This window comes from Lycium barbarum, chromosome 7, assembly GCF_019175385.1.
Source record: "Lycium barbarum isolate Lr01 chromosome 7, ASM1917538v2, whole genome shotgun sequence".
Lineage (NCBI taxonomy): Eukaryota > Viridiplantae > Streptophyta > Magnoliopsida > Solanales > Solanaceae > Lycium > Lycium barbarum.
Genome location: NC_083343.1, coordinates 107912500 through 107984588, shown reverse-complemented (window position 1 = coordinate 107984588; position 72089 = coordinate 107912500). Strand labels below are relative to the sequence as shown.

The window sequence follows — 72089 nt, the reverse complement described above, 5'->3', positions numbered from 1 at the left end:
CACCTTGAGATTGTTGGGAACATACATGCACGAAATTCTTTAGGTGTCGAAGGGGACAATCTTCCGAAGAATTTCGGAAATAGCCTTCAAGTTTCAATAGCTGATAGATAGAACTATCAATTTTGAAATTAGCATTTCCTGTTCTCGGGGGAACTACAGCAGAAGCATAATCAGCTTCGTCGATGAATTCTGCAAATACATTCTCATCCTCCTCTTCTTCTGGTGCAGGATGGTTCACTTGGATCCCCCCTTGGTTCCCTTGATTGCGATGGGGTCTTCCAGCCATGTTCACCTGGTTCACTAAAACAGCAAACGAGGTGTGATGGAATAGAAAAAGTTTTAAAGAATAGTACACAACAATTAGTAATTTCTGAACCGTATTCCCCGGCAACGGCGCCAAAATTTGATACGCTCAAATTACACCTATTAATGGCGTAAAGCGGACGTTGTCAAATATAGTAACCCAACAAGGTTGGGGTCGAATCCCACAGGGAATATGGAGAGAAAAGAGTACTAATCGTATGCGATACCAATCTTTAAAGGCTTTAATCCTATTCCGGATAGTTTGAATTGATTGTTGAATAATGTAATTGAATACTTTGACTTAGAATGTAATTAATATGAGAGAGAGACTAAGGTTGTGTTTTCCAATTTGATTAGATATTATGCTTCGGATTTCAATGTGATATACTTCTAATGGTTGTTCTAAGAATATGCACTTGATCTCTTAAAGACTTCTTAATGTTTCCCAACAGTTAAGCAGTATTTCCTCTTTATGATTCTTCCGAATATAAAAGAGTTACGATCGAAGAGCGACCAATAATGCCAATTTAGACTTATTCTTATTCCTAAGTTAGTCTATTAAACAAGGGTTAACGCCTCGAGTCATTGTTATTCAATCTTACCAATATTGACTCTCTTTCCCAAGAAAAGTCAATATAATGGCTTCGGCTAATGCTTGCAATCATTACCCAACGTTACAACACAAAGATAGAATAAATAACAACAACCATTATGCATATATCAATAATAGAAACCCATTCACATAATACCCATCATGGGATTCACAACCTTAGAATTGAAATTAGCTACTCATAATGTTTCTTGACAGAAAAAGCTTAAAGATTAACATAATACACTTACAATACTAATACAAGATGGAATGAGAGTGAAGTTGTTGCCTTAAATGCTCCAATCACTTCAAGATTAAAAATCTAGGGTTTATGCCTCTAAAATAAAATCTGAATAATGAATTAAAACCCTACATTATGTATTTATAGAGCCAAAAATCGCGCCAAGTTTCTGGAAAAAAATGCCCTTACGCCGCATTGTTACGGACCGTAACTCAGGTTACGGTCCGTCCTTCATTTCGTCATTTGACCACTTCGACGTTACGGCCACCATGCGACGGACCGTACCCTGTGTTACGGTCCGTCCTTCTGAAGCGTAAGTGGTGACAATTACTTGGCAACTCTCTGGAAATTTGGATGATGTTACGGTGAAGGGTTACGGACCGTAACACTAAACCGTAACACTGAAGATTTTATTGAAACTCTCTGGAAATTTAGCTCATGTTACGGTGACATGTTACGGACCGTAACATGAGTTACGGACCGTAACACTTCACCGTAACACTGATGGTTTCAATGAAACTTTCTGGAAATTCAGGCCTTGTTACGGTTCAAAGGTACGAACCGTAACATGAGTTACGGACACCGTTACGGTCCGTAACATGAGTTACGGACCGTCGCTTAGCTCAAATTTGTCCGTTTTTCCAGCATTACTTCTCATTTCCGATCCTTAGTTAATCAACCCTATAAAACACAAAAATAACATAAGAAACAATATAAAAACACTTAAAATCAAGCACTATTTCTAGTTACAAAGGCATAAAATGTGCCAAAATTCACGGCACATCACCTATATAAGTCTAAAAGAACCTTGAATAGTATATTTTTCCTCATCTCCTCTCAATGCATTAGTTTTCTTCCCCATATACTAGGTGGTATACCAAAGTATACAAAGTATATTCACCTCTATACCCTCACAGGTGTATAGGAGTGGATATATTCAGTATACTTAAGGTATATCACACTTGCCACTGATGAATATGAGCCCATATCTATGTCAGCTTAGTCTCTTAGGACGACTGCTTAAATTAATGTGTGGGCCTCTTCTAGCATTTTTAACGAATTTTGTAACTCGGGCTGAGTATTGTTCCTTGGTTAAATAGCTCATGTTGGCTTTGGGATTTTCTTTATCATTTTGGGCCTTACACTATTTTCTGTAAAAAACAATTATGTTACCACCTAATGATCTACTTGTTTGACTTATGCATTTGTTTAACTAAGCATCCTTACTTCGACAAAATACTAATCCTAGTCTTCTTGTATGTTTCATGGGAACCAATCTTGGGCCCTTCTAGCTGTCTTTTGCATCAATACTTGTTGGGCTTAAGGCCCAACCTCCTTGTCTTTGATCGAGTCAGCTAAGGAATGGAAAGGGAAGCAAATATTCGTGTTAGAAGGCCCAGCCAATGGGTGAAAATGGCACTAATGGGCTTAGGTAGGCCTATCAGTTTGAAAGTCCACTTTCTTTCTCCTCTCTGTTTTTGACATATATATATATATATATATATATATATATATATATATATATTATCAAAAATTTAAATAGTGAAACCCCTATGCATGTGTAGCAGTTGGGAAATAAACGTTTAGTATTTTAGGAAGTCGCTCAAAACATTTTCAAACTCGATTAATTCTAGTTTTGCACGACTAAAATTGGTACACATTCTGATTTTCCCAGAAGTTTAACAATTAACTCTACATTTTTTGAGGATAAGGTAAATGGTTTTTCTCAAATGGCGAAGTGGCAAATTTTGGACCTTTGGCAAGAAAAGTCTGGAAACAATTTACTCTAAAAGAGCTGAAAATGATTTTGGGCTTTCAGCCCATTGGCTTTGATTATTTGTGAGTTTGATGTTGGGTTAAGGAATGAATTTGGATTGAAAAATAGGAAATGTGGCTTATTTTGATGGCAAATGGGTCTTGAGGCATTTTAATAGTTGAGCAAAATCTGGAAATGGTTTAAAAACTGGAAACTTGAGGTTTGAGAAAATTGGGTTGGTGGAAATGGACTGTTTTTGGAACTCAAACATTTTCAACTGTTGAGCTAAACGCCCAAAGCTTTATTGGACTGAAATACATTTTGGACCAAGTATGAGGATAAGACGAATTTTGGACTTAGAGTACTATTGACCTATGGCTTCAACAATAAAAAAAAAACAGAACTGATTTTTCATAATAAACTTATATTTTTCATATATAGATATGTATATATATATATATATATATATATATATATATATATATATATATATATATATATATATATAAGTACAAAATCGGAGATATACTCCATATTTTCATATATACATATAAAAACCCGTAGATACTAAACTTATTTTGTTCGGACTAGGATAGTAGTGACTCTACTTTTGTTATATCCCGCATTTTGTACGTCCGGATAATTCAAGATAATTGTGCGAAGTTAAGGCGAGGCTATATTTCGATCTTGTTTAATATACAAGTTGTTTATGAATATTATTTATGAATATTATTGGCATGGAAATATTGAGAAAGGCAAAGGGTAAAAAGGGAAATTTGTAAAAATGGTTCATGGTAATATTGTGGAAAGGCTAAGGGCAAAATGGGAATTTTACAAAGTTTCATGAAGGTTCAATAAGGGCCATTGGGCCGTGTGATGTATGTGTGTATGTGTGGGTCCCACTCTTTTATGGCCATGTGATTATATATATATATATATGGGTCAAAGCTTGCATAGCAAGACTTAATTATTCATCTTGTTTTAAGAAGTTTCAAGAAAAAGGGAGAAGGGCCATGTGTCCATAATTTTACTTGAGGGACTAAAATATAAATATGGATAAATGGTGGGAAAAAAAAGGATAAATAAGACATAAGTATCTTCATCTTTTAGAAAGATGAAGAAGCTTGGAGAAGGAGAAAAAATACAAGGCCATTCGGCCATATTGTAGCCAAAGAAGGCCATGGAAGATTGATAAAAAAAAAATGTTTTCTTCTAGCTTTTCTACTAATTTGAAGGTCTATATTAACATGAAGGAGTTGTGGGAGCAATGAAATCATTTATTTGTGCAAAACATGCTCCTAGCCGAGTGAAGGGATAAGGGAAAAAGGTATGTGTTCAACTTTCTCTTACATGTTTTATGGATGATTTGTGAGTATTGTAGAAGGTAGAAATGGATGAAGTTCATGAAATATGAATATAGTGGTTGTGGCCGAATATAGAGTGATGTTGTGAGATGTGATGAATTGATTTTATGTAGCATTTTGGTTGTTGTTGTGTTGTGGATTTTATGATATTAAATGAAGACTTAATGGCTTGAAATGAATATGAAATTGTTTGTGGATTATGGGAGAAGTTAATGTGATATTAGTAAGGTTCCTTATAATTGTGAGAATAAAGTTGTTAATACATAGGCTATTATTATAGTTCATGAGTTTGGAAGGAAAAGAATGTGTTGTTGTCTTTGGTGGTGTTATGAGATTTCGGGTGAAGTATTATGATTGGGTTGCTTGGAACATTATGTGAATTGTTTGAAGAATTCTTGAATCATGTTAGAGTGATCTCGGACTAACACTTGAAATGGGATCACTGGCATTGGCTTGATTATGTGTGATTGAATTGAATATAAATGAAATGTCGTTGAATTGCGTGATGAGGGTTGTTAGTGTTAGAATGTGTCTTGAATTGATTATTGATGTTGTTGGCATGATTATTGGAATTGTTGTTGTGGAAATTGTTAGAATAATTGTTGGCATTGTTGTTGATATTTTGGCCGAGTTAAATTCTCGGATTGTTGTTGATAAAATTGGCCGAGTTGGAATCTCGGGGATGGTGTATTTACAGGGGAAATGCTGCCGAAATTTCGGTAGAATATAAGTGAATTCATTTGAAAGTCTAAGGCAAGTGAATGACAAGGAATCTAATGATTATGTGAATTCTTTTGTATGTAGACTAGCAAGCTTGGATAAATAAGCGTAGCTAATAAGGCGTGGCACAGGTATGTAAGGCTTACCCCTTTCTTTCTTTTGGCATGATCTTTATAAAACGGGCAAATGACGTATATGTGCGATTTCAAAGAAATTTCCTATTCTTAGAGCCACTAGGATGGCTAATATTTTTGACTTCCATAAGTTGTCTCATATGGTTTTGATGTATATCTATGATGTCCGAAGTTTGTTGATATGTTTCCAAATGGTAGTCGAAAGATAGTTGATATGAATAAAGTTTTGATTTTCAAATGCTAGCACGTTCGAGTATTCTATCGAGTCTTTGACATATTTTGATATGTGCGTATGTTCCAAAAGCTCTATTTGATTTGATCCATAACGCTATCCGAAAGGTACTTGACAAGATTATGGCTTTGATTTTCCAAAAATGACTTCTGAAATGCTTGTAGAACGTTCTGTACTTCAAACGCTCATAACTTTCTTATACTAAATCGGATTGACCCGAAACTTGTTTCTGAGCTTTCAGGGGTCGGTGAGTATACTGGTCCATCGAGTCTTAGAATTGGCTTATATACATGTGGTTCTCACTACTCCGCTCGTGCGTGCTACTATTATATCGTCCGCCGGGCCTCGGGCCGGTTATATCATTGTGTGCACTATGTTATACTCGCCCCCAACATGTTATGTTATATATGGATCGGAGCCGACGCCTCGGCAATATTATGTGGGGTTAAAGGGATCGGAGCCGACGCCTCGGCAACATGATATGTTATATTTTCTGTATATATATGAACAAGATATGTTTTTCAAAGGAAGTATTACTATGGACATGTATATGTTATATATATATATATATATATATATATGTATATATATATATATATATATATATGTATGGATCGGGCTGCACGTTCCGCAGCAGTATAATATATGTATGGATCGGGCTGCACGTTCCGCAGCAGTATAATATATATATGGATCGGACCGAACATTCCTCGGCAGTATATGTTATATATATATATGGATCGGGCCGAACGTTCCTCGGCAGTATATGTTATATATATATGGATCGGGCCGAACGTTCCTCGGCAGTATATGTTATATATATATATGGATCGGGCTGTACGTTCCTCGGCACTATCATATTACATATGGATCGGGCTGTACGTTCCACAGCACTATCAGTTATATGTATATCTGTATATGATTATATGTATGTGATGACATATGATGTCGGTACGCACGGTCTGTGTTTGGAAAGTAAGCATTTTGGCACTCTGGATGATTTACTTACTTCCTGTACTCTTTCTGACATATGACTTCGGCACATATGATCTGTGATTAGAAAACAATCATTCTGATATTCTGGATCTGCACTTTTCTGACATATGACATCTGCATATACGACTTGTGATTGGAAAATAAGCGCTTTGGTAATCTGGATAATGTACTCACTCTTATACTGTTTGTTTCAATCATGGTTCTGTTTTCTGTATTCCATGCTTTACATAATCAGTACATATTCCGTACTGACCCCCTCTTCTTCGGGGGCTGCGTTTCATGCCATACAGGCACACACAGATGAGTAGAAGGTTTGTCAGAAGATGTTTCAGCAGGATTGGCGAACTCCATTTGCTCCTGGAGTGTTGCCGAGTCAGAGTATGTATGCTATGCTGTTTTGTTCGCAGTTAGAAACTTTGCAGACAGAGTGTGGGTATAGAATGTCAGATTTGTAAGCGGCTCCATCAGCCGATGAGTCATTTTGTGTCATGTGATAAGTTCCATATGATTACAGATTTTGTTGATTTGGGAACAATGAAAAAGAATATTTCTTAAAGTTGTACTATGTATTTCATCTCTATTTGATTTAAAAGTTAAAAAAAAAATTATTATGTGTGCACTAAGGGTCAGAGGGTTCGCTCGGCCCTAAGTAAGGGTCGGGTGCCCATCACACCCTAGGGAGATTAGGGTGTGACAACTTTGGATAAATCTCGAGTGAGTTGAACACTTACGCGGATTTTTAAAACCAAAACCCCTTTTTATAAGGGGACTTTTCGCCAATTTCTTTCCTTGAAATTATGATATGATATAAATGAAATCTTTTTTGCGGAAAACTAAACATTTGTAAACAAATGAGTACATTAATCACACATTGAAGCTCGTAGGTAAACTGTATTCTACGGATCTTTAATACTAGGGTGCATAAAACCTTCCCTAGCGGATCACCAGAACCTTTACCTCGAACTTTAGTCCAAAAGATTTTTACTTATTTTTGGCAGAATCTTTAAACCCGATTTTCCTAGTTTTCCATAATAAATTAGGTGGTGACTCTAAAAATACTAAAATCCAATTAGAGCACCAATAACCTCATAGTAACTTTTATGCCTTACCCTCGTAAAAGCGAACCGTGACAATTACCATTTGAGTCTTTTCAATTCGAGAACAATATCATCTACAAGCCACACACAGGCGAAGAAGTTCATTATCATCAAGAAGCCATTCACAGGCAACAAAGATATAAACAAGCCACTCACAGGCTTCCAAAATACGAAACAAGCCACTCACAGAAAAATCAATCAATCGATAATCCGGACTAGAAAACTACAGAGGCTAATCATCCTCTGGACTAGCACAACAATAGATGCACCGGGTTATACGCCTCGGAGATCAATCGTCCTCTGGACTGACATAGCAAAAGATGCACCGGGCAATATGCCTCGGAGGTCAATCGTCCTTTGGACTGACACAACAATACTCTTCGATACTTTAGGATCCATAATGGCTAATCATCCTTTGGAATAGCACAGCTTACCCATACAAGCCCAAACACAAACAAGTACAAATCATAACATATTAGCCTAATCATTAATCATGGCATAGAAGCCGAATCACAAGTCATATCATGATAGCCAAATTATTCCTCATGGATTATGTTCATCTTCCCATTATAGGGGCATATCAATACATTTCAGTTTTAGAAAAAACAGACTCACTTCTTTAAACAAGTTTCACGTTCTCACAATCTATTTATAGAGCATTCACATGAGATAATCAAGATTTCCAAATATTAATTTTAAACATCCCTTAAAAGTAATTCAAGTTCAAATACCAAAGCTTTATATCTCAACCTTTAATCATCCCTTAGAGAGGAAAACAATCATAAATATGTATATATAATATAGTAAAAATAATGTTTAATGCGGGCTTGTCCGTCATACACACAAACCACAACCAAGTCACACAAATCATATCAAAGAGTATGGTCAAAAAGAGACAGACAAATCACCTTTATAGTCAAAAGGATTTTTAAAAAGAGACATACATCAAAAGAAGGTTTTCAAAAGAGACACACCTCAAATTCCTCTAAAAGCTAGCAAAATGGAATTCCCAAGGTTCAACAATCAATACACAAGGGATTTAGTTGAGAAAGATTAAAGCTTTATTCGTTTATGCGAACTTTCTTTACGTTTCAAAAACTAGGGCTTTCCTAAGCCTACAAACGTGTTCTTGAACCTTATGTGAATCATTAGTGGATTTCAATTGCATAGTATAATCTATACTAGCATAAAATTCATTAATTAAATTAGGGAAACTGAAGTTCATCCCTTTTAGATGAAGTTCTACACGCCCCTTCTTCTTGTCTCTTGAGTTTTCAAGAATCTAGGGTTTGGAGAGATGAACTATGGTTAATTTTATGTTAGATTGATGAATTAATGATGGAAATTGATCAATAAATTACCTTATATGTTTTGGGGAAACCCTAGGGTTGTTCTCTCTAAAGAAGTCAATCAAAACAAAGTGGGAAAAAGTTTTACGAAGTTAGGCTTTTATAAAATTCGGGAAAACTGCTTCAGGCATAAAATGACCTAGTGCATCGCTTGGGGCGTCTCCCAGGGTGATTTGCATGGTATATCTATTTCAACGGTGTCAAAATTTTGATTTTCCTGAAAACTTGGCCTGGGGAGACGCCCAAGGAAACGCCCAGGGCGACTAGCACCGCTAATTTTTACACTACACTGATGATGTTCAGTAAAATGTGCATAAAGTCTAGCACATGGATCCTCTTGAGCTCCACCATATATAGTTGGAAATGTATTTGAATGATCTACAACTTTTATTAAGGATTTTTTCTAAAATTGTAAACGGATTTTTAATAACTGGCCTAGAAGTCAAGCCTATCGAAATTTAGAAGAGTTTGAGAACTCTTACGAACTTCACTATTTAGTTTGCCTTCAAAACAACTGTTTATCACCTGAATTCATCCTGAAGGGATTCATATAACTAGAATATCATCTTAATACTAGCTTTACACATTCACACCTAACCTAGATTTACAGAGTGTTACATGTTGTTTCTCTCTCCTCGTCATCATGCCATTTCGAGCAAAATCAGAGGTGTACTTTTCTTTTACAGTGTTTGTACAACCCAATTGGGCAAGCATTAAATGCTTCTCGTCCATTTCCACTATATCACAACCCAAACAAGGTATTAGCTTTGCATTTTTATTATCTTTTCTCTAATTGACAGTCAAAGACTGAATTTCTTAATGGGTTTTGTTGTATATGAATTTGAATACTTATTTTTTATTGGTTGTTGTTGGTTTGAGGGGGAATTCAAGAGAATTCCCCCCAAATTTCACTATCCCACATTGAAAATTAGGGTTTACATTTTCAGATTTAGGGTTCTATATAAAGATTCTCATATCTCATATCAACAGACACACACACAGAGATTCCCAAAAAATACACACGAGTCTCATTTCTTCTGAGCACAAAAACTTGATTCACTAGAGATTTAGCATTTAATTGCTAAAACCTTTACTTAATCAAGTTAGTTTTAGTCTAAAACTTTCTGTTGTTTGTGGTTGAGCATTGGAGTGAAGGAAAAAGGGGTTTCCAAGTCCATTCTCAATCAAACGATGCACAAAAAAAAGGTAAATCACTTTCTAGTTTTCTAGTTTTGCCAGCGGGCTTCAGCGGACACCAGCAGCTTAGACACCAGAAACCAGTTTTCTTGTTTTGCCAATTCCATCCCGATACTCGCCTATCATACAAAACCCAACTTACACAAACAAAACATGTATATATACATAAAAACGCACTACAAACTCACCCGCGGTCTCGGACTTCCCAAATAGGGTCTTGTTGACCAATTCAACTCTCGGTCAAAGGTTCTCACTTAAGGTCAAGATTTTCTCACAAGTCAAAATAAACACTAACGAGGCTCGAAAACGATCAATAAGGGAAAAATCACGCTAACAACCAAACAAGTCGTTACAGAATTAGTGTTCTAGATATTCAATTCCCATCAATAATCAACTAATTTAGCTAACAATTACATAAAATTTGGATTATATAGAAAACCTCAAATTATGGTATAAACCCTAGCCTTTAACTCACAAATTAAGCCTTAGAAATGGAAGATTCAAGTTACTATAGTCATTACCCATCAATTCCATGCTAAATTCATTAACAAAACAAGGTTTAATACACACAAGTTTATTAGAGGAAGATAACCCAAAACCCACTTAGTTCTCATCACTTTAGGAAGAATCTAGCATGGATTAATGATAATCAATCAAGATTAGGTAGAGATGATAGATGAGTTTACCTCTAAGAGTTTGCGTCAAGAAACCTCTAGAAAAGCTCCCAAGATGAACTAATTTCGGAATAATAAATGAATGAAAAGACTTGAGGTTTTATAACATTAAATACCCCATTCACGGCCCATTCACCGTTTCCGCGGTCACTCAGACCTCTTCAGTTGCAGCGCTTCGGCGCACTAGGGTGCAGCTTCGGTGGACCCTCACGAAATGCTCAGATCGCTCCTGCCGGTGCCTGCCTCGGCAACCACCAGCAGCTACACTACGAAATTCTCCAACTTTCATAGGCTCCACCCGAAATCCCAACTAACGCTTGGCAATATCTGCTCACATACCATATAAGCTACCCCCATAGAAACGCGCTAGAATGCACTCGTGGCCTCGGAATTTCCATCGGGGGCCCCCATTGATCGAGTCACCCCCCCCCCCCCCCCGAAACCTCTAAACTAACTTTCCAACCCAAGTCCCAAAATGCACCCAAGTGCCTCGGGAACTAGACCAACAACGCATACAAGTTTTAAATGACCACCCGCACCTCTCGGAATCGACGGATCTTCGAGCAAGGTCCATTTCCCCAAAAGTCAACTTTGGGTCAAACCTTTTTCGCTTAAAGCCTAATTTCTTAGAAAGTCACCCAAATCAACCCCGAACTCACCCAAATCAATCCCGAACCTCCCAAAGGCGTGTCAACAGTCCCCTCGAGTCACAAGTGAGATAATAAGCTCCGAAAAAGGTCAAAGATACCAATTAAACAATCGCTCATCCTTGAGCGACGAGGAAGAGAACGGACAATGATACCCGAGCCTGCAACAACTGAGGATATCTAGAACACATATCGGGTTTCTCCTGATAGGAAAGATTCTCTTAAACAAAATTGAATCCCAACGAACAATGTAAGTACCGTCGGCGAGGTCCTTCTTCAGCATAGAAATATGAAAAATCGGATGAACTCCCACCAATCCCGGCAGCAAGGCTAACTCATAAGCAACATCACCCACATGGTCAAGAATCTCAAATGGACCAATATACCTCGGACTCAACTTGCCTTTTCTTCCCAGACCTTATAACACCCTTCATGGGTGAAATTTTCCACAGAACCTAGTCATTAACGACAACTCTATCTGTCAGACCTTCCGGTTCGTGTGCATCTTCTGTCGACTCTCGATCAACTATACCTTTTCTTGACTCTTCACTTCCTTAATTTCTATCAGTTCACTTATATCGCTATCGTCTGCCCTTACTTAAATCCTTAACGTTGTTAGTCCTCGAAGAATCAACTCTAACCACTTGCACGACTATCCCTTTTTATTCAATCACCTAAGCCGAGTAATAACACCACTAGTTGAGGGATTTAACCAATTTATACACAATGAATACAAGGTTCCCAACCTTCATCCACCACTGACCTCTATTAGTCTATGACATGACCAAACATACCAGCTCATCCATAAACTCTTAAACACACTCTACACTATACAATCGCAACTAAGCTCTCACATCACTAACTCTTATTTTAACGATTTCCTTTTTGCCCTTGACCTCGAAGACACCCATTAACCTCATCAGTCACACCCCTTACCGTACGTCACGATATAATGTCCCCGCAATCCAAACATGACTCAAGTAACCATATGTCATTTCAAATCACATTATCACTATCAACCGATAACATTCAAATCAAGTCGATCCTCTAAACTAATCATCCCTTTGGGCCGAACAAACCATAACAATATCAATACCTCTCCTCAAATCGAAATGTAGCAACCAATAACTCCTCAAGTCCTTAACTCATCATTTACGCTCATATTTGAAGTCATTTCCATTAGTCGATCACTGGCGCCTCAGAAGTCTACAACCCAGTCAATTTACCGATCAAACGATGTGCCCATAGCATTTACTTAATAATCAAGTAGTCCTTTAACATCAACGCGCTCATATTAAGAATAAAGTTTTGCACCGGTCGCAACCTTATCCTGATAACCATGTTAGATACAAATTTTTCCCTTCCAATTCTCTTGAAAAGTACTCTTGTCTAAGATATTCTATGAAGTTTCACTTTGCTACGCGCTTACCACAAAAGTCTTCCTTCATGTCCTTATTGTCACTTCTTTTATTTATTACATGCGGTCACAATACGTTTCCCAATTCGATGGTCATCACCGAACTTACACTTGTCCTCACATACCAAAGTCTAATAACCTAACGTTGCTGAATAGTCAACCCACCATTGGCACACCAGTGTCACGCACACCATCATTAAGCCTCCAACTCATCAAAGCAAAGAGCACAGGCAACAACTCCAAATCGTCAAGATATAATCAATAAATACAATCACAAAAAATCAAGAAATGTCCTAAGAGGTGCCATTCATCAAGGTCATGAAAGCAGCTGGGGCATTGCTAAGCCCCATTGACATCACCAGAAACTCATAAGGTCCATCTCTCGTCCGAAAAACTATCTGCGGAATATCCTCAGCCCTTATCTTCAACTGGTGATAGGTTGAACGCAAGTCAAACTTCAAAAACATTGAAGCACCCTAGAGCTGATCAAATGAATCATCAATACGAGGCATAGGACACTTGCTCCGAGTAGTATGTGTTCAGCTGGCGATAATCGATACACATACTCATAGATCTATCTTTCTTCTTCACAAACAACACAGGAGCACCCTAAGGGGTGACACTCAGTCTGAGGAACCCATCGGTCAATAAATCCTGTACCTGCTCCTTAAGCTCTCTCAACTCAACCGGTGTCATCCGATATAGTGGAATAGAAATAGGGTGATTGCCCGGATCCAAGTACACGTCATCACCTACGTTTAACATCTAAACCCGATTGTATCAAGTCTTAATTACTCATTCTGAACTAGTATATCACAAATACATCACAAGAATATCACAATACAAGACATAACAGAACACCATCCTCGTATGAAACGTCAACAAGTAAGATACTACAATATCATAATCAAAATATATCAATAATTTTCCAATTACAATCTCCGCGTGGCATCAAGCTAGCAATAATAGAACAAGACAAGTCACAACACAACGGGGTGGCTAACCCCAATCACATCACAGGGTCCAACCTATAGCATGACAGGAAGACACATATTAATAGGCAGACCCCGAATCAAACAATACAGACGCAATTTTATGTCGGATAGAAATGGTACCTGAGATCACTGCATCTAAAGCTTCTACCTCGGGTATACCCGAAAATGCATAAAATCTGCCCCAACCCGATTGCCCTACCTGAGATCCACCTTGAGAACCCTGTGACCCAAATTTAGTATCCTGTGAACCACCGCAGCTTGACTGAGCACCGCCTCTAAATGAAGCACCACCATGGCCAGCAGATGGTGTCGGAGTCCTCGGAGACTGAATATCCTGCCTGGGTCGAGTACACTCTCTAGCAAAGTGGCCAAGATCCCTATATGTTGTAACACCTCGGAAAATTTTTCGTTCATGCACAGTGAATAGACTGACGAAGAGTACGACGTATGCGATGTTTTTATAAGTAAGAAATGACATTTGATGATTCTAAATGAGATTTCAAAAACAAGTGAAGTAGGAGACGGAAGTTGTTAAGGAAGGCAAGACATACATTATGTATCGGAAAGGATTTACGAGTAACGATGTATGACGATTTAATGATGCTTGTAGAAGAGTTATAACGTCCCTTAGATTGTTAATGAAGTGATAAACAAGTGTCAAGAAGGTTCCATAAGGATTAGAGATCAAACGAGTCAACGAGAACGACTTTCGAAAAACTGTGGATTGTACGGTCCACTATACGGATGGTACAAAATATACGGGCTGTAAGTATGGCTGTATAACCTGTCCAGAGAAGAGGCTCCATTGGAACCATTATACGGTGACACATACGGACAGTATAAATTATACAGACCGTATGTGTGTCCGTATAAATGTGTCGGGATAGATTTGTGTATGTAATAAGGGGCCAAGTTTCATTTCATTTCATTTTCCCCTTCACACTACTTCCCTCTACAACTATCTAGAACATTTCTCCCATAAGAATTCAAGGATATTTGTGATCAGCTACGTCAAACCAAGTGAATCAAGTGTAAGAAACTCATTAAAGTTCATCCAAGACAAGGAATCCAAGTGAAGGTGAAACTATGGTTTTGCTCAAGTGAAGTGTTTGCACCCAAGGTTCATTCCTACACCATATAAGCTAAGATTTATGGTATTTCCATGTTGTTAAGGTATGTAAAAGTTGAAATACTTGGATTGTAGAATAATATAGAAATGGGTCATGAATGTGGGAATAGTGTTATTTTGAGTAATCGCTTAAATTGAGTCATGATTATTGATGTGTTGTGATATAGTTATGTTATAAATGCTATTAAGGACATGGGATAAGCATTATATGTGAGAAAACGTACTAGTATACTATGACCATGATTATGGATGAATTGAAGCGGAATTATGAAATACGGGTAATGTAGATGAATGAAGATTGTTGGTCATGATATTGTGAACGCTATTATAGATGTTTGGGAGTTGCTATGCAATATGGGGAAGTTGTATAAACAAAGTAAATGCTGCCCAATTTTCTCTAGCTTTAGTAAGCACGTTCATGTTATCGATTAGCTAATGTGAATGCGAATTCTCTTGAAGGTAGAAACGTGAGCATTGAAGGAGAACAATCAAGGATGGAAATTGTTAAACGAAAGAGGTATGTAAGGCTAGTCCTTTCTTTCAAAGGCATGACTCATATGACATGAATCCTCCTATCTTTCCGTGATTTTCCTGCATAACGGAAATGATGAGTCTACGAATATAAAGAGCTTCATATGAGATAAAGAAAAGAGATACGTTACGAACATGACAATACCGATGATGAATCTAAGTCTAGAAGTCCTAAAGCTCATGATATGATATTCCTACGAAGCTAATGATCCCTATATGATTCTATAATATTATTTCCCTACCTCTACACTTTCTTACCTTCCGGAAAAGCTAAGAGCCTATGTTCATGAATAGCCATATGGGATAAGATAAGAGGTATGTTACGAATGCGATAATGATGATGATGAGTCTAAGTCTAAAGATACTAAGGCCTATAATATTATGATTCTACAAGGATCATGACCCATACAATGATCCATTGATGTTGTTCATTGAATACACTCACCTTATATGCTAATTCCTTAAGGTGAGGCAGAATGCTTATGAATGCTCCGTAATGGAATCGGGGGTTCTCGACCTTATGTCACCCTGACATTGTTATAGATTGTCTATAAGCTCTAATGCATGTCCTATGACCAATGTTTCAAAAAGTTACGAGTCTATGTTCATAGAGGATTCCATATGAGATAAAGGCAAGAGATATGCTATAGAAACGATAATGGTAATGATGAGCCCAAGTCTAGAGATTATGAAGTCTATCATACGATATTTATATGAAGTTCATGCTACGAATATGATACGATTTTCATAGATTGTCTTTAAATTCAAAAGCATGCTTTATGAATGGTTATGGTAAGCTTATGAGATATATGTGATGATAATGATGACGATGATAATAGTGATGCCGCTAAAGATATTTATGGGCTTTTATGTATATATGTGCCTATGTATGGCTATTATGAAACCTCGAGCTTATATGGATGGGTAGAATATATGTCTATATATATATTTATGTAACGCGTGCGCACCTCTGCAGTTGGGTACGGAAAACACTGAGCCTTGGTAGGGCCAGGTACGGACAACACTGAGCCTTGGTAGGGCCAGGCACGTATAACACCAAGCTTTATTATGGCTGTGCACGTAAGACACCGACCCTATATAGTCGAGTACAATACTACTTGATATATGTATGAAAAGCCCGGAAGATATGTATGCCACATTGTCGAGCCACTACGTGTCCGTATACGGATAACATTTAATGTGTATGAGCAGATACGGTATTATGATACATGTATGATACGATGATGTATGCACTATGATGATACACATACTGTGATTATATATGATATAGGCATTAAAGGTATCCTCCCTTAAAAGTTACGCAGGTTATGTCTACATCTTATGCCCTATGATTTCTCTAATATGTTCATTTCATTCATGCCTTACATACTCAGTACAATATTCGTACTGACACTCATTTTCTTTGGACGATGTGTTCATGCCCACAGGTAGACAGGGAGGCGATCCAGATTTATAGAAGCCGATAAGCAGACTTTTGAAAGCACTCCATTATTCCGGAGGTGCCATTGATTTACTATTTTATGTACATGTATGTTTTTGGCACGACGGGGTACTGTCCCGTTCATATGTGTAGTACTCTAGTAGAGGCTCGTAGATACGTATGTGTGGGTAGTATGGTCTCACGATTTTGATAAGCGTATATATGTATGTGTGTATTATTTTGATAGCCGAAGGGCTTATGTATATAAAGTTAATTATGTTTCCAAATGAAAAATTATTTTTCTATGATTTGAGTATTTATTTGATGAATGAACGCTTAGCGAGTATGACAAGTAGCAGAATGAGCGGTGCTCGGTGGTTAGCCTCGGTACCCATCATGGCCCTAGCCGGGTCGTGACAAAAGTGGTATCAGAGCAGTTCAGTCCTAGGAAGTGTCTACGAGCCGTGTCTAGTAGAGTCTTGTTTATGGTGTGTTGCACGCCACATCTATAAACAGGAGGCTACAGGGCATTTAGGATGGTAACTCTTCTTTCATCTCTAAGATCGTGCAATAAAGCTAAGCCATAGGAAATGAGATTCCTTATACTAACCCCTGATTGCAGCAGAAGAACGGTAATGATAGAACAAAGTGATTGATGATGTTGAAGTTACAGAGGTAAGTCACTTCATTGAGACTACGTTATCAGGGTAAGTATTCCTATGTTGATGGATTGGTTGCCATAGAGGTAAGTCAGCGTTCATATGACAGAGAAATTGATTAACTATGTCTCTTGATGATAAGTTCAGCTATAAGTTGAGAACTCAGCAAATTGAATGAATCAAAACAAAGGTAAGCGACGGTACAAAAGATGTGTGTCGAATAAAGTAAGAATATTGAGATATGAATGAAATGTAAAGCTGAAGGATGAAAGAGAAAGTAAATAGGAAGGGATAACAGGGCAGATCGCTAAAGGATCAGGTACATCTCGAAGCGTGATTTATAGAGGAAACTCTGTCGAAATTTTCCTATAATCTAAAAGAGATAAGATACAAGGTTGTAATATGTCCTAACAAGAAAAGATGTTGTGTAAAAGAGTAATGGTAGAATGAGATTAAGTAAGGAGTATCGTTAATGACTACAAGAGTTGAGTTAAATACTATGCAATTGATAGTAATGGCAGTTATAAGAGCGACATTGATACGGTAAAGAGAAATGCTAGAGTAAATTAGAGAGACTGGTGGTGCTAAAACACGGCATAGGAGAGGGATGGTAACTCTAATAGAGTGGGATACTAGAGTAACGATTGGATGGATAAGCTCGAGTAAGATACGATAAGTTTATTAGCAAAATAAAGTAACAGCATCACGGAGACAGAGATACGAATATAAAGGGTTATAATGAATGTAAATACATTGGTGAGATAACTTATGTGGTAAGTGTAATAGGGTTAATCAGAAAGAGTAACAGGTTAAGTATGCTTACTTCATGAGGTTTATTCTACTTCACGAGCAGACTTACGAACGAGGTAAAGAAGTGGCACCCTATAGCATTGATTATGATCAAGACATAATGAGAGTGTGGCAAGGACTGTAATACAATGCAAGTAAAGTATAGGGAGGAAATGATTAAAGATGTGACATGTTCTATATGAATAAAGAGTGAATGCAAGTGTGAAACCAACAAGCGAGCCATGGGGCAGTATATGAGAAAGATTATGATACCTTGTTAGGGGAAAGTCCAGCATAGGAGTTCCTCAATGACAGAAATGCTAGCAAGCAAAAAGGGGAAATCAACTTGAAAAAGAAATCAGAGAAAAGTGATGTGGCAAAGTAGTAGTAGTTTGTAATTGGTATAATCAAGAGTATGAGTTATATCTTTAGCTGGATGTAAAAGACCAAGACTACAGAAAGATGAATAACGAAATAGGACGATTGTTAGGAAAGGATCAACACAATAATGATGAGAAGGGATGATCAGAATGAACAGAATAAGTTTTGGAAGCGAAGAATGGATTGTACAAAGGTAGTATATTCTAAAGGAAAAAGCGGTGCTAAGTTGAGAATAAGGTTCCTCGTGTGAAGAATAAATGATTGATTATAAAACGGAAGGAAATAAGATAAATCGAGGAGGAAGGAATGTAAAGGAATAAGAATAGGAATAGAAAGAGAAGGAAATGCGCCGCAAAGTACGCGTGCTAAAGAAGTAGTTGTGTTATAGTTAAAGGAAGAAGCATCTCCTACGAATAGCCTATACCAAGCTAGAACGAGTAAAGTATACAAAGTAATAAGTTGAAAAGAAAAGATGATCATGAGTTATGAGTTTACCGTACGACGATAAAGAGATAGAGTAAAGCTATCATCAACGACAAATAAAATATGATTATGATGGGTTTTGAAATCAATGTCAAGTGCAACACATGAGTAAAAGAGCATGAGGCATAAGGGGTATTAGTTACGCATGAGACTTAGACCCTCGAGAATAATGAGGACGTTACAAGTGAAATTTGAGCCCCGAAGAAGAGGCCAAGTGACATTTCATGGATGGTATGGATAACTAGACACACTATTATTTTGATCATCCCTATGGAACAAAAGTTGTTAATTGAAGCAGATTTAGACATTGACCAGATGAGCTAACTAAAATACATCCTTGTTCGGATTGCTATGTCGGTTGTGTTATTGGGTTACAAGACTGCAAGATGAGTATGTTAAGACTTCACACGTGAATTATCGTAGCTATGAATTATGGGAAACGGCATGAATAAGATGTAGTATAGTGAGGGATCTATGAATTCAAGATTTGAAGGTGAGGCAACGGATTTGAGAATGGTACAAGTAAAACCCTTAAAGGGGGGAAGTGAGTAAAGAGAATACAAGTGTAGAGATTGAAATGATGGACCCTAAGATGTGACAGATATAGACTCTAAAACAAAGAGTGAGAGTTATGAAGAAATAAGTCTAATGATTGGTAAAAAAAAAAAATGAATACGAATTGAGCAAGCATCTGAGACTGTACGGGAAATCATTTATGAAGACCTTGAACCACGTGAAATTGGGATCAAATAACTCGAGAGATATTGTAAAAGATAGCGATGCTATACTAGAATAAAGGCAAAGGCACTAACGGTAGAGTCGTTGTTAATGATATTGTTGTTTATAAGTGACAATGAAGAACGAGACCTAAAATTTTCTATAGTAGAACATAAGGTATGATAATCGAGGGAAAAATAAAGGAAGGAAGAGAGAATGACGAGATAAGTTACTACATATAGACAAAAGAGGTTAGGTATATGTAATCACCGAGCCTAGCTATGGTCGGGCACACGAAACACCGGACCTTCGTGGTCGGGCATGCTATGTAAATGATATGTCTATGAATATGACTATAGATACGATATGTAATTGAGTACGATTATGAATACTGATACGTACATGAATAGATGTATATGTATAGATATGTATGTACTCGAATCACACAAGAACGATTATGTAACTTGTAAGTATTTATGCGTCGCTAATGAAACCAAGTGGGTACTTAAAAAGAGGAGTAAGAGGTAAGCAAGAATAGTGTGATCATGACACTCCGGGTCAGTTGAAGGAAAATATATGGTGAAATTTTCATAGAATCCCGGATAGCTTAACATTCGAGGACGAATGTTCCCAAGGGAGGAAGAATATTACACCTCGAAAAAAATTTCGTTCATGCACAGTGAATAGATTGACGAAGAGTACGACGTATGCGATGTTTTGATAAGTAATAAATGACATTCGATGATTCTAAATGAGATTTCAAAAACATGTGAAGTAGGAGACGGAAGTTGTTAAGGAAGGTAAGACATACGTTATGTATCGAAAAGGATTTACGAGTAACGATGTATGATGATTTAATGATGCTTTGGAGAAGAGTTATAACATCCCTTAGATTGTTAATGAAGTGATAAACAAGTGTCAAGAAGGTTCCATAAGGATTGGATATCAAATGAGCCAACGAGAACGACTTTTGAAAAACTGTGGATTGTACGGTCCACTATACGGACTGTACAAAATATACAGACCGTAAGTATGGCCGTATAACCGGTCTAGAGAAGAGACTCCGCTGGAACCATTATACGGTCACACATACGGACCGTATAAATTGTACTGACCGTATGTGTGTCCGTATAAATGTGTCGGGACAGATTTGTGTATTTAATAAGGGGCCAAGTTTCATTTCATTTCATTTTCCCCTTCACACCACTTCTCTATAGAACTCTCTAGAAAATTTCTCCCACAAGAATTCAAGGGATATTTGTGATCAACTACATCAAACCAAGTGAATCAAGTGTAAGAAACTCGTTCATCCAAGACAAGGAATCCAAGTGAAGGTGAAACTAGGGTTTTGCTCAAGTGATGTGTTTGCACCCAATGTTCATTCCTACACCATCTAAGGTAAGATTTATGGTATTTCTATGTTGTTTAAGGTATGTGAAAGTTGAAACACTTGGATTGTAGAATAATATAGAAATGGGTCATGGATGTGGGAATAGTGTTATTTTGAGTAATCGCTTAAATTGAGTCATGATTATTCATGTGTTGTGATATAGTTATGTTATAAATTATATTAAAGACATGGGATAAGCATTATATGTGAGAAAACGTACTAGAATACTATGACCATGATTATGGATGAATTGAAGTGGAATTATTAAATGAGGGTAATGTAGATGAATGAAGATTGTTGGTCATGATATTGTGAACGCTATTTTAAATTTTTGGGAGTTGATATGCAATATGGGGAAGGTTGTATAAACAAAGGAAATACTGCCCAATTTTCTCTAGCTTTAGTAAGCACGTTCATGTAATCGATTAGCTAATGTGAATGTGAATTCTCTTGAAGGTAGAAATGTGAGCATTAAAGGAGAACAATCAAGGATGGAAATTGTTAAACGAAAGAGGTATGTAAGGCTAGTCCTTTCTTTCTAAGGCATGACTCATATGACATGAATCCTCCTATCTTTCCATGATTTTCCTACATAACGGAAATGACGAGTCTACGATTATAAAGAGCTTTATATAAGATAACGAAAAGAGATACGTTACGAAGATGACAATACCGATGATGAATCTGTCTAGAAGTCCTAAAGCTCATGATATGATATTCCTACGAAGCTAATGATCCCTATATGATTCCTATAATATTATTTCCCTACCTCTCCATGACTTTCCTACCTTCCGGAAAAGCTAAGAGCCTATGTTCATGAATATCCATATGGGATAAGATAAGAGGTATGTTACGAATGCGATAATGATGATGATGAGTCTAAATCTAAAGATTCTAACGCCTATAATATTATGCTTCTACAAGGCTCATGACCCATATTATGATCCATTGATGTTGTTCATTGAATACACTCACCTTATATGCTAATTCCTTTAGGTGAGGCAGAATGCTTATGAATGCTCCATATTGGAATCGGGGGTTCTCGACCTTATGTCACCCCGACATTGTTTTAGATTGTCTATAAGCTCTAATGCATGTCCTATGACCAATGTTTCGAAAAGTTACGAGTCTATGTTCATAGATGATTTCATATGAGATAAAGGCAAGAGATATGCTATAGAAACGATAATGGTAATGATGAGCCTAAGTCTAGAGATTATGAAATCTATCATATGATATTTATACGAAGTTCATGCTATGAATATGATACTATTTTCATAGATTGTCTTTAAATTCAAAAGCATGCTCTGTGAAAGGTTATGGTAAGCTTATGAGATATATGTGATGATAACGATGACGATGATAATAGTGATGACGCTAAAGATATTTATGGGATTTTATGTATATATGTGCTTATGTGTGGCTATTATGAAACCTCGAGCTTATATGGCCGAGTAGAATATACGGAAAACATTGAGCCTTGGTAGGGCCAGGCACGGACAACACTGAGCCTTAGTAGGGCCAGGCACATATAACACCAAGCTTTATTATGGTTGGGCACGTAAGACACCGACCCTATATAGTCGGGCACGATACTACTATGATTATATATATGATATATGTATGAAAAGCCCGGAAGATATGTATGCCACATTGTCGAGCCACTACGTGTCCGTATACGGATAACATTTAATGTGTATGAGCAGATACGGTATTATGATACATGCATGATACGATGATGTATGCCCTATGATGATACACATACTGTGATTATATATGATATAGGCATTAAAGGTATCCTCCCTTAAAAGTTACGCAGTTTATGTCTACATCTTATGCCCTATGATTTCTCTAATATGTTCATTTCATTCATGCCTTACATACTCAGTACAATATTCATACTGACGTCCGTTTTCTTTGGACGATGTGTTCATGCCCACACGTATTCAGGGAGGTGATCCAGATTTATAGAAGCCGATAAGAAAAAAATTTTAAGCACTCCATTATTCCGGAGGTGCCATTGATTTACTATTTTATGTACATATATGTTTTGGGCACGACGAGGTCCTGTCCCGTCCATATGTTTATTACTCTCGTAGAGGCTCGTAGATACGTATGTGTGGGTGGTACGGTCTCACAATTTTGATAAGCGTATATATGTATATGTGTATTATATTTATAGCCGAAGGGCTTATGTATATAAAGGTAATTATGTTTCCAAATGAAAATTGATTTTTCTATGATTTGAGTATGAATTTGATGAATGAACGCTTAACAAGTATGACAAGTAGCAGAATGAGCGGTGCTCGGTGGTTAGCCCTGGGTACCCATCATGGCCCTAGCCGGGTCATGACACATGCATAACAAAGCCTCGAAGGCTAAACCTGACGAACAGAAGCTGAAGACTCAGACTGAACTATACTACCAACAGGTCAGAGATGAGGTCTCTCAGAAACATTATGCCTAGAAGGCCCACTAGATGACGCCTGTAAAGCTGATGGAACGGGACTACCAGAATATGGCTGATACAGCCTAGAAGACTGAGAGGCACCCCTCGAGCTAGAACTACCATAACTCCCGATCTGTCGCTACCTCTTCTCACTACCCCCTCCAAATGCACAGGCCTTAGAATTCTCGACTAAAGAAGCATGCTTAACGATGGACTAGAAGGAAGCCCTGATAGCCTCCATCTAAAGGCAAGGAGTTGGAAGAAAACCAACGAGCGTACTTACAAAATGTTAGGCTTAGTAGGAATCCAAGAAACTGAAAAAGGGGCCAGATATAGGTAGCAAGTCACATAAGCCTCCAATGACAATCCCCTCTGTTGAAGATATAGAAACTCATCCCTACGTGCCTCTCTCAAAGCCCGGGGTACGTAATTCTCAAGGAAGCCCGGTAGAATTGAGTCCAAGTCAAGAGAGGAGAACCCTCAGTTCTGCAAGAAACAAAATACATCTACCAAGTCTTCGTGCCTCCTCGAAACTGGTAAAACACATAGTCAACTCCATGGGACTCTACGATCCCCATCCTATATAACAACTCATGCATATCCAAGATGAACTCATAAGTGTTCTCTCCATAAGTACCCAAAAACCTCGGTGGCTCCAACTTCCTAAACCTCCCAACTATGTCCTGATAATTCAAGGTCATAATTGGGCTCGCCACGGGTCTAAGATCATCCCCCAGGGCTGGCAGTGCATCAATCCTGGAAGACATAGCTGCAGCGGGGTGTGCTACATGACTAGGTCTTGCTCAGGGGTCTGTGCCCCAGCTCTTGTCTGTGAACCTCCGCCCGGAGTAGTAACACCAGGGGCAGCCTGCTGGGTATCTAGATGGAGTAGAACTTAGGCCATAGTATCCTGCATAGTCTGCTCTAAAGTGAACTCGGGCTATGCCTGTGCTGGGGCCACATAATCCTCGGCGGTCTAGCTTCAATCCTGCTGATCTCCATGCTCTGAAGACGGAGATCTCTCATGTCATGTCCCTACCACAGGAGCCGTACCACTAGCCAGGGCAGCCTCACGACCTCTAGGTCTACCCGTCTTATGGCTATCGCTCGCCCTTTGGTGCCATCCGTAACTGCGGGCTCTAACACCTAGTCTCGGGCTATCATAGTTCGAGTCCTCACCATCTGTGAAAGAGAAGGGATTAGAGTCATATACCAATTAGATTGTTCCAATTACCAATTAGAATAAAGTAACATGATAGAATGAAAGAAAATGGAGTTTCCTGAATATCCTATAGCCTCTCGCAGATAAATACGGAGCTTGTCGTACCAATCCACGAAATTCTACTAGACACACTTTTGTATTATAGACTGGGTAACTTAGGGCTCTAATACCAACTTGTCACAACCCAATTTAGCTAAGTCGCGCGGGCACCTACCTTTTCCACCTCGATAGGCGAACCCTTATCCCAAAATTTACCAAGTCATAAATTAACTATTAAACAAGCGGAAGAAATAAGAATTACGTAAGTCTGACGATAATCATATGGAAATAAGCGGAAATAAGAAAATACATCACATCCACCCAGAGTCTGGTCTAACCATACAAGAGCCTCTAACTAGATACTACAAGTCTTAAAGTAACAAAATACATCAAATGTGAATATGTCTCGGACTATGAAATAAAACATAGATAAGGAAGAATCTCCAAGGTGGCGGATGTCCTCGTGCTCACCCTGTAAGACTCTCAGCAGCAAATCTCTCACCGCAATCAGCCACGAGAATCAATGGTCGATCCTATCTGGAACTCTGCACTCATAATAGAATGCAACAAGTGTATGTCAGTACAAACAAAAAGTACTGGTAGGTATCATAGGCTGACTAAGATTAGTTGACATATATAAAGACAATAAGGGAAGAGAAAACAATCAAACCATAGAGTACAAGTCATACTCCTAAGAAATCGACTCACATAATTAAGCCTTAGTGTAACAACTCGCCACAAGTGAAACAAATATCCAAGCATACCAAAAATCAAGTCTTATTAAGTCAAATCAACACGTATCCTATATCAAATACAGTCCAAGAATATGACCAACACAGTATCAAAATCATAAACAACCATGAAGGATAACCAAGCAATGCAATATGAGATATGAATGCAATGTAATACAATGTCTGTACTCTTGTACTCCGACAGTGGAATACCTCCACGCCTCGATAGCACAACCTATGGGGGACCCACGAAGTCCAAGCACCGTCACACCGCACACAGCTCAAAGATTCAATTATCAACCAGTATCGCAATATCGGTGTTCCATATCAGCCCCTCCACACACAGCTCGGAAGTGACTTACCATGCTTTATAATCAGCCCCTTCGCACATAGCTCAGAGGTGACTTACCATGTTCTATAATCATCAATGACCTTTCATAGTCCCATCAATAGTGTCAGTCACACAGCATAATAAGATGATATGAAATGAATATAGAACGATGCAAGTACAAACAACGAAGAATAGACAATTAAAGTTGTGCCACACACAGCGTACTAATATCATCAACAAGTAATCCACACAGTAATCATAATGAATTCCCAATTTCCATAACAATAAGAGCCAACTATCTCAAAATGGCGATACCAATAACGAGGCGTACACTAAGTACCAATGTCAATATCAAGTAATTTCATATTGCTGATTTACTCGCAATTCATAAACAATCCGATCCTGTGGAGTCTACAGGCCACAAGCCCGATCAAACACGTCATAAGCAATACCAAACCCTAAGGCAACATCCAACCCAACTTCATACCTGAAGGTTTACATGAAATATCTGACAATTTCATCTAAATATACACTTCGCTAGTCGAAGTCTTACCACTGGAGTAAACCGTAACCTATCTATCAGGCCGAACAGCAATCTCAAGTCAAACTTGCGCCTTTCCTTTACGTTGAGCCCCAAGATAATGAAAGTCTACCATATTCGAATGCGGAATTAGAAACAACAAGAAGGAATTTAATAAACTTAACTCTTATTAAATCCCTAAATTCCAACCCATAAATTAGGTTTCATAACTAATAAAGTAAAAATAATGATCTAAGGCTCTCATCATGGAATTAGTCTTCTAGATGTTTAGTTCCTATCAACAATCAACTAATTTGGCGAACAATTACTCAAAATTTGGATTATTTATAAAACCCCCAAATTTAGGTATAAACCCTAGCCTTTAATTCACAAATTAATCCTTAGAAATGGAAGATTCAACTTATTATAGTCATACCTATCAATTCCATGCTAACCCATGCTAAATTCATTAACAAAACAAGGTTTTTAACTCAAAAGTTTATTAGAGGAAGATAATCCAAAACCCACTTAGTTCTCATAACTTTAGGAAGACTCTAGGATGGATTAATGATAACTAGGTGAGATAATGAATCAAGATTAGGTAGAGATGATTGATGAGTTTACCTCTAAGCGTTTGCCCCAAGAAACCTCTAGAAAAGCTCCAGAGGTGAACCACTTTCAGAATATAAATGAATGAAAAGACTTGGGGCTTTGTATCATTAAATACCCAGTCACTACCCGTTCACCGCTTCGGCATTCCTCACGAAATTCCCCGTCCACTTCGGCGGTCCACCTATAGCTTCGACGGTACCGCTTCAGCGGTACTGGTGCGGCCGAGGTGGGCACCAGCAGGTGCACCAGGAAATTTTCCAACTTTCATAGACTCCTCCCGGAATCCCATCTAACGCTCGAAAATATTTGCTCACATACCATATATGCTGCCCCCCCCCCCCCCCATAAAAATTCATTACGAATGCGCTCGTGGTCTCAGAATTTTTATCGGGGGGCCCCGTTGACCTAGTCAACCCTCGAAACCTCTAAACTAACTTTTCAACCCAAGTCTCAAAATGCACCTAAGTGCCTCAGGAACCAGACCAACCACGCACACAAGTTTTAAATGACCATCTGGACCTATGGAAATTGATGCATCTTCTACCAAGGTCCTTTTACCCAAAAGTCAACATTAGGTCAAACCTTTTTCGCTTAAAGTCAAATTTCTCAGAAAGCCACCCAAATCAACCCCGAACATCGTGGAAAGCGTGTCAACGATCCCTTCAAGTCAAAAGTGAGCTAACAAGCTCGGAAAAAGGTCAAAGAGTGCCGAAAATACTATAACAACCAAGCGGGTCATTACAACTTGAAACCTGTTTCAAAATGCGTCCTCGACATCTGTTGGTGTTTGCTGAACTTGAGGTACCAAACCGAGACTAGGTTTCGATTCCTGTGATTGATATTTCCCAATTTCTTTTTCTATTCCATTTGATTTTTTCACTTTCTTCTCAGCTAAAGACACATCAAATATTTCCCTATCTGAATGATGGCTCCCCCAAATTTGTTGTATGGCATATGGCATCGGCAACTTTAGTAGTTGATACTAGGGTGAAGGCATCGCCTTTATGTCATGAATCCAGGGCCTCCAAGGATTATGTTGTACCCCATATCTATGTCCATCACTTCGAACATCGTGCGTTTGGTCACTCCTTCCGCATAAGTAGGCAACATGATCTTTCCCCGAGTGGATATGCTAGATAAGTTAAATCTGGTCAGAAGTCTCATGTCCAGGACTATGTCATTGGTGAGCCTGATTTGATAGAAGACCCTCATTTGCATGATGTTAGCCGAGATCCCTGGGTCAACCAATATACACTTAAATTTAGAATCTAAAACATTTAAAGATACTAATAGTTAGAATCTATTCAAACTTAACCTTTTCAATGACCTGTAACCCTGATTGCCACCTCCATGCTCTGACTGGACACCTGAACTCTCAGATGGAGATAGGGCTGAAACCTATTTTATAACAAATTCCAGTCTTGATCAGTGCCTCTACTTGGCTTTTCCAGGTACCGAACCTACCCAGTTGATGGTCCCAACTAATCATATTCCACCCTGATCTTATATTCATACCTGTTGTACACATCCACCTATTTATTTGCCTGAAATGCTAACAAATGTTGCTTGAGTTTTCGTGAAGCATCTGAACTAACAGAGTTGAGACCCTTAGTGAAGGGCTTAGCTACCAACACATTTGGAACTGCGAGCAATAACATTATTTCCTTCTGGAACCAGGTGAAAGACTCCCGGAGTAGTTCAGTTTCCCCTTGTGATATGCAAAGTCCGCCTTTCACGTTTGCACCTTTTGGGCTCCGGCATACGCTTTGATGAATGTATATGCTAGCATAGCAAAAGAATCAATTGAGTGTTCAGGTAAAAGAAAATACCAATTTAAGGCCCCCTTATCCAATGTTTCGCCAATTTTTTGAATCAAGACCGATTCAATTTCATTCGATCTCAGGTCATTTCCTTTGACAGTAATAGTGTTGGTTGTTATGTGCTTATGCAGATCTATCGTCCCATCATACTTGGGAATGTTCGACTTCTTAAGCCTCTTTGGGATCAATTCTGGCTCAACTTCAAGTTTGTATGCCAACTAAATATATTTTTAGCATCCAGACCCTTAACAACTGGTGGTGCCCCCAAGATCTGATCCATACGAGTGTGGAACTCTTTCGCATTCTTATCCACTTCTTTAGAATTTTTATCCAACCTAGCATTGATGTCATTAATGTATTGCAAGTTTTTGGCCCGGAGAGGGTTTATTGGGACATTCTCAATCCTAGATCCATCTCTAGATCCTACGGTTCGACCCTTCTCTGACTGGGGCTCTCTCGATGTGGTATTTTTGACTATCAGGATTGCCTGAGGGCCATTTGACTCAGGAGTTGGAGTTTCCAGCAAGTGCAAAGAGAACTTGTTTCATCTGGTCAAGACGATCAATCAATGTTTTTTTCTACGCCCTCAGGATCTCCATTGCTTCCTTCAGGGTTTCATTGGTGGAGATTGCTTCTCTCGCTACTCGCGGTTGTTTCTCCTAACGCACGCACAAGTATACGTGGTGGTAAAATTAATATAGGATTAAAGTACGGATATCTTACTCACAAGGACTTATACTTTCTACTGTTTACCTAACTCAAATTTTGTTGTAACTATTCGAGTAAAAATCAAGAAGTTTGTTGTAACTAAAGTATCAATCAAAAAAAATAATAACACATGATGTGTAGCGAAACAAGACTAGCACGAAGGTTTTAGATTTTTCAATTGAGAAAGAGTTCCAGGGTCATTACTTCCGACAATCCAGTTGAGTTTTTTGACTGTTCTAACTATTTTATTTCCGGGGTTACTAGTTGATGGGTTAATATTTACTTTATGAGTATCTCTCGAATTTCTTACAAGTCTATTCAAGCTACTCTAACGTCTATATCTCTATGATCGTTAAAAAACAATAAGAATGCATTTAAACCTCCGTAACCAACTAAGCAAGGCTAAGAGATATATCTTTATCCTCAATAGTGAAACGATTACCCCAAGGAATCTTGAACAAGCTATGTTTATTCTTATTAGGCAGGTAAATTCTCTTTCTCAAGTTCAATTAACACACCACAGAAAGTGTCAACTATTGCCCAAATAATCAAATAATTAAGCATAAGAATAAATAAGCAACCCAAAGATGGAAATTCAATAGATAAAAACTATCGTCAAACAACCTATCATGTATTTTCCACAACCATAGAATTAGAGAGTTTAGCTACACATGACTCGAGAAGAGATGCACGAATTCATGAATAACATAAGGTTCAATGATAAAAAAAATAAGATGAAAATGAAATAAACCTAAGAACGATGGGTTACAATGCTCAAAACATGTCCCAGCCATTGTGCATAACATAAAAACCTATATTTATAGTCTAGGGTTAAGTGTGGAAGCATTCGCCCAAATCCCGATCAACATAGGAAAAATTATCGTTGATGCACAGGTGACGTGCAAGAAGGAAAATTATTTAGAGAAGGATTGCACTGGCAGCACCTGCGCGACGTACAGGTGTCGTGCAGGCTTTAGTAGCTTCTAATTTTTTTCCCTATTTCTCATCTTTTCTCTCGTGCGCAATTCTTCCAAAATGTCACCAAAATGCTCAGAATTCCTTCATTCTTTCTCGTTGTACCTAAACATCACAAACACAGCAATATAAGCTCGAATAATACAATTTCAACACAAAGATGAGATTAAGGTACTAAGAAATAGAGGGAAAGTGACGTGAAATATAGATATTTGTGCCAAATATCAGCAAATTAAGGCAATTCCCTGGAGCGATGGCTTCTACCCGTCCTCATGGTGGGTCAGTGTCACCCCGTTATGAGATCCTAAGGCGGGAGAGTAGCGTTTTGGTGGTCCACGAGGACCTGTTCGTTGTTATTATTGTTTCCAGTGTTGGCATTGGTTTGGTCATTACCAGTGTTTGCCATACCTGAAATATGTGTTCAAGAAGTAGAAACTTAAATTGATTAGTAAAAGTAAGTGGGTCACAGTGATACCACAATTATCCAAGCCTACGGTGGGCGCCAAACTATTTACCTGTAAAACAGTACAGTTAAATTTACATATGTGGTTATGGACACACGAATCAGTATGACCAAATAAGAAATATAATGATCAATTGCACGTAAGTGAAACTGAGCCTTGAGAAAGATACGAGCCAGAGTCTCCGGGCAACCTGATTATTACAGCCATAAGAACTTGAACAAGAAAAAGAGTGTAATAAAACTGCGAAGTTTACTTTTTTGCTATGAATTTTCAAATCCTCTTTACAATGAGAAGTGATGCCCTAGTTATACTTAGAGCTAAGGGACACACGATCCATGGATCACGCCCTCATAATTACAAATATTAATGTTGATGTAATAAAAAATGTAATAAGTGGTAATAATATAAATTTTAGGCTGCATGGAGCCCCGGGATATCTCGTAACGGCTGCCAGTTGTGCTCTCCTATGTGCGATTGGTTGACCGGTGAGCTCCTCCGGATCTTCTGTAGTCTTCGCCCTCGGAGGCGAAACACCAAGTTAACTCTCTGACTGCATGCTTTCCTGGAACCTCTTACTTGCTGACCCAAATCTGATATGTCACTTGGTGCCACATGTCATCACCTGATATGTCCACCTGGATGTTGTGTATTTTTCCCAATATATTGAACTATTAAATTAAGTTACTAACTTTAACAGATAGTAACTATCTATAATGAACATGGTTGGTTGATAATAATGATAACATACGCCTCAACCTCAAACAAGTAAAGATTGGCTATATATATCATCACTATTTCATCTACGCCTAATTCATCGCATCATCATCCAAGATAAAATACAAGTGAAAAATAAATTTGTAGATAGTAACAACAAGAACAGTAATAATATTAGAAATTCTCTATAACAAGTTGGAAACATATTCAAAGCTAGTGGATATGAATCATTTGCTTATGTTATGTCCTATCTTTTACCGCGATAAGTCTGCATTGATTCCAAGAATTTGTAGGTCTTTCTAGACAACTTCCTTTCATGTGATTGTAATTTATCACGTCCCATTTTAACATCTTCATTCCCCATAGTTTCACACCTATGGGTCTGTGCATCTGTAGGTCGATGCATACATGATCAAATTAGACCATATGAAGTGACATTCTCTAATTTTATCTTAATATGTACTACTTGCACCTTCTGGTGAATATGATCATTTTTAATCTTATCTAATCTTGTATGATTACACTGAATCTTAGCAAATGCATCTTTGCAACACTTATCATGTGGATATGTTGAACTTTACCCAACATTCACTATCATATAAAACGTTATCAGCCTTATAGCTAATCTAGATAACCTACAATAACTGATTATATTATACCGTTATACATATGAAAAATTTATGTCGTCATCAGTTGATATAACTTACATATATAAATAGGATTAGATAGTTTGGAGACAGGATTTAATTATTTCACTATATAAATTTGTACGATCAATAATATAAATAACTCTAGCTCTGTCTTAAGCTATATACAGTGTAAAAGATTTTATATTATCAGGTCATATTTACTTGTTGTAGTAGATGATATATCGTATTTGCAAAATTACAAATCTTACTGTTTAAAGAATTTTTACTTGTAAATATATTTAGTAACATGATATTATTGGCATCGGCATGTGTATATTTTGATGATTGACAAAGTAAATGAACAAGGCGAATGAACCAGGTCTATTGACATGTTCTATCTCAAAGACAGGTGCAAGATAATGTGAATGAACCCGACACAAATGCAAGATAAGGATGAATGAACTAGGTCTACGAACATGTTCTATCTCAGACACTTAGACGAGTTAGATTTGAATGAACGAGGTGCTTGAACTAGGTCTAAGAACATGTTCCAGCTCAAGTTTTGCTGCGAGTTGAATTTGTGATTTATGGTAAGGACTTGGCTGACAACTTATCAGATTTCTTGCCATAATTATAAAGATACACTTGAGACTCCTAAAGGGTTACTGAAGCCGTGTGAATGTAAGAAACCTATGTCAACTCAAACCCTAACTCTTATAATGGGCCTCATCACGTAGGGTTTGGAGTTACTGACTTGATGCACTCCAAAATCTATATATATGCATTACTTACCATGAAGAACTTTACGCACTCATATAAAGAGAAAATCAGAAAATTGAGCAAACACTGTTAATGCAAGAAATTGAGAGTTTTTACTACTGAACTGCAGCCTGATACAAAGAAGAATATTGAAGAACATGTTTCATAGAGTTATGTTTTACAGTCTTCAAGTATAGATTCGTGTATTAGGATTATTTATCGAGTTGTATCTTTATCAGCTTTCATAGAAGCAATTGTCATAGGTATACACATTTATCAAATTTCGCTTCAAGTTGAGGGCAAATTGAAGTGGGCTCATTATGTCACGACCCAAGCGAAGGGTCGTGACGGGCACCCGGAGCCAACCTACCAGGAACCTCCTAACATACATCTCATAGTCACATCTGAGTGGGCCATATGGCTAACTCACAAATATCATAAATCGTAAGAGACACGAGCTCAATAGATATATGCACGTCTATATAATCACCATCAACTATGTCCATATGTACAAGCTGACTAGGCTGCCAAACATTATATACAAAAATATGAACCGATGTGGTCATAGGACGTCTAACTATATACATCTATCTACGAGCCTCTACATGGAGTGGATAACATCATAAAGATGGGATAGGACCCCGCCATGCCCATAGATGTACATAAAAGAATAATACCAGTTGAACCACAGCTCCGAAACAAATGGAGCGCTCCTATACAATCGTTGATGAAGCAGCCTAGGGGTCTGGTCCATCTCCTTGTCTACCTGCAGGCATGAACGCAGCGTCTACAAACAAAAAGGGCATCAGTACGAATAATGTACCAAGTATGTAAGGCATGAGTAACAAAATAAGGAAGGTATGAAGACAACAAAAGATAAAGAGATCAATATGTACCTCTAAAAGCCTCTTAAGGCGGATGTCATGCATGCTTAGTTTTAAAATATATATATATATATATAGTATCCTGCCCGACCATTTAGGCTCGGTAAACCTCCGATTGCCATTATGGAATCATCATCATCGCTATATCTCACCTTGAAGGAACAACTATTATAAGATGAGATCAACAACAATGAATAAAATCAATAATCATATGAGAAAGATCAATAATTATGGGAAAAATTATCAACAATATCATATGAACCTCAAGAATCATAAGCTTTAGTATTTCTAGAAATGGAATCATCATAGAGGACATTAGTATGTATGTTCGTATCAAAGTCATCATGCCATAACAAAGAAAGGGTTAGCCTTAACATACCTTTTCGTCTCCCTAACTACTTAACGTTTCTCCTCCCAAGCTCGCAAATTTACATTTAAGAGGATTGCAAATTTACATTTAAGAGGATTCATACTAGACTTAAGTCTTGAAAACACTCATAAGTTCAAACTAGAGTAACTAGTGAGCTAGCGGAATTTGGGCAGCACTTCCCCTATTTTTTCTACTTCCACCAAATTCCAAAATAACTCCCAAATGACAATAATAACTTCAACAATGCCATAATCAATATATTTTCGTCAAACTAAACTTAAATTGATCAAAAATCCCCTTTCAAATTCACCTTATAGTCATCAACTTGCGGCCCAGCAAGTTGCAACTTGCGGACGCATCTCCCCTCCTCTCCTTGGGGTGGTTCTGGGCAGTGAGGTGCCCCAAAATAGGGAGTTTGCGGCCAGTATGGTGCACAACAAACTTAGTTTGCGGCCACATACTGCCCCAAAATTTCAATTTTCGCGAAAATACGTTCTTTTCAATTCGTTTGACCTCCAATCCTCATGGTTCCATATTGACTCTTGTATAAAAATTCATTAACCATCTAAGGAGCCCTATAACTCCCTCTCAAGGTAATGCTAAGCAATGTATAGCTCAAATGACACGAAATCTTCCCAAAAACATGACACCAATCCTAACCTTCAACGAACTTACTTCCGCCGATTCATTTAACTCCGAAACCTTAAGGTACATACTTAGAATTATTAGATACCCTCCTTAATCTTGTAAGTGCTTCATTTCCACTTTGGACTTACGTTAGTTTACTTATAATGCAAATGACGCGAAATTTTCCAAGGTGTAACACATTAGTCTAGGGAGATTAGTGAGATAGGAATTAGAGTTTAGTTCCTAGGTTACAAAGTTTGTAACTTTAATTTGCAAAAGCTCACGGTTGTAGTGGAGTTTGGGAAAATCCTACAGAATGTAGGTCGTGATTTTTTCTCTCTTTGTGAGCCAAGTGGTTTCCACATAAAAATTACTGTGTCATTACATTTCTGTTCTTTATTATTCTGCAAACACTAGCTTGGAACATGTAGAATAACATGGTCTATCCTATAGGCGAAAATAGGGTATCACTTAGGATAGATATTTGGCCATGCAAAATATCATAGAGTTTATCACAGGGTAAAAATTTAATACCATGGTAGTAGCTATAAATGGATAAAACATTTCAAAAGACAAAATCCAATATTCCGTGATATTTTGTTGTGTCGTCATACATTTATTATTTAGACTTCACCAACTAACTACTTATTCTTTGCTTCAACAGTAACAGCACTAATTGAAGTTTGAAATCCAAAGCACTAGTGGACAATAAGGAATTAAGTCCTAAGGATTGCATCAATCGTAGTCAATTTTGGCATACTATTTTTATTATTATTTTTAATTGTAGTCAATATTGGTAGTCAATATAGTCACAAGTTCGAGCCATGAAAGCACTAATGTTTGCACTAAGGTATGTTGTTTACATCATACCTTTTGAGGTGCGACTCTTCCTCGAACCCTACTAACGCGTGATGTTTTATGCATCGACTACCCTTTTAATATGGTAAATTTCAGACAAATGCTCGGTTGCTCCGCCTACCCCTTTTTCATAGGGCTGCTACTTTTTACTTGAAAAGTGAAATTAAATTAGGTGGGTTATAAAACAAACTTGAAACCATTGATAGAGACGAAGATTGACTACAAATACTAAGTTTTGAACGTATCTCTCGAACACTTTAGACTTTGCTAGTTCAAACTTCTTCTTTTTTTTGCGCGAATTGCCCTTCATTTGGAGTGTTCTTTAATTTTTGCCTTTCAAATTGGTGATCTTTAACTTTTGCCCTTCGCCTAATATCCCGAGATTCTGGGTTCGAACCCCAGCTCAGTAAAAAAAAATGAATTTTCGCAAGACAGATGTTTGGATTCGCAAGGCAGAGTTTTGATTAAGGCAGAATTTTGCAAAATTCTGCCTTACGAATCCAAACTCTACCTTGCGATTTTTTTAAAAGATTTTGACTAAGCGGGGATTCGAACCCGAAATCAAGAAATTTTTAGCGAAGGACAAAAATTAAAGACCATCAATTTGAGGGGCAAAAATTAAAGACCACCCCCAGCGAAGGGCAATCCTGCAAATTTCCCTTCAAACTTCAGATATATATAAATATTTGAAGTTGGAGACTGACAAGCTAAACTTCACATAAATGTCTGAAATTCAGACATAAATGACTGAGCACGTATATCTAAAGTTCAGATGAAAATATTTGAAACTTACTTGCAGAAGCAATGCACTAAACTTCAAATAAAATTTGTGACTTCACACGGGAATCTTTTTAATTACTTTAGTCATGCATGTAAATTAATTCTGAAATAACTAAACTCATAAAAATTTATAAACTTTGATTATGCTTTAAATAAAGTTATGAAATTGGCTATCTGTGTACTTCCCCCATGTAGCCGCCAAGAATATCGCCTCTTTTGTTGATTCTATAAGTATATCATTTTTGTTGAGATTTAAAATTGGGCAACTTACATAAATGACTACATTTTGGGGTTTTTTTTTTTTTAGGAATAACACTTTAGCTAATTACATTTCATAGCTACAGTCGATTGTATTCAAGCGATACAGTAGATTGTATTCAAAATTCGGCTGAGTCAGATTTCGCTGTATTCAAGTTAGATTTTGCTGTATTCAAGTCATATTTCAATGTATTCAAGTTAGATGTATTCAAATCAACTGTATTTATTTGTAGCTACTTTTACACGGTATTCACTTTATTATATTTAAAATCGGTTGTGTACAAAAAAATATCTTTCAAAATACAAGAAATAAAAATACACCCCAAACACAATTTTGCACTAAAAATTAACGAATACGCTCAAATACTGATACAAGAAATAAAATACGCGCCAAACACTGGATTGTATGCTAAAAGATTAATGAATACCCTTGGTTGTATGCAAAAAAATTAATGAATACACTCATAAAGAAACACTATTTTTCAGATTCGGCATCGAAAAAAGACTGGATTTGAAATCACCGACTGAAGGAGACACGATGCTACGGCGGCAGAGTTGTAAGCCACTATCGCCATCGCCGTCAGTGAGGGACGAGAGAGAGAGAGAGAGAGAGAGAGAGAGAGAGAGAGAGAGACGGCAACGACTCAGATATGAGAGAGAGAGCGACCGCGATAGCGACAACGAAAGTTGTGAGAGAGACGGCGACAGCTGTATTTGTGCACTTTGGTCGCACGCTCGCCGGAGAAGATGACTAGTTGGTTGGTGGCCAGAGCTCGTTCACCGGAGCTCCGATGGCTGAGAGCAGAAGCACTAAGATAAAAAAAAATTATAAATAATAATAATAAAGTATTCTACTTTAAATATAATGAAGCTATTAATTGTATTTAATATATTACTCTTAGCTATAGGATGTAAGCAATCTAAACTATAGCTATTAAATATAAATATGTACTAGAGTTAGTTATGTCATGTTAGATTTCCCTTTAAAAGAGTAACTTACATAAACAACTATAGTTTGGAAGCTTCTAACAAGCCATAGCTATAGTTTAGCTAATCATGGCTTGTACCTATATATTCTGATGAATTCCGTCGTGTTCATTCGTAACTACTTTTACATTGTCTTTAATTCACTGTATGCAATTCGGATGTATTCAAATAACAAAAATTAGAAAACTACATGGATATTCAGATGTATTCAATTCACTTGTATTCATTTGTAGCTACTTTTCCACTGTATTCAATTCGATTGTATACAAGCAACAAAAAATCAAAAATTACAAGCGAAAATACAAAAAAAAAAAATCTCCTTCAAATGCATAAATACATGCGAAAATATAACAAATAGACTGTATTTACATTTTAAAATGTCAAATACACTCAAATTCGCCCAGATCTGAAAAATACAAAAAATAAAATACACTCAAATATGAGAAAATCCGGTCGGTTGGCCGTGATTTTCGGCCAGATCTGAGAAATACAAGAAATAAAATACTCTTAGATTTGAGAAATACACTCTGTCTGAGAAAATACACTCAGATCTGAGAAAATTCGGTTAGTTGGCCATGGATTCCAGCCAGATATGATGACGGCGGTGGAGGGAGATGATGACGGCGCTTGAACTCAACTTTTCCGGTGGAGAAGGAACCAGAAGTGCAGCGTCGCGACAACTGAGAAGGAACCAGATTGTTGCCGGTATTTGAAGAATGACGGTGATAGCATAAGATTCTCGTCGGAGGGAATCGTATTAGCCGCTGGCAGAGGGAGAAGCAAGAGATGACGACAAATTTTCAGTTAAGAATATGAAGATGATGGCTTCTTCTCGCCAGAGAAGAAGGAGATGATGTAGTTGTCAAAGGTATTCCTCCGCGTGAGCAGATTCTAAGTCTAAGAATAAAAATAGAGTATTCTAATTTAAATATATAGTATAACTATGATAGGTAATTAACTACATAGTGTAGCTATAGTACATAATTAATTTAAATTATAGTTACTATAGGTAAATACCTCTTACATGTTAGCTACACCATGTAAAAATTCCTTTTTTGATCCAACACTCAAGCGGATTTAGTTTGGCCAGTCTAGCGGTATAATTAGCCTTAAACCTTCAAATGGATAGAAATCAGTAAATTAGTCTATACCTTAATTCGTTCAAGCCTCTCTTTTGATCATAGTCTCTACTCTAGCCACTCTTCCTGTTTTTAATTTCAACAACCCGCTTTGTAATCTCTTCAACTCATCACATCAGTTGTTCGATATTGTACTTGTAATTTCTAAGTTGAGTTTTTATTTTAATTTCTTTTTTAAAAAACGTTAGTATTAAAAGTCTTAGGACTTTTAGGTGATTTTTCTTTTGAGCAGTTGTTCACCATTGGATCTCATCAGTACTACACCCCGTGCATAGGGTATCTAGTAAATGAAACAAGTAGAATCAAAATCACATATGGATAATACAAAAATAGTGCATGGAGACTCTAAGCATGTGCCTCTTTCGTTCTGATCTAATAAATCTCTATTTATTTTATTAACAGAAAAATTTCAAATATGCCATCGAACTATTGGAAATGACTCATTTATGTCACTCGTCAATAGTTTATGTCATGAAACTATAAGGAAATGGCTCATTTATGCCACTCATAAATAGTTTGGCTCATTTATGTCATCGCTCGTTACCAAAAGGACGCATCCATGTCATTTTTCATTAACGTCGGTTTTATAATACCAGATATGACACGTGACCTCCAACTGGATTATGGTTGTGGGTGGGTAGCGTGTATGAGTCCGATTTTTAATTAATTTGGAATTTAAAACTGGGTTGGTTTAATTAAACGACGTAGGCCTCTAATTAGAGGTCACGTGTCATATTTGATATTATAAAACCGGCATTAATGAAAAATGGCATGAATGAGTATTTTTGATAACGGGCGATGGGGCAAATGAGATAAACTATTGATGAGTGACATAAATGAGTCATTTCCAATAGTTCGATGATAGGTTTGAGCCTTTTAAAAAAAATAGCTCCAGCTTTCCATTGAAGAAAAAATGAGGCCAAAAGAGTCAGAGTAGGATGGCTACTGGGTCCTACATATAGGGCATTATATATACACAAACTTTCTTCACAAAGTGAGAAACACTCATAAGGCTCTTTTTCTTTGAAGAAGAGAGAAAAAAAACATCGTGCTTAAATTTCAGGTAAGGTCGCTTTTGAATTTTGATGTATTTCTTTTCACTAAAATATCTATCTTTATTTAATTCGATAAATAGAAAATTAGCCCTCTGCAATAATCAAGTATAAACAGGAAACTAAAATGCTACACTACACGTAGTGCTTCAATTGTTAAACGGTTTCTTCTTCTTCTTCTTGCTACACTACACGTAATGCTTCAATTGTTAAACGGTTTCTTCTTCTTCTTCTTCTTGGGAATTGGAGGATATTTCAAATAGATCAACGGTTAATTCCCAAATATATGAAGCATGCAGTCTGGGGAATATTTCAAACCTATAATCTGGGCTCTAATACCAATGTACCATTGGTTAGGATTAAGCCTTAACATTATGTAAAAAGCTATTACCTTTCTCATTTTTCTTTCCCAAAAGAAAAAATTATGCTTGATTATCTATGGTTGAATTTTTTTTTTCCGTTGACATTTTCATATTTATGCAATGACTGGCCTATATTATAACTACAACAGATAAACTAAGATCAATTTGAGGCAAACTTAATTAATTGGTGCAGATTCAGGATTGAAGTACAAAAATGGGAGGCGGTGGCAATATGACTGCTCCAACTGAAAAGAAGAAAACTCCTCTCCAAAGAGTGCCATCTTCAAAGCCCCCTTTTACACTTGGTGACATCAAGAAGGCCATTCCTCCTCACTGCTTTCAGCGATCTCTCATTCGTTCGTTCTCCTATCTTTTTCAGGATCTCATACTTGTTTCCATCTTTTATTACATTGCCAACACTTACTTCCACACCCTTCCAGCCCCGTATTATTACCTAGCATGGCCTGCTTACTGGATCGCTCAAGGTTGTGTTTGCACTGGAATATGGGTCATTGGCCATGAATGCGGCCACCATGGCTTCAGTGATTACCAATGGGTAGATGACACTGTTGGTCTTATCCTCCACTCTGCACTTTTAACACCATACTTCGCATGGAAACATAGTCATCGCCGTCACCACGCCAACACTGGTTCCCTTGAGAATGATGAAGTCTACATACCCAGGCTTAAATCAAAACTAAGATGGTACTACAAATACTTGAATAATCCACTAGGACGAGTACTCGTCCTTGCCTTCACCCTCACTTGTGCTTGGCCTTTGTACTTGATATGCAATATCTCCGGCAAAAAATATGACCGTTATGCATGTCACTATGATCCATATAGCCCGATATATACTAATCGTGAGAGGCTACAAGTCTGCATTTCAGATGTAGGAGTGATTGCAGCTACTTATGTGTTGTATCGTGTTACTTTGACACAAGGGCTGGCTTGGCTTATATGCATCTATGGGGTGCCCCTCCTTATTGTGAACGGCTTTATAGTGCTCATCACTCTTTTGCACCACACTCACTCTTCGTTGCCACATTATGATTCATCCGAGTGGGATTATCTAAGAGGAGCTCTAGCTACAGTAGATAGAGACTATGGGGTGCTAAATAAGGTCTTCCACAATGTTACAGATACTCATGTCTTGCATCATATATTTTCATACATATCACATTACCATGCAATGGAGGCAACCAACGCTATTAAGCCGTTGCTAGGAGAATACTACCAATTCGACGACACCCCAATTTTGAAGGCAATGTGGAGGGATACAAAGGAGTGCATCTATGTGGAGAAAGATAAAGATAAAGGTGTTTATTGGTACAAAAACAAGCTTTGAAAGTTGAATAACCAGAACTATTCATTCGGAATCGGTTAAATGGCCTACATATTTGCAACTATTTTGGATTGTGTTTTCTTCTTGTATTGTATGGTTAATGTTTGTTTTAGTTGTCACTACTATGTGTATTGTTGAATCCATTGTACCGTTAATGTTGGTTTTAGTTGTCACTACTATGTGTATTGTTAGAATCCATTGTTACACAACAAAATAAATATCTACGTACCTATGTAACACTAAATTTGATGTGAATTAATGAGACTTGTTACTATGAAATAATTCCTTTTTAATTGAAATTAACTATTAACAACACGCAAATTTCCAATGGTTCTTTTGGGGGGCCGGTGGAAATTGGGTCATCGGTAGCTTTTCCGACAGACATTCTATCTGAAATCACATATTTCTAAGACATCTCTGTGTTGAAAAATGAACCTTGTGTTGAGAAAAGAAAAAGTAATTTTTTTATACATGAATTGTCTTAGTTCATGGATAGAAAATTAAGTATGATACATGTATTGTTTTGTTTTATTCCTGAACTAGGAAAGTTGAAAATTGTTCATGAGTTACGAAGATAAAAAGAATTTTTTGAATTAAAATAGGTGCATGTATTAGTCTAGGTGCATGCTAGAAAATTCCTATAAATACCTAGATACTATAGTTATAAAATGAGAAGAAAAAACGTAAGCCTAAATGAAAGTTAAGTTGGTGGAACAATATATTCCCCATTTCTCTTCAAAGTGAATGATTGATTATGTAAGTCAATTTGAGTGGAACAAAGAAGACTCATTGCCTCACTTGTCTTCAAGAGAGAATTTAAGTGATTGAAAGTGCTTCTCCTCCCCCGATTTTCCAACACTATGCAAATAACATAGTATGCTTCTTCTTGAGCTAACCACCAAGTTCATATGGTTCAAGTTGACCTGTATGCAATCAGTCTTTGAAACTGGTTTTTTCAGCAAACTGTTCCCTATTTCAACAAATATGTTTATGTTAACCTTTGTTGCTATGTGAGGAATTTGCGCTCAATGTGTTATCCTATCATGATCATCAATTAAAAAATAAAGTGTATCGACCTCAGATTGTGTGATGCTGTGTTTTTTTTTTAAATTTATCAAAATGAATGACCTTTTTCTAATTCAGAAATAACATAAACTTAAATTTCTCATTTAAACCTTGTGATCGTTTTGCATGTCATTATGATCCTTATAGCCCAATATATACTGAACGTGAGAGGCGACAAATCTATATTTCAGATGCAGGTGTGATAGCAGCGACTTATGTGTTGTATCGTGTTACTTTGACACAAGGGCTGGCTTGGCTCGTATGCATCTATAGGGTGCCCCTCCTTATAGTAAACGGCTTTATAGTGTTGTAATCACACTTTTGCACCACACTCACTCTTCATTGCCACATTATGATTCATCCGAGTGGGAGTATCTAAGAGAAGCTCTAGCTACGGTTGATAGAGACTATGGTGTGCTAAGTAAGGTCTTCCAAAATGTTACAGATACTCATGTAAGCCTATCAAGTGGGCCGGGCGGTATAAATGTGGGTCACATGGGGCCGGGCCGGTCAGAGCCATAGTTAGTGGGTCGGGTTGGAGGAGGGAAAGGGGTGTCCGGCCCAGCCTTCTATCGGGTAGGAGTACATAGTGGGCTAAGTGGGCTGGGCTGGATTTTAATTATTTTTTTAAAAAAAAATCTAATACTAAAATTATTAAGTTTGATACTTTAAAATCTAGTTGTTGTCAACATTATTTTAACTATCAAGTTCCTTAAATTATACTTTGGCCCAATTTTCAATCTATAAATACCATTCATTCTTCTCCATATTATCTCACAATTCCCTACTCTCCACTTTCCCTAAATTTCCTACTCATCTAAATCTCTCTCTCTCTCTCTCTCTCTCTCTCTCTCTCTCTCTCTCTCTCTCTCTCTCTCTCTCTCTCTCTCTCTCTCTCTCTCTTCCAACTTCCAAGTTCAAATTTCAAAGTTTAAATTTAATGAATAATGATAATCCTCCACCTCCTCCTCCAATCCGAAGATCAATTTCAAGTCCGGTGTGGTTGCATTTTGAGCGAGTAGACGAGTAACATGTTAAATGTCAACATTATGGTCAAATATATCTCCATAAGTCCGGACCGGTTTTGGGGGGTACTGGTCCGTTACGTAGGCACTTGGACAAAAGGCACAAAATTGAACTTTGAGGTTTATCTCTTCTTTAAATTTCTCCATTGATGCTAGCGTTTTGAACTTTTCATTTGTAATAAGTTAACCGTTCAAGTCTGTATGTTTTGAATTTGCAATGTTATCAATTTAAGTTTGAAATTTTATTTTAAATTATTTATGTAGTCTTGTATCACATTCTTAACTTTTTATAATTTTTAGCACTTAAATTGTTACACCTAGGAAATCTTTTCGTTCATGCACAGTGAATTGACTGACGAAGGACATGATGCATACGATGTTTTGATAAGTAAGAAATAATATTTACTGATTCTAAATGAGATTTCAAAGACATTTGAGGTAGGAGACGAAAGTTGTTAAGGAAAGAAAGGTATATGTTGTGTGTCGGGCAAGAATTACGAGTATCGAATTAATGATGGCTTAATGACATTTTGGAGAAGAGTTATAATGTCCCTTATATTGGTAATGAAGTGTTAAGTAAGTTTCGAGAAGGATCCATAAGCCAAATATGGGCATAAGCCATCCCAAAAAGGCGATTTAAGGAAACATTTTCGGATAATCTGATTTGGAGGGGCCAAAACGCCATTATAAGTTTGGAATTTGGAAAAAGACTAAGAATTAAATTTGTAGATAATTGAAAGAGCTTTCCCACCATAGGTCATGGGCCCTCATAGCATATCGGGATCAAAAGTTATTCTACGACATACTGTTTGGGCAAAATATCACATTCTGGCGCACTTTGCGGCGCAACATGCGGCCAGCAAACACGACATGCGGCCACGCAGTTGTGTAGCAAAGTGTGCTAATGAAATTTTAGTGGTCCTGCATGGTTTGCGACACAACATGCATTTAGCAAAGCACGCTTTGCGTCTAGCAAAGTGTGCTACATATTGTGTCGGTCCAGAATTTTCTGGACCATTATATATAGACCCAATTTCGTTTCTAACTCATTATTTCACCATTTTTGGTCCTAGAAACCTCTAGAACACTCCCTACCATTCATCCACAAGAAATTAAAAGGAAATCCATGATCAATAACACCAAATTCATGAAACAAAGTGTATGAAAAACAAGTGAAAATCATCCAAGCCAAGAAAATTCCAAAAGAGGTGAAATGGGGTTTTGGTGCTAGAAGAATATTCAACTCAAGGCTTGTTTCTGCGCTATCTAAGGTAAGTTTCATGGTATTTTCATGATGTTTGAAGTATTTATAAGTTGAAACACTTGGATTGTAGAAGAGTATAGAAATGGGTCATAAAGGAGTGAATAGTGTCATTGTTGAACAATAGTTGGATTGAATTACGAATATTGGTATGTTGATATTGTTTGCATGTTATGAATGACCTATAGAACATGGAATGAGCATTGTATATGAGAAAACGCGATAATGATCTATAACCATAATTGCGGAGAAATTGAAAGGAAGTGGCGAATTGTGGGAAATGTAGATAAATGATGATTGTTGGTTGTAATATTGTGAATGTTGATATGAACGTTGGGAGCTGATATAGAACATGGGAAAAGTAGTATAAACAAAGGAAATGGTGCCCAATTTTATTTAGCGTTAGTAAATCCGTTCCTACAATTGTTAGCTAATGTCGATACGAATTCTCTCTTGAAGGTAGAAACGTGACATTGAAGGGGAACAAGGGAACGATAGACTAATTAAACGAGAAAGGTATGTCAAGGCCCGTCCCTTTCTTTCAAAGGCATGATTCCTATGCTACGATTTCATAAGTACTTTCATGACCTCTTTGTTTTCAAAAATTAAAAGTCTATGATTCCAATGCATGATTCCTTGCCTGATAACCCGTAAATGTTTTCCCAGAATGTTTGTATCTTTCCAAAACAAAGGTTTATGATTTTGTAAGCTTTTATGATTATAATGATGGACATGTTTTTGTAATGACAACGATGATGTCAAAGACGAGAATATTTTCCTACTTGATTATGATGATGATTCCAGGTTTAAAGATTCCAAAGCATATGAATTGACGCCCTACGAGGTTTATGACTTTATTCTATGTTCTCCTAATGCTATTCTTCATTGATAGTCTCACCTTATAATAGTTGTTCCTTCAAGGTGAGACAAAGCCATGATGATTATTCCATAATATAATCGGAGGTTACCGACCTTACGTCACTCCGATAAAGTGCACTTTTGTTTGGGCTCTAATGCATGCTACGTATATTATATGTGTATATGATATGTATATGTATATAGGGGATATGGGGAAAAGGTGAGGCGCTATAGACGCATAGCCACCTGATCAGTTGGTATCAAACCCGGTGGTGGGGCAAACCCGGTGGTGGGGCAAACCCAGTGGTGGGGCAAACCTCAGCAAGAACGCTGAGTCCCAAAGGGAGGTGAGTGTAAAGCTTGCCTTAGGCGAATCCCACATTGGTTTAGGTAAATCCCACATTGGTTTAGGCAAATCCCACATCGGTTAATATCATCCCGGACGCGAGACATATATGGGTACATGGATCGGAGCCGACGCCTCGGCAATATGACATGTTCTATTTTCTATATATGACAAAGAAATGTTTTTCAAAGGAAAGCGAAGCATGCATGGCATCCGCCCTAAGAGGTACTCATATGTACATGTTACTCTTTTACCTTACGATATGCTCTATATTTCCATTCTATTGTTATCCATACTTGTATCCCTTATGGTAGTATCGTTCATGCCATACATACCCGGTACATTACACTGACGTCCGTTTTCTTTGGACGTTGTTTTCATGCCCACAGGTAGACAGGGAGGTGCTCCTGATCTAGACTCATAGGAGCTAGAGCGGATGTGAAAGCACTCAATTGTCCGGAGGTGCTTATGATTGTTCTTTTGGTATATATGTATATGTATGTTTTGGGCACGACGGGGTCTTGTCCCGTCCATATGTCTAGCATTCCAGTAGAGGATCATAGATACGTAGATGTGGGTAGTATGGTCTCACGAGGTTGCTATTGCATATATATATTATTATTATTATTATTATTATTATTATTATTATTATTTTAAAAGCCTAGGGGCTTATGTATATAAAGGTAATTATGTTTCAAAATGAAAAATGGTTCTTCTATGATTTGGGTATAGAACTAATGAATGTACGCTTCATGAGTATGACGAGTAATAGAATGAGTGATGCTCGGTGGTTAGCCCCCGGGTACCTGTCATGGCCCCTAGTTGGGTTGTGACATAAATAGCCGTTGGGAGTCTTCATTCCCACAACATATTCAAGATATACACAAATATACCATTAACATATAATGATATACACAAATATACCACTTAAATAACTCTTTTTTTTTTTTTTTAAAATTAAATCGAAGTGGACCGGGCCGAGCCCCCTGTGGGCCAGAACCCGAGCTATTGGTGGGCCGGGCTACCGGGATAAATGACATGTCCAGACCAGCCCCCTAATATTTTCCACTAACCCAGCCCACCACCCTCTTACCGGGTTGGGGGGTCGGGCCGGTCATGGGCCGGTCCCGGGCCGACCCGGCCCAATTGACAGGCTTATACTCATGTTTTGCATCATATATTTTCATATATATCACATTACCATGCAATGGAGGCAACCAAAGCTATCAAGCCATTGCTAGGAAAATACTACCAATTCGACAGACACCCAAGTCCCCAATTTTAAAGGCAATGTGGAGGGATACAAAAGAGTGCACTTTTGTGGAAAAAGACAAAGATAAAAGTGTTTATTGGTACAAAAACAAGCTTTGAAAGTTGAATACAAAGAAGTATTCTTTCAGGATGGATTACACTTTGAACTTGAGTAGTTGTAAGTAGTTTGAATTGCGTGTGTTTTCTTGTATTGTGCTGTAATGTTTGTTTTAGCTGTCACAATTATATTGCTAAATCCATTGTTACACAATAAAATGAACATCTACCTATGTAACAATCAATTTGGTGTGAACAAATGAGATAATTTTTGTTATGAAAATAATTTCTTTTTAATTGAAATTAACTATTAAAAACACACGAATTTTCGACAGAAATATTTCAGGGAGGTTGTTGAAAATTGACTAGTCGAATGCTTTTTCGACAGATATTCCGCTTCTGACTATCCATATTCCCAACGGACATCTATGCAAATCCCATAATATGCTTCTTCACTTGAGCTAGCCACTAAGTTCATATGGTTCAAGTACACATGCAATTCAATCTTTGAATCTGTGTTTTTAGCATATTCTTCCCTATTTCAACTAATTTGTTTATGTTAACCTTTGTTGATATGCGAGGAATCTGCCTCGCTCAATGTGTCATCCTATCATGATCATTAATTAAAAATAAAGTGTATCCAACCCAGATTATGTGATCCTATTTCCTTTTGAGTTTATCAAAATGAATGACCTTTTTCTAATTCAGAAATAACTTAACTTAAATTTCTCATCTTAACCTTAAATGTCAACTTCTTATGGTCATACAAATGTTATGGAGTATTTTAAATTACAAGTTCAAAAGTCTCATTGCCACAACAATGTTATGAGATATTTAAGACTGACTACAAATTTCAACTCGCTTTATTAAATTAACTTCTTGCTCAGTCTGGCTTAATTAAGCAAGTTATGAAACTCCGAATTGATTAAAGTACCTGAAATTTTACACATTAAAAAAATAGAGTAGATTAATATATACCCGAGCGTGACGGTGATTATTTTGGGAAGGAAGTGTTTTAGAAATATGAAAATTAACCATATGAGCACTGGCACGAGTAAGAAGGTCCAAGATTGGAGAGGAGACACTTGAAAAGACCCAATTTTGGATTGTATTTTGGTTTCATCTGTAACTGATGAGATCATAAAAAATCGACCAAAATTTTCCGGGTTCTCGTGGAGGATTTGCTTGGTCACTTGGCTTATTGCTACTTTGTATACAAGAAGAGTGTTTTAATTTATAGAAATTGAAACACTTTTTTACAAACTCATTTTTTTGTGAACTAGAGTCATCTAGATATGGGTCGGGTCGGACTGTCACGGGGGAGCAAGGAATGTGGCCACTCCCCGTAATTGGGTCGTATTGTTTGAAAAGTAATTGGACCACATTTTGATGAACAGATAAATTTGAACAAAAATACACCAACATAAAATATGAAAAAACTTGTAAAGGTTTAAATCACATGAGCCAGGGTTTGAAACTCTAGCAAATTTTTTAACCTCATGAATAATATCTTCGGTTGCACTTGTCAATCCATAGAATTCAAGCACTGTCACAATCTTTTTATGATTATTTCAATTAAGTGATGGTTTTGAAGAGAAAAGTTTTCTTATTATAGAATCGCTACTTGGAATTGAGGTTTTGGTGTTTCAAGTCACCGTATTATTTATCGCTAATAAAAAGAACAGTTTGACTTCTTTTCAGTCCGCAAAATAAAAAATTCGGATAAAGAGTTTTGTTGATTGAGGAAAGTTGTTAGGCATCCCTGAGTCCTTAAAGACAAGGAAGAAACTGTACATTCATAAGATCAAAGACAATGATGGGAGCTAGGTGGAAGGGAGTTCGGAATCTAAATGACCCAACAATTGAGGAAATGAACCAAAATACCCAAGAAAAAAAAGTGTTACCAAAGTACCCTCAACGCAGGAATTTCCTGCGTTAAAGGGCTTAACTTTAACGGCTCAGTTAAGTCCTTTAACGCAGGAAATTAATGCGTTAAACAAGGTGGTTTGATGTAGGAATTTCCTGCGTTAGACAAGCCAATGATTCTACTATCCATCTGCACTTGATTTAACTTAAAGTTGCATAGCGCAAATTTTTTTTCACGTTATATGGTACGTTTAAACTCATTCAAACCTTATATAAAGCGTATTTTGGACTAAGGGAAAACACAAAAACTCATTCAGCTCATAAATTAATAAAAATGGAGGATCATCCAGTTGTTAGGGTTTCATTGTTTTGAGATGGGGAGATTATTTATGAGTTTAATAATCTGCGTATATTCCACCAAAATATCATGTTAAGTTTCCACTTGACCTAAAATTATCAAGACTACTCGTAGCCTTATATAGTAAATTTAGAGTTAGTAGGCGAGAATTTAATTTAACTATAATAGGGAGACATCCAATATCTTTTTAACCGCAAGGTTTAGTTAGTTATGGCATGTGGAATATCATAGACAGTGTCTCTTTGACTGATTATTTGAAGGCGCCGGATGATTATTTGAAGGCACCAGATGATTATAGGAAATGTATCACTCTCAATGTGCTTGAGATGTATGTTGAGAAGCATTGCAGGTTGTGCGTCCACCAAACAGTGTATGGAGGGACCTAGTTGTGTACCAGTTCCCTTATGCAGTACAGTACGAGAATCAATACAAGATTTTTACGTGGAAAACTCCTTGCTCAAGGGACTAAAAACTATGACCTACCCCAGTAGGATTTCAACTCCACTACACGAGCAACTTCAGGTTACAACTCTATCGTAAGCTAGGAACTAACTCCCATAATCCTTGCCCTTACAATAACGCTTGTTGACACCTAATTTTTGACCTCTCATAATTTATTTTAATCACTCAGGGTCCTTGGACATCAAACAAAGTGAGATATGTATTTTTAGAAGTCAAAATGATTTTATAAAATTATTCAGCTAATATTTTACCATTATTCTTTGGTAAAATAATTCCTATAATATTATAAATCATTTAGAAATTGATTTACAAAATTATTGCAACAATTAGGATATTTGCTAAATTAACCAAGAGAAAAACAATTTATAACAATTATTTATTTAATTGTCCAAAATTGTTAAACTGGCAATTGGCAAGTATCTCACTCTATTTAATTCAAGGAATTTGATTAATTAAATGAATTAATCATTCACCTCAATTATTATATTCAATTTATTAGAATTTTATCATAATTAATTGAATTGTGATTAATTCTGTAAATTATTCACTAAACGACTATAATTGAAATAATCAATTGATAGTTCAATTATGAATCAATTGAAAATCAATGTCCATAATTGAATTAATTATTGCAAAATTAGCCTTTTTAATTGTTATTTAGTCTAATTGTGACCTCACATGAAAAGGCCAAAGTCATTGGTCTGATTAATTAAGGTCATTCTAGCAAATGTTACTTTAAAATGGCTAATTGGACTAAAAAAGGATATAATTGAAATAGCCTGGTCTTAAGATCAAATCATTTAAAGGAAATATTTGCAAAATTAACCTTTATTTGCTTAATTAGCTCTCATCTAATTATAATTAAGGGTCTAAATTAATTAGTCTTTGCTTAATTATGATTATTTATTAAAATAAGCGTCAAAACCCAACGCGTATATACACATATACACGCATATACAAGTGATATATATGTATATCACGTGTATGCATGTATAAGTATTGAGGTTGTTTCTTAATTCTTTAAATTGGGATCGAGCCCAGCCCAACAAAGGCTAGACTCGGCCCAATGATGCATTAAGAAAGGCAAAACCCCAAAACTGCCTCATTTTTTTCATTTTAGTGGCCAAACGACCCCTACGAGCTTCTCTCCTCTGATTAAGGGTAAAACCCGATACATGTCACGACCTAACCGGAGGACCATGATGGGCACCCGGCGCTAACTCACCCGGGCACCTCTTATCGTACATTCATATTTATATCTAGGTGAGCCACATAGCTTAATCATAATTTCTATCCATCATTCATGCTAATCTCGATGGGCGACAATACATTCATAACATCAGTAACAACTAAGCCCATATCAAATGTACATAAGCCGACGAGGCTATCAAAAGAAATACAAAATATAAACCAACAAGGCTAAGGACATCTAATCATACACAACCGTCTACGAACCTCTAAGGAGAGTATGTCACATTATATAGGCGGGACAGGACCCCGCCTTGCCCATAGGTATGTGCACAAAAGAATAATACCAAAAGTTGTAGCTCCGGAATGAAATGGAGCTTCTCTATGTAGTCCCTGAATGAGAAGTCTATGGGTCAGTCCTGTCTCCCTCTCCACCTGCGAGCATGACGCAACGTCCACAAAAAAAAAAGGACGTCAGTACGAATAATGTACTGAGTATGTAAAGCATAATCAACATCATAATATGAGCATAAGAGACAGCACAAGAAATATCATAGGATGGGAGAATCGGGGAGTAGTAGAGCCATCATCACAATTACTTACTTGTCTTTCATAGGGACCTTCCATTTCTAATACGTGCTTGTGGACATACATATATGCATATACCTATGTCCATGTTCGTATACATATCCATATCCATGATCATATATATATTCGCATCCATATTCATATATGTATTCATATACATATTCGTATTCATATGCATATTCGTAACCATATACATATTCGTATCCATATCATACCCGACCATGAAGGTTCGGTGGTTTCACATACCCGGCTATGACAAGGCTCGGTGTCATACATACCTGGACCTACCAAGGCTCAGTGTTATCCATACCAACTGCAGTGGTGCGCGCGCAATAGGTATCATACCTGACCATATAAGCTCGGTGTTACATAATAGTCATATATACTTAGACATGTATACATAAAAGTCCATAAGTATCATCAACATCATTGCCATTATCGTTTTCGTTACATCTATCCTGATAGGATCAACTATCATATAAAGGAAGTACTAGTGTCGTGAAAGTATCGAGAATCATGAGCTTTGGCACCCTTAGAGGTAGAGTCATTTATAAATCATTATGGAACTCATAGAACGATATATATATATATATATATATATATATATATATATATATATATATATATATATATATATATATAGAGAGAGAGAGAGAGAGAGAGCAAGGGAACCATGCCTTAATGAAAGAAGGGTTAGCCTTACATACCTCTTTGTCTCCTCAACTATTTAACGTTCACCGTTGAAGCTTGATTAATCTACATTTAGAAGGATTTTATACCATGGTTAATCTTTACTGACACTCTTAAATTCAAACTAGAATGATTCATGATTTAGTGAAAATTGGCAGCATTTCCCCTATTTCGTCAACTTCCACCATATCACAAAAAAACACCCAACAACCACAATAATATCCACAATATCATAATCAAGTATTCACATTCGATTTAGCCTTCAAAATTCATCCTTGTGTTCAACTAATGCTAACAACTTCATACCCATTTTACCACATTTTCATATAATGCTTCTTCATCACCATTATTACTTTCCATAGCAATATTATACCCATATTATACTAAGAATCATAACTCAAGTTAGCTTACTACTCAAAAACCTATAAAAACTACATTTAGAACTCATCTTCCATTTTTTCCTTCTACCCAAGTTATTCAACAAATAAACATTCTTGATAATATGTAATAAGTATGAAAACTAACCTTTTTATCGCATAAAAAATGAGCTTTGGAGCAAGCTATCAACTCATATGAAAACCCTAGCTTCAATATCCAAAGAATTCTTGGAGTTTATTAACCCTAGCAAGACCTCTAGCACATAGGTATCTTGATTCTTGCCTTTTGATATTTAATCTCCCTTGGATTTTGGCGTGGGTTAATTTATGTAGTAAAAGAGAGAGGTTTTTTTTGGAGAGCCTTTGGATCGGATTTGGTGAAATGAAATGTCCAAATGAAGTGGAAAGAATTATATAAAGCAGAACTTAAACTCCCGTCGGGCAATTCTATGCCCATTTTGACGGGCCGTATAAGTTCCTACGGACCATCAAAATGGTCCGTAGAACTGCCTAGTCAAATATGGGTCACTGTGACCATTTGACGCTTGGCTGGGTCAATTTGACAAACCGCAGAATTTTCTGCGGGGCGTCAAAAATTCTGCGGGCCGTCAAATGGTCCGCAGAAATTTTCTGCTCAGACAGTCTGTCGTACAATAGCCATAACATTTTACTCAGATATCACATTGACGAGCGGTTTGTTGGGTTGTAAAATAGACTCGATGAACTTCAATTTGGGCAAAATAACAACATCAAAACTCCTCATATTCTAGCAGATATGCCCCCACTAATTTGGACTAAAATTCTGTTTGAAAATTTTGCCAAGTTTTACCAATCCCACAAACTCAATTCCTTTATTTGTTTGTTCTTAAATCCTTCCATAGCTCATTTCATGGGCTTAAACCTCCATAGCCATAATATCGGAACATGTAATCTCATATATCCTAAGGTAACTCCCATTTTCGCGATTAGGACAACTAACACCTAACGAATCTCAACGGACGAAACTCCGAGGTGTAACATTCTCCCACTCTTAGAAACATTCGTCCTCAAATGATAGATGATAGAATCTTGGGGATTCTACAAAAATTTCACCAGAGTTTCCCCTATAATATGACACTACCATCCTACACAGCAACCCAAAATACATCGCCTCACAGGGCTATAACAACACGACAGTAACCATGGCCACACATGACAAAGAAAACATCAAGAAAAACATTACATACCTGAGGTTAATGGCGTCTCTACCTGAATCTCTTCTGAAGGTGAAAATAAATACGGGTACCTAGACTGCATGTCCTCTTTGGCTTCCCAAGTCATTTCCTCTCTATTATTATTCCTCTATAAAACTTTAACTGAAGCTACCTCTTTGGTTCTGAGCTTTCATACTTGCCTATCTAAAATGGAAATGGGGACTTCTTCATAAGATAATTGTTGAGTAAATTGGACATCATCTATTGACACAATTCTAGAAGGATCTCCAATACACTTACGAAGAATCGATACATGGAAAACTAGATGGACTGACTCCAAATCCGCAGGTAGGTCTAACTCATAAGCCACTTGGCCTACATTGCGTACAATCTCATATGGTCCAATGTACCGGAGACTAAGCTTGCCCTTTTTGCCAAATCTCATGACACCCTCCATTAGCGACACCTTCAAGAATACCCAATATTTCACTTGGAATTCTATGTCTCTTAGACGATTATCTGCGTAGGATTTCCGACGACTCTAAGCTGTTAATAATCAATCCTGTATAAGCTTGAATTTCTCTATAGCTTACTGGACCAAGTCTGGCCCTATCAATTTGGTCTCTCCTACTTCGAACCACCCAATTGGCGATCTATACTTTCTCCTATATAAAGCCTCATACGGAGCCATTTGGATGCTAGAATGATAACTATTGTTACAAGCGAATTCAATAAGTTGTAAGTGATCATCCCAACTATCTCCAAAATCCAATACACATGCTCGTAAACATATCCTCAAGAGTATGAATAGTATGTTCAGCTTGCCCATCAGTCTGTGGGTGAAATGCCGTGCTAAGGCTCACATGAGTCCCTAAACCTTCTTGGAAAAACTTCCAAAAATTGGCTGTAAATTGAGTCCCTCTATCGAAGATAATAGATACTGGAACACCGTGAATTCGCACTATCTCTTTAACATAGAACTTTGCATAATCTTCCGCCATATATGTAGTTCTGACTGGTAAGAAATGAGCTGACTTCGTGAGTCTATCCATAATCACCCATATAGAGTCATACTTACGTCGAGAACGGGTTAAGCCTGTAATGAAATCCATATTAATTACTTCCCATTTCCAAGTTGGAATTTCTATAACTTGCAACAATCCACCCGACTTTTGGTGCTCAATTTTCACTTGCTGACAGTTAGGACATTGAGCTACGAATTCCGCTATATCTTTCTTCATCCCATTCCACTAATATATAGATTTAAGATCATGATACATCTTTGTTGCTCCTGGGTGAACGGAATAATGGGAACAATGGGCTTCTCTCAATATTTGGTTGCGTAATCCTGCAACATCAGGAACACATAACCTGCCTCGGCATCGGAGAACTCCATCTCCAGAAATATCAAATGATGACTTCTCCTTCTGAGGGAGTGTATTTCTGTAATGAATTAGCATGGGATATTGATATTGACGCTCTTTCACTTCCACTGCTAGTGACGAGACCGCTGCATTTTGAATGATAGCTCCTATACTACCTGAGTCCCCTACTCGAACTCCTAGGCTAGCTAACTGCTGGAGCTCACGAGCTATATCTCTTTTCTCTGGCTGAACATCACATAAACTTCCCATAGATCTACGGCTAAGAGCATCAGCCACTATATTTGTTTTCCCGAGATGATACAGGATGTCAACATCATAGTCTTTCAACAATTCTAGCTATCGCCGTTGCCGTAAATTCAGTTCTTTCTGCTTGAAGATATACTAGAGGATCTTATGATCTGTATAAATATCAACATGGACGCCATACAAATAATGTCTCCACATCTTCAATGCATGAATCACTGCAGCCAATTCAAGATCATGGGTCGGATAATTTTTCTCATGTTTCCGCAACTGTCTTGAAGCATATGCTATCACCTTACCATGTTTCATCAACACGTAGCCTAACCCAACTCATGAAGCAGCACAATAGAAAACATAACTTTCCGATCCCTCTGGAAGTGTCAGGACTGAGGTAGAAGTTAATCTATCCTTTAGAACTTGGAAACTACGTTCACAAGCATCTGTCCATTGAAAATTAGCTAATTTCTGGGTCAGCTTCGTGAGTGGTGCAGAAATAGAAGAAAATCCCTCTACAAATCTCCTGTAATAACCTGCTAAGCCCAGAAAACTACGAACCTCCGTAGGTGTTGTGGGCCTTGGCAAAGTCTTCACCGCTTCAATCTTTGGGTATCTACCCAAATACCATCGGCTAAAATAATATGCCCCAAAAAGGTCACTAAGTTCAACTAAAATCAGACTTAGAAAATTTGGCGAATAACTCTCGAGTTTGAAGAACTCCAAGAACGGTACGCAAATAATCCGAATGTTCTGCCTCGGACCTAGAATATACCAGGATATCATCAATGAACACAATCATAAATATATCTAAGAAGGTCCTGAACACATTGTTCATCAAATCCATAAATACTGCCGGTGCATTAGTTAGCCCGAATGGCCGTATCTGTTTCTGAAAGCTGTCTTAGGAATATCTTTCTCCCTAACTCTCACCTGATGATACCCGGATCTCAAATATATCTTTGAAAACCATTTGGCGTCTTGCAATTTATCGAATAAGTGATCAATCATTGGAAGAGGATATTTGTTCTTGATCGTCACCTTATTCAATTGCTGATAGTGAATACACATCCTCAAGGAGCCATCTTTTTTTTGCACAAATAGCACGGGTGCTCCCCACGGGGATGAACTAGGCCTTATAAAGCCTTTTTCGAGCAAGTCCTTCAAATGCCCCTTCAACTCTTTCAATTCTGCGGGAGCCATTCTATAAGGAGGAATAGATATGTGCTTTATATCCGATAGCACATCAATAGCAAAATCAATCTCCCGTTCTGGAGGGAGGCCTGGAAGCTCTTCGGGGAATACATCCGGAAACTTATTAACCACGGGGACAGACTGAAGAGTTGGCGATTCAGCTTCTACATCATGAACCCGAACTAGATGGTAAATACAACCCTTGGCGATCATTTTCCTTGCCATGAGATAGGAAATAAACATACCTTTCGGGGACGCAGTGTTTCGTTTCCATTCTAAAGCTGGTTCTCCCAAAAATTGGAAGCGAACCATTTTCATTCTACAATCAATATTGGCATAGCAAGAAGACAACCAATCCATGCCCATGATAACATCAAAGTCCACCATTTTTAACTCATGTAAATCAACATAGTACGATGGTCACAAATCACAGCTACACAATTTCTATATACTCAGCTAGCTATTACCGGTTCACCAACGGGTGTAGATACCTCAAAAGGTTTGATCGACTCCGGTTTGACCCCAAATTGACCCGCAATATATGGAGTAACATATGACAATGTGGAGCCCGGATCTATCAAAGCATATACATCGTGAGAAAATACCAATAATATACCTGTGACAACATCAGGAGAAGACTCAAGATCTTGGCATCCAGCCAAGGCATAAATACAGTGCTGAGGACCGTTGGAAGTGGGAGCTCTTTCTCTACCTCTACCATGGATGACCGGCGCTTTTGAACCTTGCCCTCTAGGGCGTATCAGTGATGAAGACCTGGCTGCTGATCCTGAAGGCTGGACTCTACCCCTATCACCAACCGAGGGGCAATCACGCATAATATAGCCTGGCCGACCGCATGTATAGAAAACCTATGAACCCATTCGACACTGGCCCCAATGTAACTACCCACATTGGGAACATCGTGGCATGGGTGGCCTAGACTGAACCGAATCACCCCTGAACTGAGAACCCGAAGCCATGAAACTCTGACTCGGTCCAGAATGAGTAGATCTATCAAATCTCTGGCCTATAAACCGTGAAGGCGCACTAGTCATAGAATGGCCAGAATTCCTAGAAAACTGCTGTCTTAGCCCATCTCTAAACTCACTTGTTGGACCCGAAGATCTATCCTTCTTGTTATACCCTCTATCATGCTCACGCTCACTCCTTTGTTGTTGTTGGCTTTCTTCCAAATTCTGGGCATGGGCTTGAATGCGTGAAATATCCATGTTGTCCTGAAGGGACGCAGTCAAGCACCTATCCATCAAATATGTCCCTAGGCCTCTCACAAATCGGTGCACTCGGTCACCTATATCCGCTACCATGGCCGGAGCATACCTAGCTAAAGAATTGAAGCGGTGACTACTCTAAAGCACTCATATTTCCTTTTCTAAGATTTAAGAACTTATCGGCTCTAGCTCATCAAACCCCTGGGGGCAAGTAATGTCGAAAGAAGGCATCCACAAATTCTTGCCATACCGGAGGAGGTGCATTCACTCCCCGTGAAGCCATCCAAACTGTGTACCAATGAACCGCAACATCCCTCAATCTATAGGATGCTAACTCCACCGATTCAATGTCCGAAGCATGCATTAACCGAAGCATCGTCAACATCCCATCGACAAAATTTTGAGGGTCCTCATTGATGTGGCGTGATTTTACGCCACAATCGATGCTTTTTGACTCTAAGTTTTACTTGTTTTTAAGCAAGCCTATGTGATTTTACGTGGTTTTTAGTGTTTTTAAGGTAAAGGAACAGATTCGGCACAATCACAGTTGAAGTGCAGAACCAGGTCGTAAATTGAAGTTTACGGGCCGTATTCCACAATACGGGCCGTATTCCATGGTCGTGTTAAAGGATCCTAGAAACAGAAAGTCTAGCTGAGAAGATGGTGATTTATGAGCTGAGTTTACGGACCGTATTTCAGTTTACGGTCCGTATTCCATCTCGTATTTAGTCATTCAAGCATCTGGCAGAAAGTCTAAGATTAGCAAAGTGAAAGACGACCAAGCAGTTTACGGACAGTAAACCACTTTACGGTCCGTATTTTGGAAGGTTAAGTTGCACACAACTGAGAGAACGACGTGGGCGTAAACCATTTTTACGGTCCGTAAAGTGATTTACGGACCGTATTTCAGCAAGACGGGACTGAAGTGCAAAATCTGTAACTTATGTATTTTCAAAACTTATAAATAGTCATTGTAGGGTTTTAATAGACAGCATTCATTATATTTTTGTCTCTTGACTTAGAATATTAAATTCTCTCTAGTTTTTGAAGATTCAAACACCAATTCAAGTATTACCAATTCCTTTTTCATTCCAAAGTAAGCAATTATGAATTCTTCAACTTCTTATTTCTTGTTCTTTGTCATGAGTAGCTAAATTCCCATACTAGGGTTGTGAACCCAATGATGGTGTTTGGTGATTGGGTTTCTGATTGATATACAAATAATGGATTATTAGGGTTTAATTATTCTTCATTCTTCATTCATAATTAATGGTTGCAAACATTGATTAAAGCCATAAACCCTAATTTATTTGGGAAAATAACTAGGGTTGGTAAGAATAATTAACAAGAACTCAAAGCTTTAAACTTTGTTTAATAAATTCACTTAGGAATAAGAAGAATTTACTTGGCATGATTAATTGTTCGTCATTATCACTTTCTTATATTTGGGAAAATCATAGAAAGATATAATCTTTATTTATTGGGAAATAGTAGAGATTCACATAGAGATTAAGTGCATTCATATAATGATCCATTATAAGTATATCAAGACCAATACCCATGATCATACACCCTATCTAGCGGGGACACAACCTTAGTTTCTTTTACCATAAATTTCCACCAAAGCAATATTTTAGCAATTAGTCATAGAAACAACCAACTTTTACACAAATTATCGGATTAAGACATTAGACCTAGAACCTAGCATCTACGATTTTAGTAACCTTTTCACACCATATTCCCTGTGGGATTCGACCCCAACCTCGTTGGGTTACTATATTTGACAACGTTCACGTTATACCATTAATAGGTGTAATTTGAGCGTATCAAATTTTGGAGCCGTTGCCGGGGAATACAGTTTTGAAATTACTAAATAGTGTTTGCTTTGATTAAAGTCTTTTGCTTATTCCATCACACCTTGTTTTCTACTCTGTGTAAACTAGGTGATCATGAATCAAAATCAGCAGAACCAGCATGCTGGTAATCAGGTGAATCGGTTGAACAATCAGGCGAATGAATCTGATGATGAGAATATTTTTGCTGAACTTGTTCAAGAGGAGGACTATGCATCTGCTATTGTTCAACCTCGAGTTGGAGCTGCTACAGTGAAAATTGACTCATCTTTATACCAGCTGTTGAAACTTGAGGGATACTTTCGGAACTCTACCGAGAATGACCCTCAACGTCATTTGCAGAATTTTGTGGATGTGTGTGCTAATCACATCCAGAACAATGTTCCACAAGATGCTATTCGGTTGAGGTTATTCAAATATTCCTTAGCTGGGGAGGCAGAACATGGTTCTAGAAGCTGCCCCGAAATTCGATTACTTCATGGGCAGAAATGGTAGCTGTTTTTCTTACAAAGTGGTACCCCCCTAGCAAGAAGGCTGAGATTCGCAACAAGATATATGAATTCAAGCAGCGACCGGGGGAACAACTATATGAAGCCTGGGAGAGGTTCAAAGAGTATTTGCAGAAGAGCCCGAATCATGGTTTTCTGGAAAATATATTGATGGAGAAGTTCTACATAGGGTTAGATCTAGTGACACAGTCAGTAGCTAACAATGCAGCTGATGGGTGTTTTATGAACAAGACCTTTCGACGAGTGACCACCATACTTAACAAGCTGACAACTCATAATCAGGCTTGGCACTCAAACAATGCTGATGTGGTACCATATGGTAGTGCTATGCTCCAGAATATAGTGAAGGAGAATCGGGATACCCAGCAAACATTGGCAGAGCTTGCAACAAATATTTCCTTGTTGACGAAGAAGTTCGATAAATCTCAGATCAAAAAAGTAAATGTTTGTGAGGATAATGTAGTTTTGCCAAAAGGGATGTACCATGCTCAAGATGGTCCATTCCTTGATGGGCCACCCATGCAGGTTGAAGATGCCAATTATGTTAATAACTCTCAAGGGGGTTATCAAAGACAGAATTACCAAGGTGGCTATCAAAATCAAAATCAATGGAGACCTCAGCAAGGTCAAGGTGCTTACAACAACTCTGGGAACTACAATAATAACTATGGTGGTGTGAACCAAGGGAGCTACAACAACAACAGCAATTTTGGGAACAAGAGTTCCAATCCTTATATACCACCAAAATGGCAGTCATCAGAGTAGGGTAGTTCAAAAGTTGAAGCAATGCTTGAGAAGATTCTGGCAAATCAATCAAAGTCTGAAAGGAATTTATCTGGGCTGACAGAAACAGTGGGTTCTCGTACAACGGCTATTCAGAAGCTTGAGTCGCAAATGAGGGATATTTCTAGAGAGCAACACCCTCCTAAAAAGTGAGGACTTCCAAGTGACACCATCCCAAATCCGAAGAATGGGGGAGGCGGTTTGAACAATGTGTTTGCCATTACTACTAGAAGTGGTAAAACAATACAGGGAGCTGCTGAGAAGGTGATTGATCTTGAGTAGATAGATGAAGAGAATGGGGTGCAGTCTGAAGCACCCACTATTACTGATGAGAATCCTACTGACAGGAAGGTGGCTGATATTCCAGAGATAATTAGGGAAGCTGATGACACGAGCAAGCAGGCTGTAAAAGGGGCTCTCCGGCCTTTGACACAACTTTTCAAATCTAAACCTCCCTTTCCTCAGAGGTTGGTAAAGAAGCAGGAAGATGCTAAGTTTGAGAAGTTTTATGATCAACTAAAGTAGTTATCTTTGAATTTTCCCTTCTTGGAAGCTGTCAAGGAGATGCCAGGTTTTGCGAAATATTTGAAGGAATTGATGACCAAGAAAAAAACGGTGCAGCATGCCACCGTGAGTTTGACTCACACCGTGAGTTCCATCATTTCAACTACAACTGTGTAGAAAAAGGGAGATCCTGGGGCGTTCACCATTCCTTGTTCTATTGGGCACCATGATTTTGCTCGCGCGTTGTGTGATAATGGGGCGAGTATAAATTTGATGCCCCTTGCTATATATAAACAATTAGGTTTGGGGATGCCAAGACCGACTACGATGAGATTGCAGATGGCTGATAGGTCTATCAAAAGACCTGTTGGGGTGGTTGATGATGTAATTGTGCGGGTTGGTGATTTTATGTTGCCCGCTGATTTTGTTATTCTTGACTGTGCTGTTGATCGGGACATTCCTATCATTTTGGGGCGGCCTTTCCTTGCTACAGGGAGGGCTTTGATGGATTCTGAGAAAAATGAAATAAAGTTCCGAGTCAACAATGAAGAAATGACCTTTCAGGCTAGCTAAGGGATGAAGTTGCCAAGTGCTTACGAGAGTATTTCGGTAGTTGATTCATTCGATGTTGTTGATGAAGCAGTGGAGTTCAAGATGGAAGAAGAGAGTTTGGGTGAGGCTTTGGCTGGCATTCTGATGAATTTCGATGTTGAAGACATGGAAGGCTATGAGGAGATAGTTAATTCACTTGTTGGGTTGGGCTCATACACATACCACCCAAAGGAACTGAATCTTGATCTGGAAAATAGAACAACTCCTCCAGTAAAGCCTTCGATCATGGAGCCACCTAAGTTGGAGCTTAAGCAGCTCCCATCACACCTGAAATATGAGTTCCTTGGTCCGGAAAATACACTACCGGTGATTGTTTCAGCCTTATTGACTGAGGGGCAGATTGTGCAGCTTTTGGAGGTATTGAGGGAGTATAGGCGGGCTATTAGTTGGACCATAGTAGATATTCGAGGTATCCTATCTGGGATCTATGAGCACAAAATTCAGTTGGAGGAGGGCAGCAAACCAAGTGTAGAGCATCAGAGGTGACTAAACGAGAATATGCAAGAGGTCGTCAAGAAAGAGATCATCAAATGGCTAGATGCAGGCGTGGTTTACCCAATTGCTGATAGTAAATGGGTGAGCCCGGTCTAATGTGTTCCTAAGAAGGGTGGCATCACTGTTGTGCCAAATGCAAAGAATGAGTTGATCCCGACCAGAACTGTCACCGGATGCAGAGTTTGCATGGATTATCGCAAGCTCAATACAGCCACTTGCAAGGACCATTTTCCTATGCCCTTCATTGATCAGATGCTTGACAGGTTAGCAGGGCGTTCCTACTATTGTTTCCTTGATGGTTATTCAGGCTACAACCAGATCAACATCGCTTTGGAGGATCAGGAGAAGACCACCTTTACTTGTCCTTATGGGACATTTGCATTCAGCCGGATGCCATTTGGTTTGTGTAATGCACCAGCCACTTTTCAAAGGTTCATGATGTCAATCTTCTCTGACATGGTAGAGGACTTCTTGGAGGTATTCATGGATGATTTTTCTGTAGTGGGTGATTCATTTGAAGACTATCTTGGCCATCTGGGTCAAGAGCTAAAAAGGTGTGAGGAGACCAATCTGGTGCTAAACTGGGAGAAATGCCATTTTATGGTGAAGGAAGGAATCGTCCTCGGTCAAAAAATCTCTGAAAAGGGAATGGAGGTCGATCAAGCAAAAATTGATATGATCTCCAAACTTCCTCCACCTATCTCAGTCAAAGGTGTTCGAAGTTTCTTGGGGCATGCTAGGTTCTACAGGCGCTTCATCAAAGATTTCTCCAAAGTTTCCAATCCTTTGTGCAAGCTTCTTGAAAAAAAGGCTAAATTTGTGTTTGATGAGAAGTGCCAGAAGGTGTTCGAGGAATTAAAAGAGCGTCTCACTACTGCTCCTATTATTGTTGTTCCTGACTCGTCCCTACCATTTGAACTGATGTGTGATGCTAGTGGTTTCGCAATAGGTGTTGTGCTTAGGCAGAGGCACAATAAAATTATGCACCCGATCTATTATGCTAGCAGAACGCTGAATGCTGCACAGATGAATTACACAGTGACGGAGCAAGAGCTTCTTGCCATTGTGTTTGCCTTCGAGAAATTTCGGGCCTACTTGTTGGGGTCCAAAGTTGTGGTTTATACTGATCATGCAGCCTTAAGATACCTCATGGCAAAGAAGGAAGCAAAGCCGCGACTGATCAGATGGGTACTATTGCTGCAAGAGTTTGATTTCGAGGTAAAAGACAGAAAGGGTACTGAAAACCAGGTAGCTGACCATCTCTCTCGACTTGAAGAAGCTGGGAGACCTTCTGATGAGCTATATATGGATGATGCTTTTCCAGATGAAAGAGTGTTTCCTGTGTCGATGGAGGTAGCACCGTGGTATGCTGACATTGCCAATTATTTAGTAACAGGTATAGTTCCCGATGATATCAAAACTTACCAAAAGAAGAAATTCTTGCGGGATACTCGGCAGTACTATTGGAACGAGCCTTATTTGTTCCAAACATACGCTGATAACATCATTCGGCGCTGTGTTCCGGAAAGTGAAGTGATGGCAGTTATAAAAGCATGCCATGACTCTCCTGTTGGGGGTCATCATAGCGGAAACCGGACTGCAACCAAAGTACTTGAGTGCGGCTATTACTGGCCGACTATTTTTCATGATGCTAATCTTTTGGTGCGGTCCTGTGATCAATGTCAAAGGCAAGGGAATATAGGCAGAAGGCAAGAGATGCCTAAGAATTTTGTTATGGAGGTGGAAGTGTTTGATGTATGGGGGATTGACTTTATGGGACCTTTTGTGAGTTCTGGTGGAATGAAATACATCTTGATAGCTGTGGATTATGTGTCAAAATAGGTAGAAGCGGTGGCTTTACTCAATAATGAGGTCAAGAGTGTTATGGGGTTCCTGAAGAATAACATATTTACTCGTTTTGGTACTTCGAGGGCGATAATCAGCGATGGTGGATCCCACTTTTGGCAATAAAGCGTTCGCGGGACTGATGGAGAAATATGGTGTAAAGCATAGGGTGGCAACGCCTTATCACCCTCAGACAAGTGGACAGGTTGAAGTGTCCAATAGGGAGATCAAAAGTATTCTAGCAAAGACAGTGAATGCCAATAGAACTGATTGGGCCCGCAAGCTCGATGATGCTCTATGGGCATACCGAACTGCTTTCAAGACTCCAATTGGGACTTCACCCTTCAAGCTTGTATTTGGGAAAGCTTGTCACTTGCCGGTTGAACTTGAACACAAAGCTATGTAGGCGCTGAAGAAGCTGAACATGGATTGGGAGGAAGCAACCAAGCTGCGGTTGTTCCAATTAAATGAGATGGATGAATTTCGGTACCAGGTATATGAGAGTGCAGCCCTCTATAAAGAAAGGATGAAGCAATACCATGACAAGAAGATTCTGAAGCGAGAGTTCTACAAGGGCGACTCTGTATTACTGTTTAACTCTCGGCTGAAGTTGCTACCGGGTAAGCTTAAATCCAGGTGGTCTGGTCCGTTTGAGGTGGTAGGTGCCTCACCCCATGGCGCGGTTGAATTGAAGTCCGGAGATGGTACTCGGACATTTAAGGTGAATGGGCAGAGATTGAAGCACTACCACGGAATGGTTTCGGAGGAGAGGGTTGTTGATCGCTATAGATTGAAACACCTCAGAACGAACAATGATCTGGTATACCAAGATAAGGAGTGATTGGTTACCACCGTCGCGCCGCGACGTTAAATCAAGCGCTTCTTGGGAGGCAACCCAAGTGTAATGTTTATTTTTCTTTGTCGTTCTTCGTACATATAGGGTAATGGTTATTTTGTTGCAGGGAAGTATGACAGAAAAATTCTGCTGAGATGCAGGTAAGTTCAGTTGTAAAACACCGTTATGCAACATTGCAAAAGAAGCCTGAAGTTTACGGACCGTATTTCACAATACGGCTCGTAACATAGGGCGTATTTAACAATGCTGCAAAACAGTGAGCACTGTAATGTAACATGCTGGTTTACGACCACGTAGTACGGACCGTATTTCACAATACGGTCCGTAAATCTGAACGTAAACTAACATGGGACAATACAGTGTACTACCCGCTATAACATCTCTAAATAAGGGCCGTAAATCAATTTATGGACCGTATTTAGAACAAAAAAAAAATATAACGCAACAACTTAAATATAACGAGCGATTGAAACAAAAGGGCAGAGACCAGTCAAAATAATTCCCTCCATTAAAACAGCACCCCCACGATTTCCCTCAATTAATTCCCCCTCCATCTTCACGTTTTTCTCTTCACCTCTCTACACCCCACGATCTCCAATCCAAAACCCTTCATCTTCCGTCATCCTAAACCACCATAAATACTCAACTCACACCCACCAACTTACTCATCTCACCAAAAATCTCTGCCCTAGGGTTGAAATTGTTTGTGCTTCAAGCTGTGTTTCTCTTCAATTCCCGGTTGCCAGTGATCAGTTAGTTCTTCATCAAAAAGGTATGATTGGTTTTCCTTATTCTTCTACATCTGTGAGTTTGAATTTAGTGGTAAGTGAAATTAGGCTGGGTCTGTGAAATTAAGTGCTGATACCATGGTTAATGATCTTGTGGGGGATAAATATGTTTCATTCTTTCAAATTCTGGTGGGTCATTGTTAATTAAACCCAAATGGGTTGGAGGGCATTCCATACTTCAAAATTCAAAATTTGAAGTTTTGGTCTGCCCACCAATGGCTTGACTCTGCGGGAATTATGAAAATTGGTAGAATATGGGTGAAGTCTGAGTAACCTAAGCCCCGAACACAACGTGAAACCACGATGTGCAATGAAATTTTGAAATCAAAAAGTGTGTCTGTCTGTGGTGCGTAACACGACTTCACTTTACGGACCGTATTACAATATGTGGTCCGTATTTAAGCATGTATGAGTGAACAGATTGTTATCCAAAAGGAATCCCAGTTTACGTGCTGAATTTACGGACCGTATTTCAGTTTACGGTCCGTATTTAAGCTTATAGAATGGGACAAAATGTTATCCACTACAAGAGCTCAGTTTACGATCGTACTTTACGGACCGTAAACCAGTTTACGGTCCGTCTTTTGTGTTTACGACCACAGACAACACATGTATTCTGTGCACAGTCATATATTCTTATCTTTGGTTGATTGTCCATGGTAACTAATATGTGGTGTCTTTTGCAGGAATGGGTCAGAAAAGAAAAGCAACGAGAGCGGTGGCCCACAGCACGGGCAAGAAAAAGAGAGCGCGCTCGGATTCAAGGTTGATAGATGAACCTTCCACTTCAGAAGGGGAACAATCAGGATCCGAGTACGCCGAGATTATACCGCCACCAAAAGTCCGAAGGGGCCCACCCAAGACACAATGGCAACCACATCAACCCTGCCCTCACCCATGACTGCATCAAAGTCTGCGTCGGAAGCCTCCCAGTCTGAAGAGGGGGATTCAGACGCAGAAGCATCAAGCAGGGGGGCTGCCACCCAGACTCCACCTGAGAGTGACTCAGCAGGGCCTAGTGAGGGCAGTGATCCGGTTGATGGTACGCCGCCTAAGGGCCGTAAGCTGGTCGTCAGGACCAAACAATTGGATGAAGAAAAGTTGCGGTTCTCGGTAAAGGGGTCAAAGGAGTTGTATGACCAAGGGATGGCCGGGTCTGAGACTGGTGGGCAGCCGTCGAGGAAAATATTTGAAGAACGGCGGCTGATTTTCGATGGTCATTCAGCTCACCCACAGCTGAATGATACCATCAAAGGATACAAATTAGATGCATTCACTCATGAGCTGGGAGAGTATGCTCCGCATATTGTGCGGGAGTTCTATGCATCCTATGGGGCCGTCTTGAGGTCGATGAAAAAGCCGAGTCTTGCGTGGCATCAGATCCCAATGCTGGAAAACGTGACGGTCCGGAACTCCCTGGTTGATATCTCATCCAAAGCCATCAACAGGGTCCTGTTTGGTGATGATTTTATGGTTCCTACTGATCTGAGCCTGTTCTTAGAGAAACGAGACAGGAAGGACAACAAATCCGTCAGGGAATGGACTACAACACTTATCACATCTGAGCCACATGAGCAGAAATGGACTAACGATGGAAAGGTCAAGATCACTAAAAGTTGTTTGTCCACAGAGGACAAATTTTGGTGGACCTTGCTGCGGTACAAGATCACTCCAACACAGGCAGATAATACCCTTTCCACCAATCAGGCAGTCACTATTGCCTCCTTCATGTCAAGGTACCCGATGGATATTAGGGAACTGATAGCTGAGGAGCTGTATGTCCGGGCACACAAGCCCAACCAGAACATGGTATTTCCGTGCCTTATCACGACATTGTGTCGACGGGCAAGGATAATTCCGCTTCCAGATTGGGACGGTACCATTACAGCTGCACATGTAGGGGATTGGAGGAAAAACAAGCCGGTAAGCAAAAAAGACCGGGAGGCAGATCAGTCCGGTGATGACGATGACACTCAGCTAGAGTTGAGTCAGAGCCGTGCTTATGGGATTGATCCAGTAGGGTCCGGGTTTGCTGCTGCTACTACTGGGACTGAGGTTCCCACGACAGATGTTTCGGATACTGTCAATGCACAGGATGCCGCAGCCACACTTGGTATTTCTGAGGCAAGACCTCCACCGCCACTTCCGGCTACACAGGATCCTCCTTCGGGGCCCGCCACTGGTGCTGCGACAGCCGAGCCTGCTGATCCAGAGCTGGGGTTGCTGCACTTCAGCCCGGCTAACTATAGCCAGATTGCAATCAAAGCGGTGCGGACCGAAAGAAGTCAACAAAATCTTGCAACAATTCAGGCCGAAGGTGGTGAAAATAGTGCAACAGCTGGTTACTGAGGCAACCACAGAGATCTGTGCAGCTTTTGAGAAAAAGCACGAGGTGTATCAAGCTAGACTTGATAGCTTTGAGGCGAGATTGATGACTAGAGAGCAGACCGCACCCGGTGGGGAGTCTGGTTCTCTGAGGAGTGAGTTGGAGAAGCTGAAAAAGGAGCTTGAAACACTCAAGGGGCACGGGATGATAGCCACACCAGCCCCAGCACCACGGGCCATTCTGCCTACTACGTTTAAGGTGCTGGATTTGCTTGATTCTAAGGAGGAGACGGAGGATGCCGAACCCTCTGTCCGCGGTTCTGGAAAGAGGGTCCTTGAGTCATCTGAGGACCCGGATAAGTTGGCCATGAGATTAAGGAAGACTGAAAAGAAGGACTTGCAGCAGGCAATCCTTCAGTCATTAGTTGAGCCGCAGCGCCAACCAGTAGAGTCCTCGAGTCACCCACCGGATGCGGCGAGTCATCCATGAGATGTTCACAGGCATCCAGGTACCATTTTCTTGCTCCCTTGTTCTTATACTTGAAGCACTGAGACAGTGCTTGATTTTTAGTTGGGGGTGGGACCAATTGATAGTAGAGTAGTGTAAATATGTGTTTAGGAACCCCCTCGGCTTTTCTTTGCCAGAGTTCTTTTCCTGAGGGGGTTTTTTATTCTGTTGAAACTGGCATGTTTAGGATGTTTATTAGGTTGAATAGAATAATTTTGACTTACTTGGTGTTACTTTGTAACTGATGGCATGTGTTGTGGTTTGTTGAGAATTTTTGGACCCCTCAGAAATTTTGGAAAAATGCATACTTAGAACAGTTATTGTTTGACATGATTGATTCTTTATATGACATTGTGATTATTGGGGTGTTGTGTGTGATGAATGACTACTTAGGAGGTCACAAGTGTAAAAATGATTGTCCTTATGCCGATGTGTGTGTGAGTTGTTAGTTTAATTCTGTTTACGCATGTATAATCTAGAACTTGCCTGGTTGGTCTTGTTTGAAATCCGAAAGTTATTTTGGTTGTGAAATGATCTTAGGCTTTCTTTGTGTTAATAAGTCACTTTTCCTAAATAAGCCTCACCAAAAGCTGAAAATATCACTAGTTTTCCCTTTTTTGAGCCTTTTGACCTTTTTCTTGGCTAGCCAATTATGAAACCTTACCCTTTGTGCAAATAATCCATCTACGCACCCGTTCCCTCCTTGATGCTACTAGTTAGAAGAGGCAAAATGCCTAAGTTGGGGGTGAATTAAATGTGGAATAGATGTTAAAAACATGAGTTGGGGATGGTGGAGTTTGCTAGTGGATATTCGATGTGGTAATTGCGTATATATATATATATAAAAGAAAAAAAAAGAGAGATTTGTAAGTTGGTTAGGAGTAAAACCACATCGAGGTCGAAAACTTTAAAGGAAATAAAGGGGTTGGAAAGAAAAGAGGCGAATAAAGGTGAAGAGATGTTGTAGTATCAAGGAGGGTGAGTCACTAATATCCGAAAAAGTATCCTACCCGCCCCTAAGCCTACATTATAAGCCGAAACAAGTCCTAATATGATCACAACCGAACGCGCCTAGGATGAGAACATAGAAAATAAGGGCAAGCCTATGGTATTTGCATGTGTAAATATGAATTCTTTATGAGTGTTGAGTGTTTTTCTCTTCTCTTTCATCTTCATCCCATTCTTGTCATATATATGTGTGTGGGGACATTCTTTGGTCTATGTGAGGGCATAAGGATGAGAATTAAACAAAATAACGTGACCGCAGAAAGTAGCGTTTGTGTGCATGATAATATGTTCGATAATATAATGTCATGTATTGAAGCTTCATGGTTAGTCATAACGTTCTTAAGTTGTGTAATATTGTTTTACAATAGACAGTTGGGGTGGTCATTTGAAGGGAAACATGCATGCCAGAAGTTTCGAGTCAAAATCGATGTAGAAATTGTTATTCTGTGATATCTAGGTGTTAGATTGAGTCGTTGCATGGTATGGCCTGCTTGAGGACAAGCAAAAACTTTAAGTTGGGGGTGTTGATGTGGCGTGATTTTACGCCACAATCGATGCTTTTTGACTCTAAGTTTACTTGTTTTTAAGCAAGCCTATGTGATTTTACGTGGTTTTTAGTGTTTTTCAGGTAAAGGAACAGATTCGGCACAATCACAGTTGAAGTGCAGAACCAGGTCGTAAATTGAAGTTTACGGGCCGTATTCTACAATACGGGCCGTATTCCATGGTCGTGTTAAAGGATCCTAGAAACAGAAAGTCTAGCTGAGAAGATGGTGGTTTACGAGCTGAGTTTACGGACCGTATTTCAGTTTACGGTCCGTATTCCATCTCGTATTTAGTCATTCAAGCATCTGGCAGAAAGTCTAAGATTAGCAAAGTGAAAGACGACCAAGCAGTTTACGGACCGTAAACCACTTTACGGTCCGTATTTTGGAAGGTTAAGTTGCACACAACAAAGAGAACGACGTGGGCGTAAACCATTTTTACGGTCTGTAAAGTGATTTACGGACCGTATTTCAGCATGACGAGACTGAAGTGCAAAATCTGTAACTTATGTATTTTCAAAACTTATAAATAGTCATTGTAGGGTTTTAATAGACAGCATTCATTATATTTTTGTCTCTTGACTTAGAATATTAAATTCTCTCTAGTTTTTGAATATTCAAACACCAATTCAAGTATTACCAATTCCTTTTTCATTCCAAAGTAAGCAATTATGAATTCTTCAACTTCTTATTTCTTGTTCTTTGTCATGAGTAGCTAAATTCCCGTACTAGGGTTGTGAACCCAATGATGGGTGTTTGATGATTGGGTTTGTGATTGATATACAAATAATGGATTATTAGGGTTTAATTATTCTTCATTCTTCATTCATAATTAATGGTTGCAAACAGTGATTAAAGCCATAAACCCTAATTTATTTGGGAAAACAACTAGGGCTGGTAAGAATAATTAACAAGAACTCAAAGCTTTAAACTTTGTTTAATAAATTCACTTAGGAATAAGA

General features: G+C 38.4%; 1 protein-coding gene, 1 non-coding gene and 1 pseudogene across 2 annotated transcripts; 2 read left to right on the top strand and 1 right to left on the bottom strand.

Moving 5' to 3' along the window:
• Positions 1-40038: 40038 nt before the first annotated feature.
• Positions 40039-42148, top strand: LOC132603721 (delta(12)-acyl-lipid-desaturase-like). Its single transcript, XM_060316908.1, has 2 exons — positions 40039-40170; positions 40715-42148. The coding sequence occupies exon 2, from the start codon at positions 40736-40738 to the stop codon at positions 41867-41869; it is 1134 nt and encodes a 377-aa protein (XP_060172891.1). The 5' UTR covers positions 40039-40170; positions 40715-40735; the 3' UTR covers positions 41870-42148.
• Positions 42149-42774: 626 nt separating this feature from the next.
• On the top strand, positions 42775-47792 carry LOC132601715 (omega-6 fatty acid desaturase, endoplasmic reticulum isozyme 2-like; annotated as a pseudogene).
• Positions 47793-60886: 13094 nt separating this feature from the next.
• Positions 60887-60992, bottom strand: LOC132604763 (small nucleolar RNA R71). Its single transcript, XR_009568864.1, has one exon. It is a non-coding gene; the product is annotated as a small nucleolar RNA R71 (small nucleolar RNA).
• Between the last annotated feature and the right edge of the window lie 11097 nt (positions 60993-72089).

Excerpts from the sequence above, each read along its gene's own strand:
- LOC132603721 (XM_060316908.1), top strand. The coding sequence starts at position 40,736 with ATGGGAGGCGGTGGCAATATGACTGCTCCAACTGAAAAGAAGAAAACT.